The sequence below is a fragment of the Eleutherodactylus coqui genome, chromosome 2 (assembly GCF_035609145.1).
Source record: "Eleutherodactylus coqui strain aEleCoq1 chromosome 2, aEleCoq1.hap1, whole genome shotgun sequence".
NCBI lineage: Eukaryota > Metazoa > Chordata > Amphibia > Anura > Eleutherodactylidae > Eleutherodactylus > Eleutherodactylus coqui.
Genome location: NC_089838.1, coordinates 224,471,028 through 224,543,116, shown reverse-complemented (window position 1 = coordinate 224,543,116; position 72,089 = coordinate 224,471,028). Strand labels below are relative to the sequence as shown.

The 72,089-nt window shown below is 45.2% G+C and overlaps 1 protein-coding gene across 1 annotated transcript; it reads left to right on the top strand.

Moving 5' to 3' along the window:
- Positions 1–13,947: 13,947 nt before the first annotated feature.
- AQP9 (aquaporin 9) lies at positions 13,948–59,134 on the top strand. The gene is made up of 7 exons (XM_066592539.1): positions 13,948–14,190; positions 35,506–35,632; positions 40,876–41,013; positions 51,768–51,886; positions 52,782–52,999; positions 54,598–58,288; positions 58,650–59,134. The coding sequence occupies exons 1-6, from the start codon at positions 14,005–14,007 to the stop codon at positions 54,770–54,772; spliced, it is 963 nt and encodes a 320-aa protein (XP_066448636.1). The 5' UTR covers positions 13,948–14,004; the 3' UTR covers positions 54,773–58,288; positions 58,650–59,134.
- The last annotated feature ends 12,955 nt before the right edge of the window (positions 59,135–72,089 follow it).

Sequence of the window (72,089 nt, the reverse complement as noted above, 5' to 3'; positions counted from 1 at the left end):
GTTGGGGCACAGGGGGAGAGGCAGTGGTGCAAACCGGAGGCGGTGAACGGCCTTCGTCCCACCTTGTGGGGTGCTTGGCCATCATATGCCTGCGCATGCTGGTGGTGGTGGCTCCCCAGCTGATCTTGGCGCGACAAAGGTTGCACACCACTGTTCGTCGGTCGTCAGGCGTCTCTGTGAAAAACTGCCACACCGTAGAGCACCTTGACCTCTGCAGGGTGGCATGGCGCGAGGGGGCGCTTTGGGAAACAGTTGGTGGATTATTCGGTCTGGCCCTGCCTCTACCCCTGGCCACCGCACTGGCTCGGCCTGTGCCCACACCCTGACTTGGGCTTCCGCGTCCTCGCCCGCGTCCATGTCCTATAGGCCTACCCCTACCCCTCAGCATGGTGTATTACCAGTAGTGCAGAAACAGAACGCTGTAATTAAATGTGCCGCTTATTGGCCTATGGTTGGAGGCTGACTTCGCTTACGGAACGCCAGGAAATAATTTTGCGCAAGCCTGCTGTAACACTTAGCTGGCTGCGTATGAATTAGGAGGACAACTACACCCAGCACAGGCCCAGAACACTGAGGACAGTCACAGGCAGCCCAAATAGATTTTTTTCCCCAAATGTTTTTGCAAAGGCCCACTGCCTATATTCAATCAATATGTCTTCTATCCCTGCCTCACAATATATGTGTTCTGTCCCTGCCTCACCACTACTGGCCCTGCACTATGTCTAATTACTGCAGGGCGCAATGCTCTGCACGACCGATATACAAAAAAAAAAAAAAGTGCAACACTGCAAAAAGCAGCCTCCACAGTACTGCACACGGTTAGATGTGGCCCTAAGAAGGACCGTTGGGGTTCTTGAAGCCTTAAATACTCCTAACGCTCTCCCTATAGCAGCTCCGGCACCAACAGCACTTTCCCTAAACTATGTCAGAACAAATCTGTGGCGAGCCGCGGGAGGGGCCGATTTATATATTTGGGTGACACCTGATCTCGCCAGCCACTCACTGCAGGGGGGTGGTATACGGCTTGAACGTCGCAGGGGGAAGTTGTAATGCCTTCCCTGTCTTTCTATTGGCCAGAAAAGCGCGCTAACGTCTCAGAGATGAAAGTGAAAGTAACTCGAACATCGCGTGGTACTCGTCACGAGTAACGAGCATCTTGAACACGCTAATACTCGAACGAGTATCAAGCTCGGACGAGTACGTTCGCTTATCTCTATTAAATATCTATATATATAAAATTGAATGTATGCGCGTGTGTGTGTCTGTCTGTCTGTGTGCGTGTCTGTTTGTCCTTTATGCGCTACTACACCATTCATCCGATCGCCATGAAACTTTGGGAAGTTGTTGAGTACACTCCTGGGAAGATTATAGGCATAGTACATTTATGCTACGATAAATGGCGCGCGTGCGTGCGTTGTCGACAGTTACGACCCCCACACGTAGATCGTTCTATTTCCATCATTGCCACTAATTCTCTCACTTCCCGATGTTGTAGAAACATGAAATTTGGCACGAGCATTGATTATGTCAAAAATAGGAAAAGTTAAAGGGTCCCAACTCGATTATTCAATTGTAAGCGCCAAAGAATTAGCGTCTAAATTTTACGTACGGAATCTAATTTTCTCGCTTCCCAATGCCATAGAAACTTGAAATTTGGCACGAGCATTGATTATGTTATAAATAGGAAAAGCTGATGGGTCCCAACTCGATTATTCAATTCTATGCACAAAAGAATTAGCGTCCAAATTTTACGTACGGAATGTAATTTACTCACTTTCCGGTGTCATAGAAACGTGAAATTTGGCACGAGCATTGATTATGTCATAAATAGGAAAAGTTAATGGGTCCCAACTTGATTATTCAATTCTCCGCGCAAAAGAATTAGCGTCCAAATTTTACGTACGGTATGTAATTTTCTCACTTTCCGGTGTCATAGAAACGTGAAATTTGGCACGAGCATTGATTATGTCATAAATAGGAAAAGTTAATGGGTCCCAACTCGATTATTCAATTCTATGCGCACAAAAGTTAGCGTCCAAATTTTGCGTACAGAATGTAATTTTCTCACATAGAAACTTGAAATTTGGCACGGGCATTGAATATGTCATAAATAGGAAACGCTAATGGGTCCGAACTCGATTATTCAATTCTATGCGCCAAAGAATTAGCGTCCAAATTTTACGTACGGAATGTAATTTTCTCACATAGAAACTTGAAATTTGGCACGGGCATTGAATATGTCATAAATAGGAAAAGCTAATGGGTCCCAACTCGATTATTCAATTCTATGCGCAAAAGAATTAGCGTCCAAATTTTACGTACGGAATGTAATTTTCTCACTTTCCGGTGTCATAGAAACGTGAAATGTGGCACGAGCATTGATTATGTCATAAATAGGAAAAGTTAATGGGTCCCAACTCGATTATTGAATTCTATGCGCAAAAAAGTTAGCGTCCAAATTTTGCGTATGGAATGTAATTTTCTCACATAGAAACTTGAAATTTGGCACGGGCATTGAATATGTCATAAATAGGAAAAACTAATGGGTCCCAAGTCGATTATTCAATTCTAAGCGCAAAACAATTAGCGTCTAAATTTTACGTACAGTATCTAATTCTCTCACTTCCTGATATATATAAATGAATGTATGTCTGTCTGTCTGTCTGTCCTTTATGCATTACTACACCATTCATCCAATTGCCATGAGACTTTGGGAAGTTGCTGAGTACACTCCTGGGAAGATTATAGGCATAGTACAACTATCCTACGATAGGTGGCGCGCGTACGAGCATCGTCGACAGTTATGCCCCCCAGACAAAGATTGTTTGATTTCCATCTCAAGCACGAAAGCAAAAGGCATTACGAGCAACGGGATGAGTGTTCAACCACAAAATGATGCATCCACCGAACGTTTCGCAAGACAATTGCTGGATATTGAGAATGCTGAGGTAAAATGAAAGCTGTGCTGTGATTGGTTGCTATTTCTTATACTGCTGAGGTAACATGAAAGCTGTGCTGTGATTGGTGGCTACTTCTTATACTACTGAGGTTGCATGAAAGCTGTGCTGCGATTCGTTGTTATATATTATACCACTGAGGTAACATGAAAGCTGCGCTGTGATTGGTTGCTATATATAATACCGCAGAGGTAACATGAAAGCTGCGCTGTGATTGGTTGCTATTTTTTATATTGCTGAGGCAGAATAAAAGTTGCGCTGTGAGTGGTTGTTATTTCTCTTACTGCTGAGGTAACATGAAAGCTGCGCTGTGATTGGTTGTTATATTTTATACTGCTAAGGTAACATGAAAGCTGCGCTGTGATTGGTTGTTATATATTATACCACTGAGGTAACTTGAAAGCTGCGCTGTGATTGGTTGTTATCTAGATATATAAAAACGAATGAATGTATGTCTGTCTGTCTTCGCAGCAACGCGCGACGGGTAAGCTAGTGCTTGTATAAAAAAAGACAAATGTACTGTGGAGGTGATACCTCTACTGGCTAACCAGAATAATTGCATATGCAAGCTTTCAAGGCTACTAGGTCTCTTCATCAAGCTATATAACAACATATCTAAAGAAATAATACGTAAATACTAGAGATGAGCGAGCACACTCGTCCTAACTTGATGCTCGTTCGAGCATTAGGGTACTCAAGATGCTCGTTACTCGAGACGAACACCACACGGTACTCGAGTCAATTGCATTTCCTTCCCCACATGTTTAGCACCATTTTCTAGCCAACAGACATGCGGGGAAGGCATTACCACTTCCTGCTGTGACGTGCCAGCCCTATCACACCCCCCAGCAGTGAGTGGCTAGCAAGATCAAGTGAACACCGAGTACTTAAAGCGGTCCCACCCGCGGCTCGCCTCAGACACGCTGGCAGAGGTTAGGGAAAGTGCTGCTGCTGATATAGGGAAAGTGTTAGCGTAGATCCTGTCTGCAAGAACCCCAATGGTCCTTCTTAGGGCTACATCTGACCGTGTGCATTACTGTTGTGGCTGGCTGGGAGCAGTAGTGTACTTTTTTTTTTCATCTCAGGCTGTGCAGGCCATTTCATCTATAGCGTTCTCAGTCTGCAGTGTATTATACGGAGTATAGGGAAAGAGCTGCAGCTGATATAGGGAAAGTGTTAGAGTAGGATCCTGTCTTCAAAAACCCAAAGCTCCTTTGTTGGGCTACATCTGACCGTGTGCATTTTAGTTGTGGCCTGCTAGGAGTTGTAGTGCGTCTATTTTTATATTACGCATCTAGACTAGAGATGAGCGAACGTACTCGGATAGGCACTACTCGTCCGAGTAATGTGCCTTATCCGAGTACCGCTGTACTCGTGCAGAAAGATTCGGGACGCGCTGCGGAGCGGGGAGCTGCAGGGGAGAGCCGGGAGGAACGGAGGGGAGATCTTTCTCTCCTTCTCTCCCGGCCGCTCTGCCCCGCTCCCCGCTGCGACTCACCTGTCAGCAGCGGAGCGTCCCGAATCTTTCTGCACGAGTACAGCGGTACTCGGTTAAGGCACATTACTCGGACGAGTAGTGCCTATCCGAGTACGTTCGCTCATCTCTAATCTAGACCTGTTCGCAGCCTTTCAGTAATAGTTTTTTCAGGCTGCAGTGCCGTACAATCCCACTCTCACCGTGAAACTGCACTCAAATATTTCCTAGCCAGCTGCGAACAACTTCATTTATACCGTTCTGTGTCTGCAGTGAATTAGACACAGAGTGTTGGGGCACAGCCACTTCTATAGGGAAAGTTATATACACTATACAGTCCATATTCTCCATGCAAAAACCCCAAAGCTCCTTTGTTTGGCTATATCTGACAGTGTGCATTATACTTGTGGCTGGCTGGGAGTTGTAGTGCATCCATTTTTGTATTATGTATCTAGGCCTGCTCTCAGCCTTTCAGTAATAGTTTTCTCAGGAAAGTGTTGTAGTGGGATCCTGTCTTCAAAAACCCCAAAGCTACTTCGTTGGGCTACATCTGACCGTGTGTATATACTTGTGGCTGGCTGTGAGTTGTAGTGCATCCATTTTTGTATTACGCATCTAGGCCTGTTCGCAGCCTTTCAGTAATAGTTTTCTCAGGCTGCAGTGCCGTACAACCAGCTCTCACCGTGAAACTGCACTCAAATAATTCCTAGCCTACTGCGAACGACTTCATTTATAACGTTCTGTGTCTGCAGTGCATTAGACAGAGGTCTCACCGCTAAACAGTATTGTAATATTACTGGGGCCACTGCAAAGTATTTCAGCTCTGCCGCTGTGCAGAGCGTCTCACAATATGCTTTCCTTGGTGGCGTTGAGATAGCCGCAGTTACCAGCACTATCCACTGACTTTAGAGTCTTCTCCCACTCCACACAGCCTCTGTTATCTACAAGTCTCTGCGAGCAGTAAATTAACCCTAGCTATCAGCGCAAGACAGCCGGTTAATTTTTTCAAGTCACAGCATAGAGCCTCTGCTATCTACAAGTCTCTGTGTGCGGTGGATTAAGCCACAGTTGTCAGTGCTGTACAGTGGGATAATTTATTTGGGCCCTGCTCTATTCTTAATCCGCCATGATGAGGAGTAGGGGTAAGGGTTGAGGATGTGGAAGTGGACGCGGATGTCCAAGTGAGGGTGTGGGCACAGACCAAGTTCCTGGTCGTGGTGAATCACAGCTGGCTGCTGCAGGATTAGGAGAGAGGCAAGTTTCTGGGGTCCCCAGCTTCATATCCCAATTTATGGGTCCGCTAGTAGACCTTTATTACAACAGAGCAGTGTGAGCAGGTCCTGTCGTGGATGGCAGAAAATGCGTCCAGCAATGTATCGACCACCCAGTCTTCTACGCAGTCCACTACTCCCGGCCTAGGGACTGCAACTCTGAATCCTCTGGCTGCTGCTCCTCCTTCCTCCCAGCCTCCTCACTCCATGAAAATGACATATTCTGATGAGCAGGCGGACTCCCAGGAACTGTTCTCAGGTCCCTGCCATGAATGGGAAAAACTGTTTCCTCTCTCACCTGAGGAGTTTGTCGTGACCGATGCCCAACCTTGGGAAAGTTCCCGGAGTCCGGGTGATGAGGCTGGGGACTGCCGGTAACTGTCTCAAGAGCTTTCAGTGGGTGAGGATGATGATGAGACACAGTTGTCTGTCAGTGAGGTAGTAGTAAGGGCAGTAAGTCCGAGGGAGGAGCGCATAGAGGATTCGGAGGAAGAGCAGCTGGACGATGAGGTGACTGACCCCACCTGGTTTGCTAAGCCTACTGAGGACAGGGCTTGAGAGGGGGAGGCAAGTGCAGTAGCAGGACAGGTTGGAAGAGGCAGTGGAGTGGCCAGGGGTAGAGGCAGGGCCAGAGTGAAGAATCCCCCAACTGTTTCCCAAAGCACCCCCTCGCGGCAAGCCTCTGTGCAGAGGGCTAGGTGTTCAAAGGTGTGGATGTTTTTTAGTGAAAGCGTGGACGACTGACGAACAGTGGTGTGCAACCTGTGTCGCACCAAGATCAGCCGGGGAGCCACCACTACCAGCCTCACCACCACCAGCATGCGCAGGCATATGATGGCCAAGCACCTCACAAGAAGGCCATTCACCACCTCCAGGTCACACCACTGCCTCTTCCCCTGTGCCCCAACCTGCCACACAGATCCAATCCCCTCCCAGCACACAGGCACGAGCGCCTTCCAGCCTGAACCCACACCCTCACCTTCACCGTCCTCTACTCCATCCAGCAATGTCTCTCAGCACAGCATTCAGCTGTGGCTAACACAAGCATTGGAGCGAAAGCGCAATGCACGGTTTTAAACGTGCACATTGCCAAATTAATCAGCCTGGAGATGCTGTAGTACAGGCCTGTGGAAATGGAGGCTTTCAAAAACATGATGGCGGCGGTCCCACGCTACTCGGTCCCCAGTCCCCACTATTTTTGCCGTGTGCCATCCCAGCCCTACACCAGCACGTCTCCCGCAACATAAATTGTGCCCTCACCAGCGCGGTTACTGGGAAGGTCCACTTAACCACAGACACGTGGACAAGTACTGGCGGGCAGGGCCACTATATCTCCCTGACGGCACATTGGGTGAATTTGGTGGAGGCTGGGACTGAGTCAGAGCCTGGGACCGCTCACGTGCTACCGACACCCAGAATAGCGGGTCCTACCTCGGTGCTGGTATCTGTGGCGTTTTATGCCACCTCCTCCAAACCCTCCACCTCCTCCTCCTCCACCTCTACCTCTCAATTAGGAAGTGTGAGCACGTCGCCAGCAGTCGGTGTCACGCGGCGCGGCAGCGCAGCAGTGGGCAAGCGTCAGCAAGTCGTGCTGAAACTAATCAGCTTAGGTAACAAGAGGCACACGGCCCCCGAGCTGTTGCAGGGTCTGACAGAGCAGTCCAACCTCTGGCTTTCGCCGTTGAGCCTCCAACCGGGCATGGTCGAGTGTGACAACAGCCATAACCTGGTGGCAGCTCTGCAGCTTCACACACGTGATATACCTGCTGCAACATGGGCGGCGTAGTGGTAGTCAGCCTCCCCAATTCTTTACTGAGGAGTGGGCCTGGAGGGCAGATATCTGGCAGGTCCTCGGAAACTTTGAGGAGTCTACCCAGATGGTGAGCGGCGATGCTGCAATCATTAGCGTTACCATCCCGCTGCTTTGCCTGCTAGGAGTTCGCTGCAAAGCATAAAGGCTGATGCTCTGCGGTTGGAACAGGAGGGGATGACAGTATGTTGCTTGATAGCCAGACCACCCTTATGTCTATATCTCAGCATGTTTTGGAGGAGGAGGAGGAGGAGGGGGAGGAGCAGGAGGAAAAGAGAACTGGGCACACTGCAGAGGGTACCCATGCTGCTTGCCTCCCATCTGTTCAGCGTGTATGGGCTGTAGAGGAGGAGTAGGAGGAGGATGAGGAGGAGGATCCTGAAAATCATGTTCCTTGTGAGGACAGCGATGTGTTGCATGCTTGTATCCTGGCACACGTGGCTGACTTCATGTTAGGCTGCCTTTCTCGTGACCCTCGTGTTAGACGCATTCTGGCTAACACGGATTACTGAGTGTACACCCTTCTCGACCCACGGTATAAGGAGAACCTTTCCACTGTCATTCCTGAAGAGGAAAGGGGTATGAGTGTGACGCAATACCACAGGGCCCTGGTGGAAAAAGTGATGCTAAACTTCCCATCTGACAGTGCTCGAAGTTCCGAGGGCCAAGTAGCAGGGGAGGCACATAGATCAGGCAGCATGTCCAGCGCAGGCTGGGGAATACTCTCCAAGGCCTTTGCCAGCTTTAAAGGAGATGTCTCGAGGAAGCAGTGATTTTTTTTTTTTGCCCAGTCCCCCTAATTAAACATACATTACTAATTACCCCTGTAAATTACTTTTCTAGCTGGTTCGTACTTACCGCTCCAGCGTTTCAGTAACTTATAAAAGTTTCCCCAAGATGGCCGCCGGCTCTTTCCCCGTCGCTCGCTGCAGCCCGACGTGCGCGTTCCCGAGACGCTGCCAGCTGTGTCTCCATGGCAACCGGACGCCCCGCAGCCGCCGACCAGACGCCCCGCAGCCGCCGACCAGACGCCTCGCAGCCGCCGACCAGACGCCCCGCACCGCCAGGCAGCAGGTAACCGGCGCTAGCCCCCGGCTCCCCAGCGCTACGCTCCCGGCTCCCCAGCGCTAGACCCTCAGCCCAGGTGAAGGCCCCGGAGCCCAGCGCTGGGCTCCGGGGCCTTCACCTGTCAGTGAACATCACCCCCGGCCTAGCGGCAGCCCCCCCCATCGCAGCGGCAGCCCCCCCGGCCTAGCGACAGCCCCCCCATCGCAGCGGCAGCCCCCCCCGGCCTAGCGGCAGCCCCCCCCATCGCAGCGGCAGCCCCCCCCGGCCTAGCAACAGCCCCCCCATCGCAGCGGCAGCCCCCCCCCGGCCTAGCGACAGCCCCCCCATCGCAGCGACAGCCCCCCCATCGCAGCGGCAGCCCCCCCCGGCGCAGCGACAGCCCCCCCGGCCCATCACTTACCTGGACAGCTGGACGGCAGGACAGCTGGGCGGCTTCTCCGGCAGCTCTGCACCTTCCTCTAACAGAGGAAGGTACAGAATGGCCGCTCCAGCGCGCTCCCGAGCAGTGACAGCTCATCTGCGCATGCGCAGAAGAGCTGTAGCGGGGAGCACACTGAAGCAGCTCGTGCTGAATGGAGAAGACCGGACTGCGCAAGCGCGTCTAAAAAAGCAAGCTGCCGGCGAATTTAGACGGAACCATGGAGACGAGGACGCTAGCAACGGAGCAGGTAAGTGAATAACTTCTGTATGGCTCATATTTAATGCACGATGTATATTACAAAGTGCATTAATATGGCCATACGGAAGTGTATAACCCCACTTTGTTTCGCGAGACCACCCCTTTAAGGCTCCCCAGCAAGACTGTGTCACATCTCCCCAGTCAAGGCTGAGTTGGAGGGAGCACTGTAAAAAGATGGTGAGGGAGTACGTAGCCAATCGTACCCCTGCCCTCCGTGATGCCTCTGCTCCATAAAACTATTCGGTGTCAAAGCTGGACACGTAGCACGAACTTGCGCTGTACGCCCTGGAGGTGCTGGCCTGCCCTGCCACTAGCATCTTCTCAGAGAGGGTGTTTAATGCAGCTGGGGGAATCATCACGGATAAGTGTACCCACCTGTCAAAGATGAACAAAGGCTGGATTTCCCCGGACTTCTCTTCTCCACCGGCGGAGAGCAGCAGAACCTAATGATTCTTTTCGCTGCAACCGAAGAAAAAAGCATTCTCTATCACCAGAAAAAAAGGGGGAATTAGCTTTGTCAATCACTCTCGGATATTATTACTCCTCCTCCTCCTCCTACTCCTCCTCCTAAAACAGCATGTAATCATGCTGAACTGCCAATTTTTCTGTGGCCCAAAAGGCTCTGCTTACAATTTTTTTTACAATTTTTCAAAGTTTCAGAAGTATTGTATTGATACTTTAACAGTCAGAAACCAATTTTTTTCACAGGACTGCCTCCAGGCTCTGTTACAAATTAAGCAACAGCGAGCTGTATCTTTAAAATTTTTTTATGGGTTTCACCTGCCCTCGCGGTTGAGCAATTTTTCAGGGGTACACTTGTACTCTTAGTACACAAATTTTTCTGGCCCTCACCTATACTGTTATCTAACTAAGTTTTCCGGCCTTCGCCTACACTCATGGTACACCAATGTTTTAGGGGCTCGCCTATACTGTTGCTACAGAAATGTTACAGGGGTCTGCCTATACTTCTGCTACAAAAATGGTACTGGGGTCTGCCTATACCTTTGCTACAGAAATGTTACTGGGGTCCGCTTATACTTTTACTACAGAAATGTTACAGGGGTCTGCCTATACTTCTGCTACAGAAATTTTACTGGGGTCTGCCTATACGTCTGCTACAGAGAAAGGAGATGTCAGCAGCACTGTGTAAGTCCAATAAGGTTGAACAAATATCCTGCACGCCCACTAGGGTTGGGATCCAGACCAAACCATTCCAGGTATAGGTTTTGAAGAAACGATGAGGACAGCAGTTTGCGGTGCAAAGCAATGAAGATTTCTTTATTCTTCCCAAGACAAATAAACGTGACGTTTCGACTCCATGAGTCTTTGTCAAGCACAAGGTGGAGGCTGGGACCGAGCCTGACTCTGGGCCCGCTCACTTGCTTCCCACACAAAGTATTGCTGCATTGTGGAGATGTGTAGAAGTGCTGGCACCTGAGTCCCCTTTATGCCCACGTTTGCGGCTCCTGACAATTTTGTGATGGAGGTGGCACGGGATTGGTATGATCGTACGTCAATCTATCATCAATTCTCAACAGCATCGTGGGCTATCACCCACACTTTCAAAGAGGGACGCTGCCTGCCCCTGCCATCCCTCTGCAGTGTGTGCCTCCGGTTCCTCCTCATCCAGTACGCGCTTATAAATAGACATGAGGGTGGTGTGCCTATGAAGCGAGCGTGTGGCATGAGGGCAGCTGAACGCTGCGCTGGGAAACTTTTGGGTGCGCTGTGGATGCAGGATTGTGCGGGGGGGGGAAGGGGGGGGTTGGACAGCAATGCCAGAATGTAACCCAGGAGAAGAGGCAGCAGTGTCACCCGCAGGCAGTGATTTTCCTTGGTTGCAGGTAGTGTGGTGCTTAGCTAAGGTCTGCCTTGCTTACGAGGGTTTGTCCAAAGTAAAAATTGTTGGGGGGGTGACGCCAGACTCTTGCCCCCATTTTGGCTTAATAGTGGGACCTGGGAGCCTCAGATGCAGCCATGCATGTTGTCCCTGCCCTTCCCTATCCGTTTCTGTGGTGTTTCCATGACTTTCTGAGGTTGTTTAGTGTTTCACAAGTCATGACCTATGCGGAGCATCGGTCCCATACAAAAACGCTCGAGTCGCCCATTGACTTCAATGGGGTTCGTTACTCGAAACGAGCTCTCGAGCATTGCGAAAAGTTCGACTCGAGCAACGAGCACCCGAGCATTTTGGTGCTCGCTCATCTCTAGTAAATACACACTACTGCTCAAACGTTTTCGAACACCTTAATCTTTTAAGTTATTTTTGACTGTAACACAGTTCAAGTCTATCAAATAATGTGAAATGTTTCAAAGGTTTAAAAGTAAGTTAAAAACATAAAATTATGACATTTTTACCTGAAACGCAACAACAGTCTGAATTTATGATTTTAACCAAATGGCTTTTTTCATGAAACACATCAAGAACACCTGCTTTGCAGCACAGAAAGAAAATTATGGTTTCAAATAGAATGCAAAATATTCCAACAGGTGTCTCAACTTTTGTAGATTACTTTCAAACCCCCTGACTCTATATAATCAGCTGAGCTTCCCTAAACATAGAACAGCATTTTAGCATTTACCATGATGCTAGGTCATATGATGCAGACATACAATAAAACTGCTGTTCGTATGCAAGATAGAGGACACATTTGGTGACATCAACAAGGTGGTCTGGCTGCTGATTAGCTGAATGCTGACCTTTGCAGCAGGCATTATTGGAAATTTTTAATTGCTGCGCTTTTCGCCAAAAATAGGTTTGGACTAACTCGATTAGATTTTGCTAAAATCGGGATGATTTTATTGCCCAGCTGATCAAGATAAGCAACACTAAATATGACAATTTTAATAACAGGATGACTTACTTAATGTGGTGGATGTATTTTATATACTCCTTAGGACATGTGGTTATTACATTTATATCCCTAATTACTTTTAATAAGATGCTGTTTTTTCTTCCCTATGCAATCTGTTGTAATTATTGCTAAGTTTATATATCATTATGTATTTCTGTATGTTCTAAAATAACAATTGTGGTATTGGGATTTATTTTGGGATAGGTTCATGAGGTGATTTGAATATACAGCAAGGACCTTGCTCTGTCCTACAGGTCATTGGAGGAGGGATAATGCAGTGCTGGCCGCACAACACATGTGGACACTCGCGACAGCAGCCAACGGCCATGATAGAGAGTGAGCTGTGTACTCTTTACATTAACAGAAAATGGTTTGCAACTGCATCAGGGGCATTACTTGAGTTGAATAGGCCCTGGGGCAATTTTCACAGCTTGTTGCCTAGAAGCACTTGTCCCAGAGCCATTGCTGAAATAGATTTATATGTCTGCAGACCTTATAATCCTAGAAAAAATAATGTTATCTTAGAATGATGTTATATCTGATTTGAGTCATTCGCTTTTGTTCTCCATAGGGCCCAAACCACCATCAAGACTTTCAGCAATGTCTCATCTCTGTAGAATTTAGCACACAGATATCTTTGGCTTCTTGCTTTTTCAGCACATCCCAGCCTCTACCCTCATAATACCATCATAGAGCAATAATGGTCCCAATAGTGCTCCCATATCGTAATAGCACCCTTTTGTTCCAATTAAAACAAAAACAAACAACACTCAGCTGACGCCTGCGCCCATTAAGAAAATGAAGTCCTCTTCTTCTGCTTGATAGCCTGAGTTCTGACGAATGTAAGTTCCAGGAAAGGAAGTTGAAAGCTTTGTTGCAGACACTTGGGAATTCATAATTACATTTGTTAGAATGCCGGTGTTAAAAAGTTTCAAATTTCTCCGTTAGTCCCACTTATGCAAATATTTGCAGCTTTTCTGCTTTTTATGCCACTTTTGTAAAAGTGGGCAGGGCTTAGTAGGAGAAGGCAGGGTCAGCCAGAAACTAGAATTAATTATAGCGCATATCTACGGTAGGTTCAGAAAGTGGTGCACGGTTGGCCCAAGATGAACCAATTGTAATAAAAGGCTTGCACCTATTATATTTGGCACAACTTACGCTGTCATCACTTATCTAACACACTGGTTCTCTATAAGTGTGCCACTCAGTTTTCAACAGGATCGGTGTTCTCAGGATTAAAAGTAGAGCTTGCCCATGGATCCAGGTGGGCCCCCTTTAACCGGCGGATCCACTTATGATTGCTATGAACCTGCCTTTATTGTTAGTTACCTGTTTCTTTAGAGGGATTATCCAATGACTATTTGTTTTTCCCATAAACTCAGTGAATGCTTTGAAAATAATAGCTAACCCTATACTCACCTGTCTAGTTTGCCCTTTGCTTACTTATAAAAACTTTACATGAAATTGTAGGCAGCTCGGAGGATTATGAGCCCTTGGAATTCGTGTAATGACTAGCTCAATTGTAGGATTAAAAATCTCCTATATACAGAAAGGAGTATAGAGTTCTGACACAGGAAGCATCATTACAGTAATAAAAGCAAAACTATACTAATATAAAAAAGATATAATAATAACTTTATGCATGGGTTCCAATTATTACATACTATCCAAAGAGTATTATTCATATGATATATGCTATTTTACAAGTGTATATTTTTAAAAAAATGATGTGGAAAATTTTAATTATAAGCTGTGCAGTATTCTTATTTCCGTGGTTTAATCCAGCCAATAGCAGCACAGGAAACAGACTTTCCTGGCAGTATATGAATCAGGCCATTCAGTGGTGCTGATGCATGCAGCACACACATTCCCACGTGGGTTAATAGTTAAATGGGAACCCAAAATCTGCAGAAGAGGATGTCTGAAGCTGACGCCACTAAGGACAGCAGGAGGAGTAGTAAGTACAGCAGTTTGGACATGAAGGAAAAAAGAAGAAGTTGTTTAGAAAGACTTGCCCTGAGGAACAACCTGGCAAAGGAAACCCTCTCTGAATTTTTCGGCACATGTCTGATGGTAGTAAGTGTCAGCTGTTTTCCTGCTTCTTTCTGTGTAACTCTGCTGATGTGTGCATTTCTCTGAATTGAAGCCACGTTAACTACGCTTGTAATATGAAATACAACATAATCCCAGTAGTGAGACAGAACATTACAAGTTCTTTTTAATGTGCAACTGTACAACACCACTGGGCCTGCAAACTGGAACTTTTTCAGTCATCTGCTTTGTAAAATCTTTTTTGCAGTTCTACTATATTGGCATTAACAATTGTGCTGGTATTAGGCTTTCTTCTCTATGTTTTTCATACATAGTACAGTGATGATTCTACATACTGCACATAGGAATTTAGTGCATAGAAATCATCAGTGATATGTATAATTGTATGCTATCTATAATCATGTAATGTCATTTTAATTCACTTATGTACATGCCCTCGTGAATAATTAAAGATTACAATGTGTAGGTTCACCTTCAGGGAACCTAGAGTAATAGATGAGGGAATTGCATACTCAGCAATTCCTAAATATTTTTATTTTCTGAATTACTCTCATTATGGACCATAGGAACAAGCAGATAATATACTTACTAGGCTGCAGGGAATTGACTAAACCACTGCATTAGGTGTGAATAAAATGATGCTTATATGTGCAGTGGCTCCAATAATAACATTATTTTACATGACAGCTATTTAAACTTCATTTCACACCTCATCTGCTCTTTACATTTGAGGTTTCCAAAAGGAGTTATGGTGGAACCATCAGATATAAACACATAGTGAGTGAAAGAGTGAAATCTATCCACCATTGGCTGCCATTGTAAAAAAAAACAAAAAAAAAAAAAGTGTACTGCACGGCGTACCTTTTTAAATATTTTTTTGTATTCCTTTGCCTGGAATAGTGCAGACCTATGTGATATCCCATGCAGTAAAAAAATTGAGACCATGGCTGAATCGACTTTTTTTTTTTAAACTCGTTTTATTGAAAACACTGTATTTTGTACAATAACTGAATAAAGAACTTTGGTTCCATCATTAGCTCATTGCACTAATGTCGACAATGCTTTAGTACATTACATTAACACATACATTTGTTACATTTTTTATGATAATATGGTTTCTTTGTAGTGTCAGTAGAGGGTATGATTCTTTGTTGGTTTTACTAGGTGTTTCTAGGTGTAGCTGTCCTCAGTAAGTTATGGAACTGATCCTGTGTGAACACCGTACTCGTTGACCCACACCATCTTTCCCATTCTTTATTAAATTTTTCAGGGCATTTTCTGTTTTTGTATACGATTTTTTCGTATGGCAGAACGGCATGCTGAATCGACATTTTAGGAAGCCAAATTGACTTCAATAGCTAAATGTGGGTCTATGAATCCATTTATGGTATGCATCAAAACCTTCCCGACACATATGGTAAACATATACTGCAGACACAATGTCAAAGTACCCAAAGTGATTTCCTACTTTTGTAAATTCAACAAGGGTGCAGCTATACTTTATGCATGAATATAAGGTCTTAATTGACGAGAAATTACAAGAATGAAGGGTGCAATGGAGTTCTTTCATTGTTTATGCAAGCACAGCGTCTCCTATGGATACTAATACTAATACACCATTATCATTGAAGTCCTGAAAAGCCCTTGTAAATATGAAAACCACATTTATGATAAAATAAATAAAATAAATTAAGCCATATCACCCAACTCATTTGGCGTTTCCCCAGTAAACCGCTAAAGGCCCATTTAGACACAACAATTGTCGCTCAAAATTCACTCAAAGCCGTCTTTTGAGCTATAACTGTTGCGTCTAAATGCACGGACATCGTGCAGTTTTTGTGCACGAGTTGTTCATCGTTCAATTCTAGTTTTCTTGAATTGAGCGATGAACTCTTATCAGCGGTGCAGGCTGTTATCACAGTCGGTAGCGCTGATAAGATTTTTTCAGCTTGTGTCCCAATAGTAGTTCACAGCGGGACACCTGCTGCAATCGTGGAGAACAATACAGCTGTTTGCTTATGCAGAACAGCTATATTGTTCGCCGAGTGATAGTGGCAGTGTCCCACTCCACCTGCATAGCTCTTAAGTAGCTACTTAGCTACTATAGACTATGCAAAGATGATCGCTCAAAACTGTCATTCATACTATCGTTTGAGCGACTTTCGAGCGATCATCCGTCAGTGTAAATAGGGTCTAACTAATATAGTACTGATAATGGTATTTGCTTTATTTAATGGACAATCGAGCATTGATAGAGTGTTAGAGGGATGTAGCATGTTTGTTGTAGATGTATTGTGTAAGTTCTGCATTAAAAATGTAGTATAATGGATATCAATAGACTTTAGAAAACCCTATACACATGTAAGGGAACAAATAGACATGCATTTCACCTGCTCTGTCATGCACTGTAAAATCCAAGGCAAATCCATGTTTAAACTTGTGTGGTTTTATTGCATGTTTCCAACTAGTTCTGCACGGTGTAAAATCTTCTTTACATAGCTCTGTGGGCTGATGAAGTGCTATATTTTGGAATGACTAATCCTGTGGTCTTAATAATGAAGCATAGAACAGTTTAGAAAGTTCATTTTTAAGCAGTGAAGGTATAAAACAAAACTATTGAGTGTCATCTCCCCTACATATTAAAGTTGCATTAGAAGAAATCGAACTGAAAAACTATTCACTTTGACAATAGAAAAAAATCCTGTCCAGATAGACCAGCACCCAAGTGGGCTTCAGCTTAATGATTAACAAGTATGGATTTCTGTTCTGTCCTTACAGGATCATTGTTTGCTTTGACCCCCCCCCCCTGATCAATAATATTAACTTGCTAACTTGCATGCTGCACATCACTGCTGCAGACTTGTTTTTAGTCATATGAATATTCTGTTTTGCAACTTCCTTTATTTTTCTTTTTAAGCGTATTATTTTTGCCAGGTCAGCACTTCCTGCACAAAGTCACAATACAGTTCAAGGGGTGGGATGCAGCCATGTGCATGGGACACGTAGTAACACATACAGAAGTAAACATATTTTGGTGCTTGTTCTATAATAAATTCTGTGATTTCAAACATCCCAGATAAATATTATATATATATATATATATATATATATAAATAAATATATATATATATATATATATTTATATATATATATATATATAAATAAATATATATATATATATATATATATATTTATATATATATATATATATATATATATATATATATATATATATATTTAATGTATTCTGCGGTTTAGAAACTCCCAAGTGATTATATAATGCTAGCACAAAAGACAACTTGTATAAAAACAAGTTGAAGTATGCCCTGAATGCCCATCCTCATAAAGAAACTCAGACAAGTTGTGACACACAGGTTAATTTACTGTATCTATGCAGAATTTCCATTACTACTTTTTTTACTTCTCAAATGTTCGAGAAATGTAAGAAGACCAAAGTCTATCATAGGCCCTAGAACTAAACTTTTGGTACTTTTATCCTGAGCTTTATTTGCTGATCAGAAGCCACAGTTCACCCACTTTTGTAATAGAGTGCACTGAACTCTATGAGGCGTATTTGCTTAGACTGTCTCTTAATACATTTGTTGTATTCTTCAGGCAGTCCACGCTTTAAATCTGAAATCTGTGCCAGCCACAAGCTGGTGTAGATTTCAGCTATAATGTACATCAGCTTATGCTGTAAAATATAGTAAACATAATGGGTCATGAGTGGCCATGCCTCCTGATACTATGTCCCACCCTATCCTATAAAGCAAACTTTGTGGAGCCAGTATGAACATTCAAAAAGTTGCAAATTGTGACACTTTTTGAGTATGCAATTCTGGTGCCAACAGATAAAAAGTGCCCCTGTGTGTTTAATGCCAACAGGAACTCTAAGCGTAATTTTATACAGGCAGATAGTCTGCATGGTAAGAAGTTCAAAAGACAATATAGCTTGTTGATTTTGAAAATCTCATCAATGTTGCTGCTATTGTAAATGCTGCTGATTTTTCATGCAGAAATTCCACAAAGAAAATCCTCACCCAATCTGCCTCGTGTGAACATGACCTAACAGTAATTTAGGATTACCAATCCTTTTCTCTGGTCCATTTACACTGTTTGTCACTTGCTGGAGGAAAACTGAAGATACTGATTTCCAGATCTGTAATTCCCTGCAGAAATTATCCTTTTTTACTCCACTCACAGCATATGCATACTCCTAATCTGAGTCAGAATTGCCTTATTATAGGCCACTACGGCTCTTTCTCTCTCCGGGAAACATGTCTGAGGGTTTCTCTCTAGCTGTCGCTGCCTCACTCAACAGTTTACAGGCTCCAGTCAGTGTCAGCCCTCTCTTCCATAGCCCACTGTCATCCTCCTCCATCGCTGCCTAGGCCCAGACCTCTGCCGAATCTCAGAGCAGGTTTCGCTGCTCGCCATGCAATCTGTGCACACATATGAGGCACCAAACACTTACCCTTCTAAAGTCGCAACTCAAACTCCATATACAGGCATTGTGGCACGGCATATCAAACACTGCAATGTCCACCGTCAAGTGAGATGCAGGGCTCCAAGAAAATGGCCCCCTCTTGATTAACACCTCCTTCTCTTGTAAGTTGACAGTCCAGGGATTGCTGTTCCTGCTGGCATCAACAACAAGGAAATGGTGATACCAATAAAACAGCTCATTAACTCTAACCTTACATGCCAGGGGATCCCTAGACTCTGTCATCAACTTCTCAACGGTGCATTATAATACAACATAGCATTCCGACTTGGTAAGGTGAATATGGGAACCTGCATATCACCCCCTTACATTTGTGTGATATAATACTTGTTTTCCCTGTCTACATGTATTTCTCTTAATATTTTGAGGATATTCTAAAAAAAAATAATGAAATAAAATGGCCATAAATGTAAAGATTTGTCTATAACATGACAACTGTTTAGCTTCAGTTGTTGGGGTGGGGATACACATGAAGAAATATTTCCTACTATATAAATTAGTTTTCCTGTTGAAAATCTTTCGAGCCTTGGTAACTATCAAGCATTTGCACTGCCCCTTTTTTTCTGGCACAACTGCAAACTAAAATGGTATTGTTCAAGACTAATGACTGAGAAATATTTTAAACCAGTGTTTCCCAAATTCCAGTCCTCACAACCCCCTAAAAGGTCATGATTCGGGATATCCTATAGAGAGAACACCTGTGGAAAAATCTGAGGCACTGGCAATAATTCTATCACCTGTGCAATACTGTGGAAATCCAAAAAACCTGACCTGTAGGAAGGGTTGTGAGGACTGGAATTTGGGAAACAGTTTTAAACCATGAAAAATACAGTAAGTGTTCTGATCCTGAAGCAGATTGAAAGAAAGCCATGATTTCTAGTATAATAACTGCAATAATTACTATTAAACCATACCAGAATTAGTTGGTTCGTTAATATCTTATATCTATGACCTGCTTCACTAATAAAAAAACACACTACTTATATGAAGCCGCTGGAGAAAATACATTGTTTAACTGACTTAGGCCTCATGTCCACGGGCAAAATAAGATTTTAAATCCGCAGCGGATCACCCGCATGCGGATCCGCACCCCATAGGGATGCATTGACCACCCGTGGGTAGATAAATACCCGCGGATGGTCAATAAAAGTGATTTAAAAAAAAATGGAGCATGAAAAAAATCCGGACCATGCTCCATTTTCGTGCGGGTCTCCCGCAGGGACGGCTCCCGCAGGCTTCTATTGAAGCCTATGGAAGTCGCCCGGTTCCGCGGGAGACCTAAAATAAGAATAACTTACCCGCAGCGGACCGGGCAGGTCTTCTCTTCTTCCCGGCCGGATCTTCTTTCTTCGGCCCGGTGGATGTGCCCGGTGCATGCGCGCGGCACGCTGCCAGCGAGCCGGGTACATCCGCCGGCCGAAGAAAGAAGATCCGGCCGGGAAGAAGAGAAGACCTGCCCGGTCCGCTGCAGGTAAGTTTATTCTTATTTATTCTTCTTTTCAGCGCTCATGTCCGCGGGGCAGGAGGGACCCGCTACGGATTCTCCATGGAGAATCCGTAGCGGGCCTGATTTTCCCCGTGGACATGAGGCCTTAGGCTGCTTGTCCACGGGTGTAGCAATATCCTACGGCAGAGCTCCACTGCAGGAGCCGCTGCCGGGGAGCAGGAGACAGCTGACGGTTCTCTGCACTGAGCTTATCTGACAGATGGGCTCAACCTGGAGAATCGCAACAAATCACAGCATGCTGCGATTTGAATCCTGCAAGCGGAGAATCGCAATGATTCTCTGCTCGTAGACGCAGCGGCTGTGCTTTCCATAGCAGCGCTGCGGAAAACGTCAGACAGTGTGATTCGCAGGCGATTTATCGACAGCACAATCACGTCCGTGGACATGCAGCCTAAACTGTTCTGTTAACCATAATACAAAGTATATGCTGGTCTCTTTTAGGGTGAATGGTGGAACTTTTAATAGTGTTGTGTAAATGAGAGATAAAACACATCCCATTATTCTTGTAATTAAAAAATGAAATCGCAGAGGCCGTTAGTCTAATTCTAAACAATAGCCCTTCCCAGAGTAGACTAAGATATAGTAAAACTAAATTTTATTCTTCGATTTGTTAAAAAACAATATCACTGCCCCATGATAGGAGTCCCAATCTGCGCTAAGAAGTCTGACCTCATGCTCTGGCCAACCATCCAGGTCATGGGCTGACCTTAGTTTCCTTCTTTTTGTTTACATCATTTTGGGGGGTTAATCCTCTGCTGAAAACTGCTATTATGCTCTATTATTCCAGCAAGTACAGGTAGACAAATCTAAACTCTTAGCAAGCACTTCTAAGTTTTTTTCTCTGATCAAGACTATCAGTTCAGATACTAGAATTGGAGGACTTTCCAGCTTAGATACCGAATATACGCTTTTATAGCACAGATCGGGACTCCTATCATGGGGCAGTAATAAGACTAGGTAAAAGAAGATAACTATTAGCCAATACCAAACGATCTTCTGCTAATAAGGTAGTTGTGTATGATAAGATAAGTCCTCCTAGTACTAAAATGCATGCTGTCTACTAAACCTCCCTTAGCTATCATTGGATCTAGTATATCACAAATGCTATTGATATCAGGATAGCCATCAGAATCCACGACTCTTGCACAAATGTATTCTATGTCAATAAATAACTATATATGCATTTGAGGTGAGTCGTTGGTGACTAAGCTATTGAACATCTGTATTAATTTATCAATAGGCTCACCAACTTCCTGATGATGCGCGAAATTCCGAGGAAATGGGTCAAACATATTATGAACTGAGCGTATAAACTTGAAAAAATCATATAGGCGCCACACATATTTATTGAAAGTTGCTCAAACATCAGATCCTTCAAAATTTTTTGTACCTAACGCACTATTCACTGTGTGCGTCTGTGACGGTGTTCTCACATTTAGTGACCATAAAGAGACCAGCCCCCCTAGCTATTACCCAGTGACATATATTTATATACTCCGGGCTTTCCTAGGGCATGTGAGTTCTATCCTGATACATGTATGAATGTTTGTATGGCTATATATAGAGATGAGCGAGCACCAAAATGCTCGGGTGCTCGTTACTCGGGACGAACTTTTCGCGATGCTCGAGGGTTCGTTTCGAGTAACGAACCCCATTGAAGTCAATGGGCGACCCGAGCATTTTTGTATTTCGCCGATGCTCGCTAAGGTTTCCTTGTGTGAAAATCTGGGCAATTCAAGAAAGTGATGGGAACGACACAGCAACGGATAGGGCAGGCGAGGGGCTACATGTTGGGCTGCATCTCAATTTCCCAGGTCCCACTATTAAGCCACAATAGCGGCAAGAGTGGGGCCCCCCCCTCCCAAAAACTTTTACTTCTGAAAAGCCCTCATTAGCATGGCATACCTTAGCTAAGCACCACACTACCTCCAACAAAGCACAATCACTGCCTGCATGACACTCCACTGCCACTTCTCCTGGATTACATGCTGCCCAACCGCCCCCCCTCCCCCCCACAGCGCACACCAAAGTGTCCCTGCGCAGACTTCAGCTGCCCTAATGCCACACCACCCTCATGTCTATTTAGAAGTGCGTCTGCCATGAGGAGGAACCGCAGGCACACACTGCAGAGGTTGGCACGGCTAGGCAGCGACCCTCTTTAAAAGGGGCGGAGCGATAGCCCACAATGCTGTACAGAAGCAATGAGAAATAGAATCCTGTGCCACCGCCATCAGGAGCTGCACACGTGGGCATAGCAATGGGGAACCTATGTGCCACACACTATTCATTCTGTCAAGGTGTCTCTGCATGCCCCAGTCAGACCGGGCTTTTTAATTCATAGACACAGGCAGGTACAACTCCCTATTGTGAAGTCGCTGTTGACCGACAGCATGGGTGGCTCCCTGGAACCCACCGGCGATACACAAAAATATCCCATTGCATTGCCCAACACAGCTGAGGTAGTAATGTCGTGCTTAATGCAGGTGGGCTTCGGCCCACACTGCATGCCCCAGTCAGACTGGGGTTCTTTACAAGTGGAAACAGATGCATTTATAATTCCCTGTGGACCCACAGCATGGGTGGGTGCCAGGAAGCCACCGGCGGTACATAGAAATATCCCATTGCATTGCCCAACACAGCTGAGGTAGTAATGTCGTGCTTAATGCAGGTGGGCTTCGGCCCACACTGCATGCCCCAGTCAGACTGGGGTTCTTTACAAGTGGACACATGTAGGTTAAACTCCGTGTGCACCTACAGCATGGGTGGCTCCCTGGAACCCACCGGCGATACACAAAAATATCCCATTGCATTGCCCAACACAGCTGAGGTAGTAATGTCGTGCTTAATGCAGGTGGGCTTCGGCCCACACTGCATGCCCCAGTTAGACTGGGGTTCTTTACAAGTGGAAACAGATGCATTTATAATTCCCTGTGGACCCACAGCATGGGTGGGTGCCAGGAAGCCACCGGCGGTACATAGAAATATCCCATTGCATTGCCCAACACAGCTGAGGTAGTAATGTCGTGCTTAATGCAGGTGGGCTTCGGCCAACACTGCATGCCCCAGTCTGACTGGTAATATGTACCTTAACAGTAACCGCGTTGGTGGGAAATGGCCTCGCCGCCATCATGTCTTTGGGAAGCCTCTGTTTCCACACCCCAGAGACATACCATTAGCAGCGGTATAGGCAGAGCCCATAATTAGTAACATTTCAGCCGTAGCATTAGCGACAGGCCCCACTAACATATCACTAGCAGCATTATAGGGAGAGCACAGTCTTAGTTCCATTTCAGTAATACAGGCCCCAGTAACAATTCCGAAGCAGCAGTATAGGAGGAGCACAGTCTTAGTTCCATTTCAGTAATAGTAGCAGCCTACACAGGCCCCAGGAACAATTCCGAAGCAGCAGTATAGGAGGAGAGTAGTCTTAGTTCCATTTAAGTCATTGTAGCAGCCTACACAGGCCCCAGGAACAATTCCGAAGCAGCAGTTCAGTGGGAGCGCAGTCTTAGTTCCATTTCAGTGGCTGCAGTATAGCCAAGGCCCAAGTTACATTTATGTAGCTAAAGTGTAGGCCAACCCCACACACACTTCTGTACCATGAGTGCAGGCGAAGAACATACAAATTGCTATGATTACACTGTAGGTGAGGGCCCCAAAAAATTGGTGTACCAACAGTACTAATGTACCTCAGTAAAAATTGGCCATGCCCAACCAAGATGGCAGGTGAAACCCATTAATCGCTTTGGTTAATGTGGCTTAAGTGGTAACTAGGCCTGGAGGCAGCCCAGTTTAACGAAAAATTGGTTCAAGTTAAAGTTTCAACGCTTTTAAGAGCATTGAAACATATAAAAATTGTTTAGAAAAATTAGATGAGTGAGCCTTGTGGCCCTAAGAAAAATTGCCCGTTCAGCGTGATTACGTGAGGTTTCAGGAGGAGGAGCAGGAGGAGGAGGAGGAATATTAGACACAGATTGATGAAGCAGAAATGTCCCCGTTTTGGATGGTGAGAGAGAACGTAGCTTCCATCCGCGGGTGCAGCCTACGTATTGCTTACGTATCGCTGCTGTCCGCTGGTGGAGAAGAGAAGTCTGGGGAAATCCAGGCTTTGTTCATCTTGATGAGTGTTAGCCTGTCGGCACTGTCGGTTGACAGGCGGGTACGCTTATCTGTGATGATTCCCCCAGCCGCACTAAACACCCTCTCCGACAAGACGCTAGCCGCAGGACAAGCAAGCACCTCCAGGGCATACAGCGCTAGTTCAGGCCACGTGTCCAGCTTCGACACCCAGTAGTTGTAGGTGGCAGAGGCGTCACGGAGGACGGTCGTGCGATCGGCTACGTACTCCCTCACCATCCTTTTACAGTGCTCCCGCCGACTCAGCCTTGACTGGGGAGCGGTGACACAGTCTTGGTGGGGAGCCATAAAGCTGTCCAGGCCCTTAAAGACTGTTGCACTGCCTGGGCTGTACATGCTGCTCGATCTCCGCACCTCCCCTGCTACCTGGCCCTCGGAACTGCGCCTTCTGCCACTAGCGCTGTCGGATGGGAATTTTACCATCAGCTTGTCCGCCAGGGTCCTGTGGTATAGCAACACTCTCGAACCCCTTTCCTCTTCGGGAATGAGAGTGGGAAGGTTCTCCTTATAGCGTGGGTCGAGCAGTGTGTACACCCAGTAATCCGTAGTGGCCAGAATGCGTGCAACGCGAGGGTCACGAGAAAGGCATCCTAACATGAAGTCAGCCATGTGTGCCAGGGTACCTGTACGCAACACATGGCTGTCTTCACTAGGAAGATCACTTTCAGGATCCTCCTCCTCCTCCTCCTCCTCAGGCCATACACGCTGAAAGGATGACAGGCAAGCAGCAGGGGCACCGTCAGCAGTGGGCCAAGCTGTCTCTTCCCCTTCTCCTCATCCTCCTCATGCTCCTCCTCCTCCTCCTCCTGAATGCGCTGAGATATAGACAGGAGGGTGCTCTGACTATCCAGCGACATACTGTCTTCCCCCGCCTCTGTTTCCGAGCGCAAAGCATCTGCCTTTATGGTTTGCAGGGAACTTCTCAAGATGCATAGCAGAGGAGTGGTGACGCTAATGATTGCAGCATCGCCGCTCACCACCTGGGTAGACTGCTCAAAGTTTCCAAGGACCTGGCAGATGTCTGCCAACCAGGCCCACTCTTCTGAAAATAATTGAGGAGGCTGACTCCCACTGCGCCGCCCATGTTGGAGTTGGTATTCCACGATAGCTCTACGCTGCTCATAGAGCCTGGCCAACATGTGGAGCGTAGAGTTCCACCGTGTGGGCACGTCGCACTGGCAGATTAAAGCGATGTTGCAGGGTGCGCAGGGTGGCAGCGTCCGTGTGGGACTTGCGGAAATGTGCGCAGAGCCGGCGCACCTTTACGAGCAGGTCTGACAAGCGTGGGTAGCTTTTCAGAAAGCGCTGAACCACCAAATTAAAGATGTGGGCCAGGCATGGCACGTGCGTGAGGCTGCCGAGCTGCAGAGCCGCCACCAGGTTACGGCCGTTGTCACACACGACCATGCCCGGTTGGAGGCTCAGCGGCGCAAGCCAGCGGTCGGTCTGCTCTGTCAGACCCTGCAGCAGTTCGTGGGCCGTGTGCCTCCTATCTCCTAAGCTGAGTAGTTTCAGCACGGCCTGCTGACGCTTGCCCACCGCTGTGCTGCCACGCCGCGCGACACCGACTGCTGGCGACGTCCTGCTGCTGCTGACACATCTAGATTGCGAGACAGAGGTTGAGGAGGAGGAGGAGGAGGAGGGTGCTTTAGTGGAGGAAGCCGAGCTGGGGCCCGCAATTCTGGGGGTGGGTAGGACGTGAGCGGTCCCAGGCTCTGACTCAGTCCCAGCCTCCACTAAATTCACCCAATGTGCCGTCAGGGAGATGTAGTGGCCCTGCCCGCCTGTGCTTGTCCACGTGTCCGTAGTTAAGTGGACCTTGCCACTAACCGCATTGGTGAGGGCACGTACAATGTTGCGGGAGACGTGGTCGTGCAGAGCTGGGACGGCACATCGGGAAAAGTAGTGGCGACTGGGAACTGAGTAGCGCGGGGCCGCCGCCGCCATCATAGCTTTGAAAGCCTCCGTTTCCACAACCCTATACGGCAGCATCTCAAGGCTGATAAATTTGGCTATGTGGACGGTTAACGATTGAGCGTGCGGGTGCGTGGCGGCGTACTTGCGCTTGCGCTCCAACAGTTGCGCTAGCGACGGCTGGACGGTGCGCTGAACTACACTGGTGGATGGGGCCGAGGACAGCGGAGGTGAGGGTGTGGGTGCAGGCCATGAGACGGTAGTGCCTGTGTCCTGAGAGGGGGGTTGTATCTCAGTGGCAGGTTGGGGCACAGGGGGAGAGGCAGCGGTGCAAACCGGAGGCGGTGAACGGCCTTCGTCCCACCTTGTGGGGTGCTTGGCCATCATATGTCTGCGCATGCTGGTGGTGGTGAGGCTGTTGGTGGTGGCTCCCCGGCTGATCTTGGCGCGACAAAGGTTGCACACCACTGTTCGTCGGTCGTCAGGCGTCTCTGTGAAAAACTGCCAGACCTTAGAGCACCTCGGCCTCTGCAGGGTGGCATGGCGCGAGGGTGCGCTTTGGGAAACAGTTGGTGGATTATTCGGTCTGGCCCTGCCTCTACCCCTGGCCACCGCACTGCCTCTTGCAACCTGCCCTGCTGCTGCCCGTGCCTCCCCCTCTGAAGACCTGTCCTGTGTAGGCGTTGCACACCAGGTGGGGTCAGTCACCTCATCGTCCTGCTGCTCTTCCTCCGAATCCTCTGTGCGCTCCTCCCTCGGACTTACTGCCCTTACTACTACCTCACTGCAAGACAACTGTGTCTCATCGTCATCGTCCTCCTCACCCACAGAAAGTTCTTGAGACAGTTGGCGGAGGTCCCCAGCCTCATCCCCCGGACCCCGGGAACTTTCGAATGGTTGTGCATCAGTGACGATAAACTCCTCTGGTGGGAGAGGAACCACTGCTGCCCAATCTGAGCAGGGGCCCGAGAACAGTTCCTGGGAGTCTTCCCGCTCCTGAGCATGTGTCATTGTAGTGGAGTGAGGAGGCTGGGAGGAAGGAGGAGCAGCAGACAGAGGATTCGGATTTGCAGCAGTGGACGGCGCAGAACTGTGGCTGGACGATAGGTTGCTCGAAGCACTTTCTGCCATCCAGGACAGGACCTGCTCACACTGCTCATTTTCTAATAAAGGTCTCCCGCGTGGACCCATTAATTGGGCGATGAATGTGGGGACGCCAGAAACGTGCCTCTCTCCTAATCGCGCAGCAGTCGGCTGCGACACACCTGGATCAGGAGCTCGGCCTGTGCCCACACCCTCACTTGGCCCTCCGCGTCCTCGGCCGCGTCCACGTCCTCTAGGCCTACCCCTACCCCTCAGCATGCTGTATTACCAGTGATTTGATATCACAGGCAGGAAATAAATTGGCGCAAGCCTGCAGGCCAAATATAATTTTTTAACTTTTTTTAAAAAGGAAAGGCCCACTGCCTCTAGTGAATGAATAATAAGTTTAATAACTGTGTTGCGGCCCTGCAAAAGTGTCACAGAACTTTACTGTTGCAGAGTTATTAACTGTGGCAGAGCAGGTATTTCCCAGGCAGGAAAGAAATTGGCGCAAGGCTGCACTCAACCGTAGCTGGTTGCGTCTGATTTTTTTACGTTCTCCGCGCAGCACACACGTACCCAGAGCCCTGACGGCTGTCAGAGGCAGGGCAAATATACTTTTTTCCCTTTTGTTTAAAAGGAAAGGCCCACTGTGCCTATTCAATGACTAATATAACTGTGTTGCGGCCCTGCAAAAGTGTCACAGAACTTTACTGTTGCAGAGTTATTAACTGTGGCAGAGCAGGTATTTCCCAGGCAGGAAAGAAATTGGCGCAAGGCTGCACTCAACCGTAGCTGGTTGCGTCTGATTTTTTTACGTTCTCCACGCAGCACACACGTACCCAGAGCCCTTAGGACTGACAGAGGGAGGGCAAATATACTTTTTTCCCTTTTGTTTAAAAGGAAAGGCCCACTGTGCCTATTGAATGACTAATATAACTGTGTTGCGGCCCTGCAAAAGTGTCACAGAACTTTACTGTTGCAGAGTTATTAACTGTGGCAGAGCAGGTATTTCCCAGGCAGGAAAGAAATTGGCGCAAGGCTGCACTCAACCGTAGCTGGTTGCGTCTGATTTTTTTACGTTCTCCATGCAGCACACACGTACCCAGAGCCCTTAGGACTGACAGAGGCAGGGCAAATATACTTTTTTCCCTTTTGTTTAAAAGGAAAGGCCCACTGTGCCTATTGAATGACTAATATAACTGTGTTGCGGCCCTGCAAAAGTGTCACAGAACTTTACTGTTGCAGAGTTATTAACTATGGCAGAGCAGGTATTTCCCAGGCAGGAAAGAAATTGGCGCAAGGCTGCACTCAACCGTAGCTGGTTGCGTCTGATTTTTTTTTACGTTCTCCACGCAGCACACACGTACCCAGAGCCCTGACGGCTGTCAGAGGCAGGGCAAATATACTTTTTTCCCTTTTGTTTAAAAGGAAAAGCCCACTGTGCCTATTCAATGACTAATAACTGTGTTGTGGCCCTGCCTACACAATTCTGTGCCTGTAGTATCAATGCAGGGTGCAATGCTCTGCACCGCCGATTTTGAGAAAAAAAAAAAAAAGCAACACAGCTAACAGCAGCCTGCACAGTACTCCACACGGTTAAATGTGGCCCTAGAAAGGACCGTTGAGGTTCTTGAAGGCTACACTCACTCCTAACACTCTCCCTGCCTAAGCACCACTTCTGTCCCTAATGCCGGGTGCAATGCTCTGCACTGCCGATTTTGAGGAAAAAAAAAAAATTTCTCCACTGCTAACAGCAGCCTGCACACACGTAGATGTGGCCCTAAGAAGGACCGTTGGGGTTCTTGAAGCCTACACTCACTACAAACACTCTCCCTACAGCAACTCCAATAGAACAGCACTTTCCCTCAGCTAACTCACACGGCATCTGAGGCGAGCCGCGGGAGGGGCCGACTTTTATACTCGGGTGACATCTGATCGCCCCAGCCACTCACAGCAGGGGGGTGGTATAGGGCTTGAACGTCACAGGGGGAAGTTGTAATGCCTTCCCTGTCTTTCAATTGGCCAGAAAAGCGCGCTAACGTCTCAGAGATGAAACTGAAAGTAACCCGAACACCGCGTGGTGCTCGTTACGAGTAACGAGCATCCCGAACACGCTAATATTCGCCCGAGCATCAAGCTCGGACGAGTACGTTCGCTCATCTCTAGCTATATAGCGTCTGTTCCTAGTTATTTAGGTGAATTGTACCCGTTCTCCAGTCCTCATCCGCCAGTCCAGTGTGCCCTTGTGTGTGTATGTTTTTTTACAAATCGAAGAAAATTTTGTTTTACTCTCTTAGTCTACTCTATGAAGGGCTATTGTAAATTTTAAAAAGTGCAAATTGTTATATGATTTATTTACAGAAAATTGCCAAACTACCAGTTTGAAATTTGCTATTGATATGTTCAATTATGTGTTGTAGTGCTTTCATCTTTCCACTCGATTACACAATAATACAGTCTATACACACTTTAAAGTGTTCAGTGTAGGATGCAGCGATAAATCATTACAATATGTATATTTATGTTCATTGCACAAGTGATTTTAGTAATACCTGAAGGTACCTTTAAATGTGGCCATTATCATCTGAATACTGAAAAAGCTGGAAACAGCAAATTCGGGTGATAGCTGTCCCATATATAAGTGGCCACCGACATAGCACTGAGAGACAAATCCCTCAAGTGAAAACCAAGCAACTGCCAATTAACTGTGAATGGAGTCAAGAGAGCCAGAACGATCCCCAGCCCATTCCACCTCCATTCACCGAACTAATTTGGCTCTCGTGTAAAAACACAGGAGCAATGGTCGATGGGATGTCTTTTGGGCGCTTGCAAAGTGACCTTATAGTGGTTTGTTAATTATTGTTCAGTGGTCATTGACCTGAAGAAGGTGTCATGGTCTATTCTGCTGTAGGGAATCACAGTGATCAGCTGTTACCTACAGCGAAGTGGCTGCTAAGCATTAATTTCCTGCAGGGGTAATGAAGAATTGCACAGCAGAGCTCATTACCATCAATGTATGATTCACATTTGCAGCAGGTCCTTCAGAGCGACAGACAAGTAGAAGACCTCTATCTATTACATTTATATGCTTCCATAGGACATATAAAGGAGGTTGTATAAAATAGATAATTACTTTGTTATGGTACAAGATGGATACTAAAGTAGCAAATAACCATAACAGAAAAATAGCAATAGTGTTTATGACAGCTGGGTAACTGGAATTACTCTCTTCCAAGTAGTGATAATACATCTCCAGATAGCTGGGAATACTAAATCGCCTCAACGTTTTCATCCGTCTAATAGCAGATTTCACTTTACAACAGACAATCTACTTTCAGTGCTACAAACTGTCACATCATATTCATAATAGAAGCTCACCAGGAAATTTTCATTGGTGAAACCTTTATTTCCCAAATGGACATTTATCATCTAATTACAAGATAGTTGATAAATGTCTAATGGCTGTGTGCCCCACCGATGGGACCCCAAAATCACTAGAGCTGAAGTCCCAAGTCCTCCATTCTTCCTCACTGCATCCGCCATGCCTGCACTTTATTCAGCGTTGATACAGCTTATAGAAACAGCCGAGTGCTTTATTTGGCTGTCAATAGTTTTCTTTTGGAGGCAAACCCCATTAATTTGATAGGAAGATTTCACAAAGGGAAATTCCATAAAATGGTCTTATGATCAGAAAAACTTGTCAATCTTTACCATTGAATGATATGTTAATATGCGTGAAAAGTGGGCTAAGAGAAATATACATGATAAGCGGGCTGCAAGCTCTGCCGAATAAGAAGAAATTGTTCAAAGGATTCCGATTATAAAGAACAAGCTGCCCTCTTAAAAGATCGCTTTAGACAGAAAGCATACCCGGGACAGCTATTAGAATCATAGTAACATAGTTTGTAAGGCCGAATGAAGACAATGTCCATCTACTCCAGCCTGTCTATCCTCCTGTGTTGTTGATCCAGAGGAAGGCGAAAAACCCCAAGAGCAGAAGCTAATTAGCCCTTTTGGGGAAAAAATTCCTTCCCGACTCCCTAATGGCAATCAGACTGTTCCCTGGATCAACCCCTAATAGTTCCTACCTGCCTGTATACCCGGATTAACAATTAACCTAAGATTTATAACCTATAATATCCTTCCTCTCCAGATAGACAACTAGTCCCCTTTTAAACTGCTCTATGGATTTTGCCATCACTACTTCCTCAGGCAGAGAGTTCCCCAGTCTAACTGCTCTTACCGTAAAGAACCCTTTTCTATGTTGGTGATGAAACCTGCTTTCCTCTAAACGTAGTGGATGCCCTCTTGTTACTGTCGTAGTCCTGGGTATAAACAGATCCTGGGAGAGATCCTTGTATTATCCCCTCATGTATTTATACATAGTTATTTGGTCGCCCCTTAACCTTCTTTTTTCTAGAGTAAATAATCCCAATTTGGATAGCCTTTCTGGGTATTCCAGTCCCATCATTCCATGTATAAGTTTAGACGCTCTTCTTTGAACCGCCTCCAATACTTTAACATCTTTCCTGAGCACCGGTGACCAGAACTGCACACAGTATTCCATGTAAGGCCTGACAAGTGCCTTATATAGTGGGAGGATAATGTTCTCGTCCTTCGCCCCTATACCTCTTTTAATGCATTCCAAGACTTTATTTGCCTTTGCAGCAGCTGACTGGCATTGGTTACTCCAGTTAAATCTACAGTCCACTAGTACCCCCAGGTCTTTTTCCATCTCACTTTTCCCTAGCAGAACCCCATTTAGTGTATATAGGTAACATCCGTTTTTGCTGCCCATATGCATAACCTTACATTTGTCAACAGCTAGACTAAAAGCCCAAGAACAAATGTCAACTGTAAAAACTCACATTGAGATATAAAAAACTAGACACAGTGACACTAGCAATTAAGTAGAGAGAAAAAAACCTATTTGTTACAAAGTATAATACACAAGACAATAGGATTAAGGCAATCCTGGCTAAACATTGGGAAATATTGAAAAATGACCCATTCTTGACAGATCAACTCCCTGATAAACCCTAGATTGTTTATAGAAAAAAACGTTACATTGGGGAATATTTTAGCATGACTAATCCCATTCAGAGGACATATAATTGCAGGGTGAAAAACTGCAAGTATTGTGCCAACATTTGCAGTGGCAAAAAGGAAATTTCATTAAATGAGCAGAACAATGACGGAACGGACAAAAAAATGTATGTTCAATAAACTACTAACATGTGGATCCAAATACGTGATCTACCTCTTGGAGTGTCCGTGCGGACTAAGATACGTGGGACGCACCATCAACACTCTAAAGATGAGAATTAATAAGCACCATTGGAATATCCATAATGGATATTTAAAACATGGAGTATTAAAACATTTAGCCAATTATCATAATAAAGTTGCCTCTTTGCTACGGATCACTCCAATTGAACAGGTTCCTGTAGGTCAATTTAATAAATTAAAAAGAAAAGATATGCACTGGATCCACATATTAGATATGTTACAACCTAAAGGATTAAATGAAATATTGGAAAACGTTTAAAGAAATACCGTATTGTTTATTTTTCTTTATATCATGATTCTTAATAATTTTGGGGGATTCATTTATACCCATTTTTTATCTTTTAAATTATGATGAGAATTATTTCTAGGAAGGCATTTATAGAATTGTTTCTACTTATTTCTATATAACATTTCTCTTTTCCCTTTTAAATAAAACCATTATCATGGTTTTAAATTATATATATACGATGATGAATATTCCCTTATCCAAGATGGCCCCCGACTGAAGCTTATTGATCATGTGTTGAGTAGAGATGAGCGAGCATACTCGCTAAGGCAAGCTACTCGAGCGAGTAGTGCCTTATTAGAGTACCTGCCCGCTCGTTTCTAAAGATTCAGCTGCCGGCACGGGTGAGAGATGAGTTGTGGCGGTGAGCAGGGGGGAGTGGGGGGGGGAGAGGGTGAGAGAGATCTTCCCTCCGTTCCTCCCCGCTCTTCCCCGCCGCTCTCCACCCCCCGAATCTTTAGAGACGAGTGGGCAGGTACTCGAATAAGGCACTACTCGCTCAAATAGTTTGCCTTAGTGAGTATGCTCGCTCATCTCTAGTGTTGAGCCTTCAGCCTGGCTCTAAAACATGATTAGATATCTCCCTAGTGAAATACTTCTGCAATTAGGGAGCTGACACTATTGTCAAGGTAGTCAATCAGTACAGCACCAATCAAAGCCCACCCTAATATGCCGTGGTCGACGGTAAAGGAAAACCACCACACACAGGTCTGGTATGGTTCCCTGTACGGGAGTAATGGCGGTAACTTTACTGGCTTACACAGGGCTTTATACCCTCCTGCTGCATCATAAAGCATATAGCATCTCATTGGTTCAGAAGATATATAGCATAACCATATATGTTAATTATACTGTTCAGAGCAATATTGATCAAACAAGCAGCTGCATCAATCACATGTCCTTTATCCACATCAGGCACTTCTGCTTTTCTTCTCAGTCCTCTGAGCAAGATGTCGCAAGTTCCTTTCTGAGAAAACTGCCAAGCAAATCGCCATTGCACCTTAATCCTCTTTGTGGTTTCCAAGATACATTCTTTTCGCCTTGCAAAAGCCTTGGAATATCTAATATGATTTTTTAAGAATGCATATTAAGTTTTTTGTATTGGCATTGCATAGAATTTGCACTCAGGTATAAAGGTATGAAAACATATAGCAATATATACACATGCCCTCACACTATGACGCAAGACGTTTGTCCGTGTCATCCTGCAAGCGTCATTAAGAATGCAAGTGAAATGCTATGAGCGAGACACTCTCGCATCATCCAGCAAAACGTCAGTTGGAATGCAAGTGAGACGCATAACGTCTTGCGGTGTCCACCGACGCTACAGAAAGCAGTGATATCTTATTGAAGCAGTCCTCTAAAGTATATTTACTCCATCTGCCTGTGACTATCCTCTGCTAACCCGGATGTAGAGTTGGAGTTTGTCCAAACCTCTCCAGTTCAACCTATTATGTTCCTCTGTTTTATCAAGCACAAGACTTGTGTTTTTGGCACATTATGTGACTCTCTACATACTATTGAGTGATATGTTGTGAAGTAAAGTAAGTAGGTTCACCAAAGGTGATCCTAGAATAACACCCCCACCAGAATAGGGATTGATGTGAAATGAAATGCTAGTGATATACTTTATAACTATTGTATAATAATGTTTTGAGTTGAGTGTATAAACAAGTATACTGTTTATTGTTTTTTTATATATATATTTTTAACAGACTTTACATTTTTACATTACATTGTGAAAACAGTGTTGTGCTCATTCAATCCACCCTCAGTTCTCCTGTTCAGTTAATCCGCTGCTCCTCTCTGCCAGTCCCTTCAGTGACTGACCATAGCCAATTTATTTCATAACAAATACCAATGACATACAAGACGTTACCCATCCCTTCTCTATACATTTCTGGCCTAATCTCCTGATACCTCCCCAAACATAATCCCCAGCTCTCACAAGAGCCCCTTCTATGCTGTCCACTAGTCTGTGCTTTACACAACACTATCCAAGATCTCTGCTATGGTTGTCCCAAACTCTGAAACTTGTCACCACAACAGATCAAACTCTCCCCCAACTTCAAAAAACAAATCTTAAAAACCCTCCTCTTTACAACAGCCTATGATAACCCTGCTATCACCACACGTACTATCTGAGCAGCTTCTACTCTCACCTACTGTCTCTTCCCTTTCTTTCTCTGTGGATTGTAAACCAGGATGAGTTTTTTTTTTCCCCCCGTACCAAGCAACTTTCACTAATGTAGTCATATTTGTTATTGCCTTTTTTGTTATGTATTAACAAACCCTTTCCATATGTACAGCTCCCTTGAATTAATGATGTTTTAATAATAATGTGTTTTTTCCTATTGAAATAATTTTAGCATTCTACTATTCTTTCTATGGTATGTTGATTTGGAGATCATGTAGAAGGCATACTGTACTTGGCCCACAAAAGTTTAACCCTTGGTAGACGTTTTGTAGTTGTCACTGTTTGAATTCCAGCTTTATTTCTGTTGATATATATTCTGAAAATAACATGTACTATAAGAATGATTGCAAAAAACAATTAAAGATAATACGACTGTAATAATACAAAGATTCATTTTGTAATTTTTCTTTTGACTTTAGATCTTCATATGCTCTAGTGTTGCCACATCTGTTCTCAACTATGGATCATCTGCAGGAAACCTGGGTACTGCTGTTGGCTGTGCACTGGGAGTCACAATGGCAGTCTATGCAGCTGGGGGAGTGTCAGGTAATCAAATGTAATATATTGTACTGTTCCACTCCTTGTTTGCCGGCTTCTACGGAATAATGAGCAATACTAAGTCACTCCATTACGCAGTTAGCAACTGGCCCTGGGAAAGCTGAAAAGGATGGTCTTTGGGCTATTGCACTTGCCCAAAAGTTTTCCTATTCACTACTATTGAGTAGCAGAAACGTATTTAGGTGCTACTGTGCATGCTCAACAAATGCGCACTCCTTTTTTTTTTCTTTTAACTATTTCTTTATGTGCAATAATACAAAATATAAAAATAACAACTACAAAATCAGAATTTATCAGCCCCAGACCCCTCACTTCTCCTCTCTTTAGTGAAAAAAATGGTTTAGTAGTGATTGTAGTAAACACATTTTTTCTTTTGCCAAGGCACTAGGGACACTAACCAGAAATTCTATATATCTGACCATACAAACACTTTGTGTCGTCCTAAATTTACAGGCTTTAATAGATGTAAACATGTTCTTAGGTTTCTAGTATATATCTACAATGGAAATAGATGAATACAACCACAACAGGCAAGCAACCATAGATCTGACGACAAATAGCTTTTTTAACCCCTTAGTGACCAAGCTTTTTTGTTTTTTTTCTATTTTTGTTTTTTCCTTCCCCCTTTCAAAAAAAACCCCAAAACATAACTCCTTTATTTATCCATCGACGTCGCTGTATGAGTGCTTGTTTTTTGCGGGACGAGTTATATTTTTCAATGGTACTATTTAATGTACCATAGAATGTACTGAAAAACTTTTAAAGAATTCTAAGTGGAGAGAAATGGAAACAAATGACATTCTGCCATCTTTTAGTGCGTCTTGTTTCTATGGTGCACAAACTGCAACAAAAACGACAGGATAACTTTATTTTATGGGTCAGTATGATTATTATTACGATACCAAACGTATATAGTTTATTTTTTGCTATACTACTTGTTTTTTTTAAAGATATTTAATTTTTTTAAATTATTTTCTGTCTCCATCTTTTGCACACAATACCTTTTTTTTTCCGTCGACATAGTTGTGTGATGGCTCATTTTGTGTGGTACGTCAAATGGTACCATTTTTAAATACATACTACTTTTTGATCTCTTTTTATTACATTTATTCTTGGAGACAGGGTGACCAAAAAAAGCACATTTCTGGCGTTCTTTATTTTTTTTCGAACGACGTTCACTGTTTGGGGTAAATAATACATTACTTTGATAGATCAGACTTTTACGGATGGAGCTATACCAAATATTTATTTTTGCTCTATTATTTAGATTCCTTTATTGTAAATATGGCAGAAGGTTTTCTTTTTAACTTTTATTACTTTTTTTTTGTAATAATTAGTAAAACTTTATTGTTTTTAGTTTCACTTTCTTTTAGTCCTCCTAGGGGACCACAATATGCAATGTTTTGATCGCTCCCGCAGTATGATGTAATGCCATAGCATTAAGTCATACTTCAATCTGACAGGCAGTCTGTCAGGCCAACCTACGGGGATGGCTTGATAGGCATACTGCCATGACAGCTCTGGGGCCTTTCAGAAGCGGGAAGGGGCGTACGGGACCCCCAATTATCATTCAGGGGATTTAAATGCCGAATCAACAGCATCAATTAAAGGGTTAACAGCCCTGATTGGCTGCGCGGCTTGTCAGGGTTGTTGCCCGCGAGTGTCAACTGTAATAAACAGCTGACACTCAAGATGTAGGGAAGGAGGTCACAGCCCGATATCCCTCCAAACACATCCTGCAGCTGCAGGACGTAAAAACACTATAGGGCGCTGTCACTAAGGGGTTAAGATAGACTTATTTTTTACACACGTAATATGGAGAGCTGAAACCCCCTTATATTTGCATTGGGGTATTCAGACATACATTTTTCATATGCATTAAAAAAAATCATAGCATGGCTTGTTTTCTGTATTACAGACTGAGGGCTTCTTCACATGGGCATGTTTTACTCCCACTATGCAGCCGTGATAATCACAGTTGCATAATGGGACAAAACGAAACCATTGATTTCAATGATTTTGCTTTCACTAGTGTGATTCTCACCCATTAATTGTATGGGCAAGAAAAGATAGGACTGGCCCTATCTTTCCCACAGGTAGTATTAACTACTTGCCGGAAAGATAGGGCAGGAGCTATCGTCCCGCAGTTTTTTTTTTACAAACTCCTGCACTATGGCACTGAATTTGAATGGCTGTTGAGAAAAAAAACTTGGTCATCCGAATTACACTCCATATCGGTGAGCATAGTTGTGCATACAGCCGTCTGAAACCACCCTGAAATACTCAATAGCATATTTTAACTATGCGGTGAACATAAATGGTACATGCACATTCACTGCATAGTTACGCATGAAATCAATGGGGCCTTCTTGCTTTTTTTTTAATCACACATGAAAAACGTGAATATGCACACGCAATACCCTGTGAATATGCACAATGCGGTGTATTTCATAACCAAAACTACAAAAATGAGACGGGTGAACTACTAATAAGCAATGAAGTGCCCCCTAATATGTGCAACCTAGGAATATTCAGAAAGGACACCAAAATTTAGGATCTCTCTATTAACAATATGATACAAAAATGTGGCAAAATGATATAACCTATAAGTTGTTCTAAACTGCTGAACTTTATGGAAATTAGTTGCTAAAATTTTAGTAGAAGTACTATAAATATGAGATCACTTGTTTCTGGGAATTACACTTATTTCTGATGCCCATTTACACAGGGAAATAAAAAACTGATTTTTTGACCACCTTCTCACCATAAACCTTAGAAACAAGCCCCTTCTTTAGTGGGAGTACAACAGAAAAATACATCAGCTGGTCAAATTATATTTGAAGTTCGATTTTATTTTTGTGCACACTCCTGATATTCCGGCCAAACACACAGAAACTAATGCAGGCACAACTGTGTAAGAGTGGCTTTCACTGCAGGATGCGGCATTGGCTGTTATCTATAGAAACCAGGAATATGCGAGGGACTTGGGGTACAATAGAAAGGAAAAGGCCTAAACGGTGCAGGAAACAAATTCATCTTGCTGACATTTATTACAGTTCAATGTCTCATCTACCGGAATGTAAATCTTTAGGTAAAGATATTTCACGTATCATAGAGGTGACAGAATAATGCAAGTCAAGTATACACTAACCTTAGCAGCTGGTGTTCAATAATAAAGATCAGAGATCAATGGTGGTCAAAAATCTAATTGTATTTGTGAATGGAGATTGTCTTATTTTAAGGCCCCTGTCTCACTTAGATGCATATAAATTGGATTTGCAATAATGTGAAAGCACTTGGTTATACAACAGGCAGTTAAGCAGTAGTAATTCACACAATGAAAGACAATCTTCCCATAAATCTATGGCCATAAAATGGAAAATACTACACTAAAGGCCGGTGGCTCCAATTATGCTGAATACTGCCTAATATTGTTAATGTGTGGATACAAACATTGGCATGTTGTAAAGACTGTGCATTAGACAATGACTTATTTTGGACTCAGATACAGCTGACATGAAAAAATGACTTTTATATATGAGTTATGTCTATGCATACTATACTTGTGACATGACTCCCATTATAAAGAAGTAATGATGCTCAGCTGAATCTGTTATATAATACAATCCAAACCATTACCGACAGACCCCATTGGCTTATAATACAGTTGCCAGATTCTGGTGAGGTTTCTGTCATTTTGACAGCAAGAATAGCATTATAGTTCCCAAAAACTCAGCTTAAAAAGCGATTTATTAGAATATATGCATTTTTAGTTTTCAGCAAGTTTACTGGTGATTGAGCAGTGGTTGGCAAAAGTTTAAAGGCGCTATCTAGGACATTTCCAAATTTAGCAGGGGATAGCATAAAATAACCATATAAGCAATACTCACCTGGAAAATCCCCTCCATTTTCATAGAGATGAGTGAGCATGCTCGGATAAGGCAGTTACTCCAGCGAGCATCGCTCTTCTCGAGTAACTGCATTCTCGTCCGAGCAGGCTCGGGGAGGGGGGGGGGGGGCGGCGGGTGGTTAGCGGTGGGAGAGAGACAGACCCTAAAAGAGTATTCCACTCCTAACTGTTTTCATACAGGAAGCAGACGGCTCCATACATTGTGCAGTGGTCTGAGTTGGTGCTGCAGGCTGAGTGCTATTGAAGTAAATGGGACTCAGCGGTCAGTACCAACCCGGGCCAATGCGCAATATATGGAGCCATCTGCTTCCTGCAGCAAAACAGCTAGAAGTGGGATATTTAGGGCATCAAGGCTATCATTAGCATCGTAAAGTTTAGAGATATCTATAGTTGGAATATAGTGTTTTGCTACAGTAGAATAATCTGTGCAGTCAAGATGGCTCTTTATCCATTTATTCTCCATTCACAGCACAATAAATTAAGCTGGGAATTATAGTCTGAATCAGCAGGGATCAGTAGAAAAGTGCAACTGCAGCATACTTTTTTACAGACAGATCATACAGCTGAAGTAGCCGTATTAGATTGATATGATTTTAGCCCAATGCTGGCTGTCAATACTTGTCAAGAAATATAACTGGAATGCATGAGCAGCTATCCTACATTCTGAAGCTAATCCTGTAGTGAATAAACAATGTATACATTCCATACGACTATAATACAAGTCCTAGACTGAGTATACAGGTTACAATGTATTTGACCTGTATATCGAGCATAGGGTATACTACATAATCAACATCTATATGCACAAATGTTCTGGAAATATTATAATATTGTGCTGTTTCGTAATATTAATGATGACAGGTTATACTTGCAGTTAGGATTGATCATGCTATAATTACAATGTTAGCAGCCAAATCTCTAATGCCAAGTCTTTTCTAGCCCCACAATTGCATAGTGCAGGCATATTAGTAATTACTGTGTGTTTCTAGAAGGATATATCCAGTCTTTTGATATTCATGATTTAGTTCAATGTCATTTTAGTATATAAATGGAGCACTAACGTTAATATCTCTCTTCTAATGGAAACTTGTAAGGCAAAATCCATTTATAACCAAGGTTACTGAGGCGAATAAAATGCAGTACTTACAGTATATTATATAATATTAGGTATTGCTGTGTTTTTATTTCCCTGCTGTTGTTCCATTTCTCAATTTTTCAATGGAGATTTTATATGCATAAGTAAAATATCCATCAACAGAATAGGAGACATTAGCTCAATGATTCTATAATGTACAATATGCATTTTGTCTTGTTGTTTCAGGTGGCCATGTCAATCCAGCCGTTTCTTTTGCCATGTGTATGGCTGGAAAAATGCCATGGGTCAAACTTCCTTTCTATATGAGTGGACAATTTCTGGGAGCTATCACTGGATCTGCAGCTGTTTTTGGTGTCTATTATGGTAAGTTCGGCATATTACAGTAAAGTGAAGCTATGTTAAAGGTGATCCATCACATAGCAATAGGCAGAACGAATCCGGCAAATTGACCATGGTTATATAAAATCCAATTCTTTATTGAGAGTCCCAAAACATTTTTAAAAATAGTTTTGGGGCTTGCTCACGATAAGACCAATGTGTTTCCGATAGAGAACCCATCCTTACTCATGGCCATGTCAGCTGTCAAAGACTTTCAAGTAGCTCCATAAAAATAAGATCCAACGTGCGCCATACATGTCTGTGCATGTTAGGAAGGGGTTGAGTAAACATCACAAAACAGTAAATAATAGACATTTTTAGTATCCCCCATAACGGTTACAACTCATACCATTGAACACATTATTTATGGTGGTCAGTGACGAGCATAGAAAAACCTCACAATGGACACCTTTTTAGAGGATAAAACTTAAAATTGAATCATACACTTAAAAACCACTAAATAGGGACGCTATCAAATATCTATCTGCCACCATGGTAGGGAGTGGACAGAAACTATGGGTCCCAGCTTCTGTTGTCCTTAAAGAGGTTATCTGAGTTCTAGCTTATCAGTAGAGATAAGCGAGAATGCTTGTCCGAGCTTGATGCTGGATCGAGCATTAGCATACTTGAAAGTACTCGTTACTCGAGCGAGCACCACGAGGTGAGAGAGAGAGAGAGAGAATCACGCACCCTCGAGTCTCCTATTGACCTCAATGGGGTTCGTTACTCGAACCGAGCTCTTGAGCATTACAAAAAGCTCAGCTCGAGTAACTAGCACCCGAGCATTCTGGTGCTCGTTTATCTCTACTTATCAGTAAACCCCTTCTGCATGCTTTAACATAGCAGAGATGTGTATATACAATATTAGACAAATACTCACCTCTCCCCACGAGGTAATTACTCGATACTCTGCGCCTGTGTTTGTTTACTAGCTGCAGTACTGCCCAGTTTATGTGACATCACAGGCACTGCAGCGAATGACAGCTGAGCGATTAAGCACTGAGATTGGCTGCAGCGCCTGTGATGTCCCGTAAACAGGCTGGGGCAGCCAGTAAAAGTGACATCAGTGGGGACAGATCTGAGGGACATAATAGAAGCGGGGAGAGTGAGTATATGTCTATTTTTTTATGCTACTACATGCAGAAGCGGTTTTACCAATAACCTACAACTCCCACAACCCCTTTAAGAGTATCACATATGATAGGAAGACCACTGTATACAGCAATATCTATGACATCTCTGAGGTAAATACTCTGCTAGTTTGTATTTCTTGTTTTAGAGGAGTTATTTAGAGATGAGCGAACGTACTCGTCCGAGCTTGATACTCGTTCGAGTATTAGCGTGTTCGAGATGCTCGTTACTCGTAACGAGTACCATGCGATGTTCGGGTTACTTTCACTTTCCTCTCTGAGAAATAAGCGCGCTTTTCTGGCCAATTGAAAGACAGGGAAGGCATTACAACTTCCCCCTGCAACGTTCAAGCCCTATACCACCCCCCTGCAGTGAGTGGCTGGGGAGATCAGGTGTCACCCGAGTATAAAAATCGGCCCCTCCCGCGGCTCGCCTCAGATGCGTTGTGAGATAGCTGAGGGACAGTGGTATCGTGTTGGAGCTGCTGTAGGGAGAGTGTTAGGAGTTAGTGTAGGCTTCAAGAACCCCAACGGTCCTTCTTAGGGCCACATCTAACCGTATGCAGTAGTGTGGAGGCTGCTTTTAGCAGTGTTGCACTTTTTTTTTTTTTTGGTATATCGGCCGTGCAGAGCATTGTGCCTTGCAGTAATAGTCCAGGGACAGAAGTGTGGAGGCAGGAAGAGCGTTAGGAGTTATTATAGGCTTCAAGAACCCCAACGGTCCTTCTTAGGGCCACATCTAACAGTGTGCAGTAGTGTGGAGGCTGCTTTTAGCAGTGTTGCACTTTTTTTTTTTTTTGGTATATCGGCCGTGCAGAGCATTGCGCCCTGCAGTAATACTCCAGGGATAGAATTGTGTAGGCAGGGCCAGAAGACATATATTATAGATTGAATATACGCAGTGGTCCTTTAGAAAAAAATATTTGAAAAAAATCTATTTGGCCTGCCTGTCACTCTGCTCAGTGTTCTGGGTCTGTGTCTGCTGGGGGTAGTAGTTCTCCAAATAAATACGCAGCCAGCTAAGTGTTACAGCAGGCTTGCGCCAAATTATTTCCTGGCTCTGAAATCACCGGTCTGTTGCAGTTAATAACAGTGCAACACTGCAGTTCCGTGACACACACTTCAGGGACAGAATTGTGTAGGCAGGGCCAGAAGACATATTATAGATTGAATATACGCAGTGGTCCTTTAGAAAAAAATATTTGGAAAAAATCTATTTGGCCTGCCTGTCACTCTGCTCAGTGTTCTGGGTCCGTGTCTGCTGGGGGTAGTATTTCTCCAAATAAATACGCAGCCAGCTAAGTGTTACAGCAGGCTTGCGCCAAATTATTTCCTGGGGTTCCGTAAACGAAGTCAGCCTCCAACCACAGGCCAATAAGGGCCCATTTAATTACAGCGTTCTGTTTCTGCACTACTGCTAATACACCATGCTGAGGGGTAGGGGTAGGCCTATAGGACGTGGACGCGGGCGAGGACGCGGAGGCCCAAGTCAGGGTGTGGGCACAGGCCGAGCCAGTGCGGTGGCCAGGGGTAGAGGCAGGGCCAGACCGAATAATCCACCAACTGGTTCCCAAAGCGCCCCCTCGCGCCATGCCACCCTGCAGAGGTCAAGGTGCTCTACGGTGTGGCAGTTTTTCACAGAGATGCCTGACGACCGACGAACAGTGGTGTGCAACCTTTGTCGCGCCAAGATCAGCTGGGGAGGCACCACCAACAGCATGCGCAGGCATATGATGGCCAAGCACCCCACAAGGTGGGACAATGTCCGTTCACCGCCTCCGGTTTGCACCGCTGCCTCTCCCCCTGTGCCCCAACCTGCCACTGAGATCCAACCCCCCTCTCAGGACACAGGCAGTACCGTCTCCTGGCCTGCACCCACACCCTCACCTCCGCTGTCCTCGGCCCCATCCAGCAATGTCTCTCAGCGTAGCGTCCAGACGTCGCCAGCGCCACAGTTTGAGCGCAAGCGCAAGTACGACGCCACGCACCCGCACGCTCAAGCGTTAAACGTGCACATTGCAAAATTGATCAGCCTTGAGATGCTGCCGTATAGGCTTGTGGAAACGGAGGCTTTCAAAAGCATGATGGCGGCGGCGGCCCCGCGCTACTCGGTTCCCAGTCGCCACTACTTTTCCCGATGTGCCGTCCCAGGCCTGCACGACCACGTCTCCCGCAACATTGTACGCGCCCTCACCAACACGGTTACTGCCAAGGTCCACTTAACAACAGACACGTGGACAAGCACAGGCGGGCAGGGCCACTATATCTCCCTGACGGCACATTGGGTGAATTTAGTGGAGGCTGGGACAGAGTCAGAGCCTGGGACCGCTCACGTCCTACCCACCCCCCGAATTGCGTGCCCCAGCTCGGTGTCACGCGGCGTGGCAGCACAGCGGTGGGCAAGCGTCAGCAGGCCGTGCTGAAACTACTCAGCTTAGGAGAGAAGAGCCACACGGCCCACGAACTGCTGCAGGGTCTGACAGAGCAGACCGACCGCTGGCTTGCGCCGCTGAGCCTCCAACCGGGCATGGTCGTGTGTGACAACGGCCGTAACCTGGTGGCGGCTCTGCAGCTCGGCAGCCTCACGCACGTGCCATGCCTGGCCCATGTCTTTAATTTGGTGGTTCAGCGCTTTCTGAAAAGCTACCCCCACTTGTCATACCTGCTCGGAAAGGTGCGCCAGCTCTGCGCACATTTCCGTAAATCCCACACGCACGCTGCCACCCTGCGGACCCTGCAACATCAGTTTAATCTGCCAGTGCACCGACTGCTGTGCGACGTGCCCACACAGTGGAACTTTACGCTCCACATGTTGGCCAGACTCTATGAGCAGCGTAGAGCTATAGTGGAATACCAACTCCAACTTGCGCGGCGCAGTGGGAGTCAGCCTCCTCAATTATTTACAGAAGAGTGGGCCTGGTTGGCAGCCATCTGCCAGGTCCTTGGAAAATTTGAGGAGTCTACCCAGATGGTGAGCGGGGATGCTGCAATCATTAGCGTCACCATTCCTCTGCTATGCCTCTTGAGAAGTTCCCTGCAAAGCATAAAGGCAGACGCTTTGGAATCAGAAACGGAGGCGGGGGAAGACAGTATGTCGCTGGATAGTCAGAGCAACCTCATGTCTATATCTCAGCGCGTTGAGGAGGAGGGGGAAGAGACAGCTTGGCCCACTGCTGAGGGGACAGATGCTGCTTGCCTGTCATCCTTTCAGCGTGTATGGCCAGAGGAGGAGGAGGAGGAGGAGGGGGAGGAGCATGAGGAGGAGGGGGAAGAGACAGCTTGGCCCACTGCTGAGGGTACAGATGCAGCTTGCCTGTCATCCTTTCAGCGTGTATGGCCAGAGGAGGAGGAGGAGGAGGAGGAGGAGGATCCTGAAAGTGATCTTCCGAGTGAGGACAGCCATGTGTTGCGTACAGGTACCCTGGCACACTTGGCTGACTTCATGTTAGGATGCCTTTCTCGTGACCCTCGCGTTACACGCATTCTGGCCACTACGGATTACTGGGTGTACACACTGCTCGATCCACGGTATAAGGAGAACCTTTGCACTCTCATTCCCGAAGAGGAAAGGGGTTCGAGAATGATGCTATACCACAGGGCGCTGGTGGACAAACTGATGGTAAACTTCCCATCCGACAGCGCTAGTGGCCGAAGGCGCATTTCCGCGGCCCAGGTAGCAGGGGAGGCGCAGAGATCAGGCAGCATGTACAGCGCAGGCAGGGGAACACTCTCTAAGGCCTTTGACAGCTTTATGGCTCCCCAGCAAGACTGTGTCACCGGTCCCCAGTCAAGGCTGAGTTGGCGGGAGCACTGTAAAAGGATAGTGATGGAGTACGTAGCCGATTGCAGCACCGTCCTCGGTGACGCCTCTGCCCCCTACAACTACTGGGTGTTGAAGCTGGACACGTGGCCTGAACTCGCGCTGTATGCCCTGGAGGTGCTTGCTTGTCCTGCGGCTAGCGTCTTGTCAGAGAGTGTGTTTAGTGTGGCTGGGGGAATCATCACGGATAAGCGTACCCACCTGTCAACCGACAGTGCCGACAGGCTTACACTCATAAAGATGAACAAAGCCTGGATTTCCCCAGACTTCTCTTCTCCACCAGCGGACAGCAGCGATACCTAAGCAATACGTAGGCTGCACCCGCGGATGGAAGCATCGTTCTCTATCACCATCCAAAACGGGGACCTTTTTGCTTCATCAATCTGTGTATAATATTCATCCTCCTCCTCCTGCTCCTCCTCCTGAAACCTCACGTAATCACGCCGAACGTGCAATTTTTCTTAGGCCCACAAGGCTCAGTCATATAATTTTTCTAAACAATTTTTATACATTTCAATGCTCATTAAAGCGTTGAAACTTTCACCTCAACCAATTTTTATTTTAACTGGGCTGCCTCCAGGCCTAGTTACAAATTAAGCCACATTAACCAAAGCCATTAATGGGTTTCACCTGCCCTCTCGGTTGGGCATGGGCAATTTTTCTCAGGTACATTAGTACTGTTGGTACACCAATTTTTGTGGGCCCTCGCCTACAGTGTAATCCAATAAAGTTTTGGCCCACCTGCATTACAGCTGACATAACATCAGCTGTGATGGGCAATGCAATGGGATATATTTATGTACCGCCGGTGGGTTCCAGGGAGCCACCCATGCTGTGGGTCCACAGGGAGTTGTAACTACATGTGTCCCCTTCTAAAGAACCCCAGTCTGACTGGGGCATGCAGTGTGGGCCGAAACCCACCTGCATTAAACATGACATTACTACCTCAGCTGTGATGGGCAATGCAATGGGATATATTTATGTACCGCCGGTGGCTTCCTGGCACCCACCCATGCTGTAGGTCCACAGGGAGTTGTAAATGCATCTGTTTCCACTTCTAAAGAACCCCAGTCTGACTGGGGCATGCAGTGTGGGCCGAAGCCCACCTGCATTAAACATGACATTACTACCTCAGCTGTGATGGGCAATGCAATGGGATATATTTATGTACCGCCGGTGGGTTCCAGGGAGCCACCCATGCTGTGGGTCCACAGGGAGTTGTAAATGCATCTGTTTCCACTTCTAAAGAACCCCAGTCTGACTGGGGCATGCAGTGTGGGCCGAAGCCCACCTGCATTAAACATGACATTACTACCTCAGCTGTGTTGGGCAATGCAATGGGATATATTTATGTACCGCCGGTGGCTTCCTGGCACCCACCCATGCTGTGGGTCCACAGGGAGTTGTAAATGCATCTGTTTCCACTTCTAAAGAACCCCAGTCTGACTGGGGCATGCAGTGTGGGCCGAAGCCCACCTGCATTAAACATGACATTACTACCTCAGCTGTGATGGGCACTGCAATGGGATATTTTTATGTATCGCCGGTGGGTTCCAGGGAGCCACCCATGCTGTGGGTGCACACGGAATTCCCATTGCGGAGTTGTACCTGCCTGTGACTATTTATAAAAAAACGCGGTCTGACTGGGGCGTGCAGACACCTTGACAGAATGAATAGTGTGTGGCACATAGGTTCCCCATTGCTATGCCCACGTGTGCAGCTCCAGATGGAGGTTGCACAGGATTGGATTTCTCATTGCTTCTGTACAGCATTGTGGGCTATCGCCCCGCCCCTTTTAAAGAGGGTCGCTGCCTAGCCGTGCCAACCCTCTGCAGTGTGTGCCTGCTTTTCCTGTGGCAGACGCACTTATAAATAGACATGAGGGTGGCGTGACATGAGGGCAGCTGAAGGCTGGGCAGGGAGAGTTTGGTGTGCGCTGTGGACACTGGGTCGTGGGGGCGGGGGCGAATTGGCAGCATGTAACCCAGGAGAAGTGGCAGCGGAGTGTCATGCAGGCAGTGATTGTGCTTTGTTGGAGGTAGTGTGGTGCTTAGCTAAGGTATGCCATGCTAATGAGGGCTTTTCAGAAGTAAAAATTGTTGGGAGGGGGGGGGGCCCACTCTTGCCGCTATTGTGGCTTAATAGTGGGACCTGGGAACTTGAGATGCAGCCCAACATGTAGCCCCTCGCCTGCCCTATCCGTTTCTGTGTCGTTCCCATCACTTTCTTGAATTGTCCCGATTTTCACAAATGAAAACCTTAGCGAGCATCGGCGATATACAAAAATGCTCGAGTCGCCCATTGACTTCAATGGGGTTCGTTACTCGAAACGAACCCTCGAGCATCGCGAAAAATTCGTATCGAGTAATGAGCACCCGTGCATTTTGGTGCTCGCTCATCTCTAGAGTTATTGTATTGATGATACAAGTGGTGTTCACCATGTTGTATTGCTATGACATCTTGATACGGCCCTATTTTCACATTGTTTTGTGCACGGGTATTTGATGGTATTAATTGATCCTCGATCATCATCTTGTTTGTATTAGCTGTATATTATGTGCATTAGTTATATGGTGTCCACCATTTCTATGGTTAAGACATTCTGATATAGCTCTATCAAGCATCATTTTTTAATGCTGGCGCTTTGGAACAGAATAGTACGTTTAGCCAGGATTTGTTATAATGCTGTGCTATGACAGATGATTGATTTGGATCTAGATTCTCTTCTTCTTTTGCCCTTTTCCTATATATCTTGGTGGTCTGATACTAATGAGGTCAAAGTTCCCTGATGAACCCATGACGAATGGGAGAAACACGTTGGAACATTGGGGTTGACCAGAAGTGCAGATTATTGAAAGGCTTAGTTATCAGTTATTTACTAAACTAGATTGCACTTGACAGTCCTTTTTCTTTTCCAATAGACCTACAGTATATGATCTCTGCTACTGCTGATAGCTTACATGCATATGTATTACACTGGCAGACCTACTTACCATCTTGAAATCTTTGACTCAGAACTTTTACTCTGTTGATGACAACTTATTTTGAGTATGTTGAATAGATTTTTATCAACATCTCTCTGGGTTCTAATACATGTGATGTATTTAATGGTCTACGTTGGATTCAATGCAGTTTTTGCTCAGAGCTGGCTGTTGCTATATCTTTTAATGGACCAGACTATCTGATTCAGAGTTTTTTTGTTCTGTTGATAACAACTTGTTATGAGTAGCTTGGTCAGATTTCTATTTCCATCTATCTGGGATCTATAGATGTGACGGATTTGATGTAAAATTTGCTCAGAGCCGGTTTTAGTTATATCTTTTTTTTCTTTCTCCAATCAATAATCATCTCACCCATCCTTTTCCACCATCAGCATAGGGTTTTTTAGGGAGAGGTTCTGGAATGGGATCGCCTTTCTCAGGTCGGTTACCCCATGGAGGCAAGAAATTAATAGATATTTGATAATTATCCTATTTAGTGGTTTTTAAGTATATGATTAAAACTTAAATTTTAGCTTCTAAAAGAGTGTACGTTTGGAGGCTTTTCTTTGTCAATTTTGGGTGGACCCTTGTTTTGACAGGTCACAAATTCCAATATTTAGTTTGTGTTCTTGTCAGTGAGTGACATAAATGAAAATGGTGCAATTACTTTCTGTAGCATCCAAATTATAATAAATTAAAATGAAACACTTATGTGTGTGGGAAAATAACGGCTAAAAAAACTACAGCTTGTCTCACAAAAAAGGAAGACTTCATACAGCAACGATGACATAAACATAAAAAGTTAAGGGTGTTACAGCTATGAATGTGGAAAGGCAAGAATGAAAACAATTCTGAACAATTTGACACTTAGGGGTTGAATCTGACCAAGGGATCGCTATCTTCTGGGTAAGATGATTGGCTTACAAAGGAATTCACTTCCACAAAGAAGATTCTTTTTTGAAACCTTGCTTCAGCCTGCTTTATTCAGGAAAAACTTCACAGCAATATAATTAATTTACCAAAACAAATCCAAGGCTTGACTGTTCACTAAGGGTGGTTTTAAATGGGAGAACTATCCCTCCTGTACTTTCACACATGAGCAATAATCATTCACTGAATAGTGGCAGAGCGTGCCGGAGATCTCTTCTGGCCATCCGCCTGCCTCCATTCATAAGATGAACGACTGCCTGATTACACTGAGCGATAAGTCGCTCACTAGTAGCTTTGTTTCAGTAAGCTGAAACATAGCGACTAGCAACTACCGAGTGACTTTCTCACTCAGAACCTTTTTGAGTACCGTGTTTATATGGGACAACTATCACTAAAAATCGCTCATTTGAGAGATTTTTTGGCTGATAGTTGACTCCTGTAAAACCACCCTAACTAATGCAGTGCAGTCTATCAGTCTTAGGGCGCCCACCCACTGGCGATTTTTTTCCCTGCGAAATTCGCAGCATTTTTTTCTCTGCAGGGGTCTATGGGACTTGTAATGTTAAAATCGCGATCGCGCAAAATCGCGATTTCGCGGTAAATTGCGATTTTGCGCGATCGCGATTTTAACATTACAAGTCCCATAGACCCCTGCAGAGAAAAAAATGCTGCGAATTTCACAGGGAAAAAAATCGCCAGTGGGTGGGCGCCCTTAGGCTGCCTTCACACTGCTGCATTCTCTCGCAAGAATTTGAGTATGTGTTGTAAGACGCACGAATCTCGCACAAATAAGAACCCCATTCTTTTGGATGTGGTCATGCACATGAGCGTTTTTTTTCCTGCATTGCACCGCGATGTGATGCTTTACGGGAAACACATCGCAGCATGTTCTATCTTTCTGCATGCTCTTGCATCACAGCACCCATTATTTGCAATAGGGCTGGCGGCAGCATCATGAGATCATGGCAGAGGATTGCTTCTTTCCCCAAGTGATGTGAAATATACGAGCGTATATTGGCCAGCATTTTCACGGCCGGACGATATACGCTACCATCTGAGCTGTCTTCCCCTTTCCATCCCTCTCGCCGGCTTTCTGCCTCTCTTCTCCCCTCCGGCTGCTTGCAATGGGAGGAGGCAGAGTGGGGACGGGACTAAGCTCCCTCCCCTCTCCTTGTCTGCAGCCAGAAATGGGAGTGGCGAGTGGAGCTTAGCTCAGGCCCGCCCCCTCTCATTGCAAACAGCCAAAAGGGAAGAGAGAGGCAGAGAGCCAGCGAGGGGGAGGAAAAGGGGAAGACAGCTCAGATTGTAGCATATATCGGCTGGCTGTGAAAACTGCGGCCTGTATACACTCGTATAATAAAGCCCTATGGGTGCATTCATATGTTGTGATTTTGCTTGGCAAATTCTGCACCGGAAATCCAAAGCAATTTGTAGGACAGTGTATATGGATTTTAAAAACCCTACACATGTATAATGAAAACATCTATGCAGAAGAGTAAGCATGCTACGGATTTCCAAAATCACAGCATGCTCATTATGTTGCGCAAATACTGCAAATTTTCACTGTCAATGTAAATTACAACAATAGATTTTGCTCATTTAATGTATACAGCAAAATTTGCAGTGAATCTATTGCACAATCTGCGCAAAATTCATATATAACATAGACATATTTATCTGCAGATTTTCAGTAAGAGGCGAGGCACAATTTTTATGTTGCGTGAGGACTCAGCCAAAGTGGATTCACATAAACCTGGAGCTGGACCTGACTTTATTGCAGACTTAACACATTATCATTTATACAAATATTTAATTGATTGAGTAAGCTTTAATACTTTATATTGTACACTAATGGCAAAGCTTTGATGTGTTTTACAGATGCGCTAATGAAATATTCCGGAGGGGTACTTACAGTAACGGGCCCAAACGCTACAGCTCAAATTTTTGCAACATATCCATCTCCATATCTTTCAACACTGAATGGACTTGTGGATCAAGTAAGCTCAAATGCAGTTCCCTCTCTTGTGTAGTTACATAAGTGGGCAATGTTAGGCCACCTTCTCACATTCAGGATCCACTGTGGACTTTCTGCTAGGGAAATTGTAGCAGAAATTTCGCAGTGCTTACCTTACAGGATATAAGGAGGGGATTTAAAAAATCCCCTTCACATGGTGCAGATATTTTCTGTGACGAATCCGCAGCGAATCTACTTATGCTGCAGAATCGCGCTGTGGAATTCAACCCTTGCGATACAAGCTGTTCCACAATTGAAAACATAGCCAAACCTGTACCATTTAGGTGCGGATTTGGTCACCATCGAATTCTTGCGGAATCGCTGCGGGTATTCTTTTGCGGAATGCCAGCAGTGATTCCGCCATGTGAGAAGGCGGTCTTAGGGCTTTTTTTACACAGACTTATTTGCGCATGTTTTTGCATGCAGAAAATATTTGCAAAACACAGAGAATAGAACCTATTGATTACCATGTGTCCATTTTAATTAACGTGTTTTGGGGGTGCATTTTGTGTGCACAGTAAAATCTAGGATCTGCTTTATCTTCCTGCCTTTTGCACAGCAAAATTCCCATTGAAGTCTACGGAAGTTGCACAAATTCACAAGAGAAAGGGTTTAACACAACACAAAATGCAGGGGAAAGAACACATCTAGACTTCATTGGGCTTAAATAGCCAATAAATCCATGGTGAACTGGCCATTAAGACGCTACATAATAATAATATTGCAAACCTGATTTTTATTGTGACGTTGAGTAAAATGTACTTATGTTAGTGGAATGTTGATTTTTTTTGTGAATCTGATTAATTTGATATAAAAAAGAGAAAAGAAAAAAAAACCTCTTATTAAATGTTTAATACTCTGTCTCTTCTGCTGCACAGATCATGTCTACTGCTCTGCTGCTCATTATGATTTTTGCCATATTTGACAAGAAGAACATGCCAGCTCCCAGTGGACTAGAGCCAGTAGCTATTGGACTTCTCATTCTAACCCTAGTGCTAGCACTAGGATCTAACTGTGGAGGTGCTATGAACCCAGCCAGAGATTTAGGTCCAAGAATCTTTACAGCTCTGGCCGGCTGGGGCTTTGAAGTTTTCACGTAAGTCAGCATCAAGATAAGAATACAGTTTATGCTTCCTGTATATTATGTACAGATGTAGCAGACATTAAGTTGACATTTAGCACATTTTGATCATTTAACTACGATGTGCTACATACATGTAAATCAAGTTATTTTGATTTGTGTTAATGATTAATACTTCTATAGGTGGACTGTGATAAGTATATCATTGGCCATATATAATCAGACCCCATAAGAGCACACAAAATAGAGATGGAAGATAAAGTCCAAGATTTCCAGCAACTGCGGAAACGCTACAGAATTTATGCTTGTGGAAGCGCTGCGGAAATTCTGCAGTGTTTATAGTACAAGATATGTGAAGTGAATTTAATAAATTCCATTCACATGGTGCAGATATTTTCTGTGAAAGATCCGTAGCATTTTTGTTAACTGCTGCAGAATATGCAGCATGGATTCAACCCAAAAAGCTTCAATAGAAAAGGGTTATGGGACACATAATTTAAAGGTATTCTTCCATCTTCCTTATTTGAATATATTTCCCAGGGGAGCATGGATGGCCTTACAAGTCTCCTCACACACCCTCTTCGTGCTCTCCCTAAGGAGAGAGAGCTTACCCCTCCCGACCCACGTCACAGGCCTCTCACTAGCCAAGCCAGGATCCTACTGCACACTGAGGGGCAAAAACCTCAAAACAGCTGTCTGTGTATGGATTCTGGCTTGGTTTTCAGTTCCCAATCATTGTTCTGAAGACTTGTATAAAGGGTCGGACATTGAGTTGAAGGAATGCTGCCATCCAATAGGTGGCGCTGCAGAGGTATTGTTCCATCTTCCTTCTTTGCATACGTCATTTTTTCAATAATTGCAACCATTTTTAAGTTATGAATGATGTCATGTCACATGTCTTCTCTGGTACCAGAAGATAGCATTAGCAATCTAGGACAGAATTTAGATAAGCCTGATAGCTGGTAACAGAAGTCTATGTGAGACCTTCCATCAAGAACAACCAGAAAGACAGCCAGTGAGTACCTGAACTGTCAAGTAGCTAATTAAGAAATACAGGGAAACTGGTAGCGTCTGGTACAAACTGAGAACTGGTGTAAGTCAACCAATTATCCTAAGACTCCTTCATATTGTCATTTTCACACAACCTCTGCAGCAGCTACAGATTGTATGGGTGCCACTTGCTGCGGCAAGTCCGCCTGCAGCCGCTTATCCCGGGATTAGCCAGCCATGTGGACGAGATTTGTCAAAAATCTCATCCACACGGGATTGCCAATCTGTCGTGGCAAAGCCAGCGTTAGCCGGCGCTGCAGTGCGGATTCCCTGGCCACAGCATGTCTATTTTTCTCTTTTTCCGTTTCGGCCGTGCTCCTCTCTATGGGAGTGCTGGCTGCAATGGAAAAGCATGCTGCCAAGCCGCTCTAAAACCCGCAGCTAAGTGCCGCAGGTTTTGAAACTGCGCTTTCCCAGGGGAAATCTTGCGGATTTTCGCTGCAACAAAATCGCCAGATTTCCGGCCGAATTCCGACCCGTGTGAACCTAACCTTAGTCATGTTATGTGCTGCTATCCATGCTATTTCTTGGCAGTAACAATGCCCACTTTTTCTTATTTACAGTGCTGGCAATAGCTTTTGGTGGATCCCAGTTATTGGACCAATGTTTGGAGCTGCAATTGGGGCCTACATATACATTCTATGCATTGAAGCTCATCACAAAAAAGAACCAGATGCCTTGAGTCAATGCCTTGATATTGATCACTACGAAAAACATGAACTTGCCAACATGGCTTGAAAGACTACAAATCTTTCTTGAACAATACTGCAGCATCCATAGGCTACGTGCTCTTCTCTGCTTAAGCCAACTTGACTTTCTCACTTGAACATGGACATTTTGTGATTGGTTTATGGTGATGTAACTGCGAGCCATGACTTAACTAATTACCTGCAAAATTGTAAGTTAAAATTAAAGCTAAATGTGAGATTTTTTTTCTTAAGTTCTCATTAGTATTTTATTTCTGGCCTTCAATCTCCAACATAAAAATATCAGGGGATAATCATAATGCCTCTTAATTGCTCAGCTATAAATCATCCTTCTTAATGAAGCACTAATGGACCATAGACTGGGTCACAAAGGTATATGCAGGTAATTGGTCTTGTCATGCATTAATGTGTAATAAACTGTGATCAATCATCAATACCATTAAAATTTGCTGTGTGTTAAAATGATTTTACTGTCAGAGGCCAAGAACTTCACTTCAGTAAGATGCTGTTTCCCATCTAGAAGAAAATGTATGATGCGCTGCTATCAATTATGCTGCTAGTGAGGTCAATTTGTAAAGCCATAAACATTCAATGTCTCACAGCCACTCAAACCTACTAGGGTGGAAAACTACATTCTAGAAAGATGGAAGATTTTTGGTACCAACTCTGTTTATTATTAACTTTTCAAAGTTTTGACCCCCCAAAATGCTCAGTAACTCCCCCCCCACCCCTCAGTCAAAAAATGAGCAGATAAATAGGAAAGATTAATCACCCGTTTTTCTCAATTCACCCTAGATATTTTGTACCACAATTTGGTATCGATAATGCAGTGTGAATGCTTCCTGCGGTTAACTTTTTTGAAACTATAGCAATATAGTTGATTTAGAGATTACAACTGTCATTAGACAATTACTGTATGTACTAAGATGATATAAGGCCCATTTGCATGTAACGATTGTCGCTCAAAATTCGTTCAAACGCATGAAAGTATGCGATAATCATTATTTGTAAACGCGTGCACTTTTCGATTGACTTTCGTTTGTTGCTCAGTTTCAGCTTGCATAAAAATCATCGATACCTCGCTCGCTTCTCGTTACGTATAAATACTCCCCGCTCAGTGTTTCACATAGAATGTGAAGCACTGAGCAAGAAGTGAGAGATTCTCAACGATGATCTGCCTGAGTAAACATTCTGCATGAGGGCGAACAACTGCGAACATATTGGCAGATAGATCACTCACTTGTGCGCTCGTTCAAATGAAATTCGGCTCGTGTAAAAGGGGAGTAGTCACACTAGTTTAAGACACCACTAATCACTAGACAGATATATAAAACATGAAAGCCGGCCTGATCTGGAAAAAGATTCTATGGACAGATGAGCGAAAGTAACAGAAGTACCGGATAGAGCACTTCAATGAATAGCCCCCGACGGACTGCAATGACTATATAAGGGTCCCAGTATTTTCCTGGAATGCAGTCTCTGACGCAGATGTGAATACAGCCTTAGCATGCTTTCCATTTACTGAGGGCGGACAAACCTATAAACAAGTAGTAACAGAAGCTGAAGGCTTCTGTAAAGATCAGGTGAAACATCTCAAGGAAGAAAGCTCAGAATTTTATGATGTCCAGGTGCTCCAGGCTTGAGACGGTCTTCGACTGTTTGCATCAATAGTAGTTTGTCCAATTGCTTTTGGGCCTGTGAAGATGCAGGGAATAATAAAAAGGCTGTAGTTCCTAAATGGTTAATATGTTTTTGTTAACACCCTTGAATTAGAGCTGAAAGTCTACACTTCAATCATATATCGATGCCTTTATTTCAAACCCTTTATTGTGATGTATATCAGCAAAATTATAAAAATTCTGTCCCTGTCCAAGTACTTCTGGAGGACAGAACTAACTTTTACACAATACAAAGCAATTGGCATGACATGAAGCCTCAAGCTTTGCCTCTGATTGCTTATAAGAGGGTGACTTAAACAAATTTTAGCATAAATAAGGGCCCTTTGCATGGGCTGATGATCAAGAATCACTTAATCATTGCCCCATGTGAAGGTGTTAGCGATTAGTGAAATAATCAGTTCATCGTGAATCAGGATCGCTGATTCCAACTGCCATTAAAGTCAATGGGACTAAAAATCAGGTTCACTAATTTGCCCTCTAGAAGGTCCCCAATGCAGTTAAAGCTCTGCAAATTGAATGGGAATACAGCCACACATCTGAGGAACACTACACTCTTTTTTACTAATTTTGGGGAATAGCACAGAGTGGTGTGGGGGTCACCAAAAACAAAAGAAGACCCACATAGAGTCTCCTAGATTAAAAATTGCACAAAGTAAGACAGCATGTGTTGTGCTTGTTTTAAAAGCAATGTCATACGTTTTGCAAAGGGCAAATTCTACCAGGTGAACAGAACACTCAAGCCCAGGACTTCTCCAAGAAACAGCTGTAGAGACACAAAAATTATACTACGCAAGACAGTAGGTGTGCTGCTTGCTAGCATGTGTGGTCAGGTGCACCCTGCCACTGACAGCGTTCTCACTCACATGGCGGTGCAGGGTATCTTCCTTTTCGAAGGAAAAAACATGGTTGTTAATCAGTGCATTCAATGCTTTGGTCTTCTTCCTATGGTTAATTTAACTACCCAGTGTCACGTTCATCCTGGACTGCCAACACGAACAGGGTATGGGGGGCAGCCAAGATGGACATGGGCACAGGTGGATAGATGCAGAACGGACAGGGAGCACCTCTGCAGGAAGGTGAAGGTCTGGATATCTCGACCGTGCAACAAAAATGCAAAATAAACTAAGGGAAAACCTTTCCCTGCAAACTTCTACTCCGGGAGGGAGCCCTGCCTAATCGACGGGCCGATCGCTTCTGACAGGTCCGGACTTACACTCGTACCTAGGCCACTACCAATCCATACCAGGGAGCCCTGAACACATGGGGTACAGTGCACAGAAATAAACAGAACAAGAAGAGACAAACAATAGACACAAACAGGGGACAAACCAAAACACCAGAGCCAGAGACATAGCAGCTCTAAGCAGGCTGACTGCTCAGCGATCACTGGAAATTAATTGGCAACTGCCAATCAGCAAGAGCTGGATCTTATAGGGAGGAGGGAGAAGTCGATTGGCTGACAGAAATGTCCATCGCCAAATACACCTCTCAGACACTAGCAGGACTAATTAACCTAGACAAGAAAGCCCAGGAGCTGTTAACCCTGGCTAGTCTGGAAAGAACCTACAGAAACTAGGTGTGCTGGCAAATAATTAACTATGTGCTGACAGAGAAGTGACACCCGATTTACATCCATGACACTGAATGATGAAACAGCTGTGAGCCATGTGGATTGTTTCGAAGTGTGAGAAGGATTTGGCACAGGATGAAGAGGGAAGATGCTCGTAGCCGACTGGTGCAGACTGACTTCTCTGTGCCTGTGATTGGGAGGAAGAGAATGTGGTGCTAGTTGAGGCATGTTGTGTCATCCACTCTATAATCTGTTCTGCATGTTGTGAATGTAAGCCAAGGGCAGAACCGCTTCTAAGGCCGCCTGCACACGGACGGAAATCCCGCGGCGGTATTTCCCGCGGGATTTCCGCCACTGAAAGTTTGCATAGGAGTGTATTACAATACGCACTCCTATGCAGACGGCCGCGGTTTGGCCGCGCGAAAATCTCGCGCGGCAAACAAACCGCGGCATGTCCTATTTTTGTGCGGGGCTCGCACTCACCCGGCCGCCGGCTCCGGTCTGCGCATGCGCCGGCTACGCGGCAGCCGGCACATCAAAGAGCCGGGGGCCGCCAGGCGCGGGTGAGTACGCGCTCGTCCCTGCAGGCTCTCGGGTCGGGTCCCGCGGCGAGAATTCTCGCTGCCGGATCCGACCCGCTCATCTGCAGGCGGCCTAAGGAATGACAGTGGGTTTGCTTCACCTCCTGCAGAACATGGAGCTGTTGCTTCAGTGGGAACCACTTGAAGTGCCAACTCGACCATACCCAGCTTTCTTTGAATTCACTTTTTATTTGTTTACTTTTTAGTGTAGTTTTATGATACTTTTCAGCTAATATACGCTCTGCAAAAATACTGTCCCAATATATAGATCATGTTTTATATGGGAATATAAATGCAATGCAGATTATTTCTCTGGTCTCCTATACAACCTTGTTTGAGTTCACTGATGGTATGTAAGCTTTCAGACCAGCAGCAATAAATTCTCTGCAAAATTTCTCTCCCTAAAAACAGACAATGGTTTATGTAGACATACTAACGTGATGCAGCTTCTCTGTCCTGGGTGCATTTGCAAAATTGCCACTGGTTACACTGTACCTATGTTATATATGGCTTCAGCATTTGATATAGATGTCCAATAAACTGCTTTCTATTTGCAAGATGAAGGAGACTTTTGGTGATATCATTTAGGCGCTTTGGATGCTGATTGGCTGTGCTCTGATCTCTGTAGCAGGCTTTTTGGGCAATTTTATTTACTTACAATTTTCACCAAAAATAGGGTCAGACTTACCTGATCTGAATTGGTGAAAATCAAAGCAATTTTTTTATCCAGATGATCAAGATAAACAACACTACCAGCAAACCTTGCCCATTTGGCAGATGATTGTTAGCCGGGTGATTGCATCTTCTATGTGTGACCAAAAATCATTGTTCCCAGCAGCTCATCTTCCTATGGAAACAGAAGATGGGATAATAACAATGAAGAAAAGCTATAAGGACAAGAGTGTGTGTAACATAGAGGTGATTGCTATGGGGTCCAATGACATGAGAGGCCCTGTTATGCTTGGTAACACCCCCTTTTCAACTAGGCCCTGGAACCAGTGTAGGGCCCCTCTTCAGAGGAATTGGATTGCCTGAAAACAATGGGGTTTGGAAATGTCTTAATAGTCATGGAAACGTAATTAAGGAGAAAGCAAACACTTTTTAATAAGGGGCCCATTATTGTCTTTGTAATTAGGCTTCCTCTCTTCTACAGGGTATACCTCTCACTGGAGGTCCAGAAAAGTTGGCTATAACTCCAAGACTAATGTACACATTTTAATGAAATTTAGTCAAAACATAACTGACTCAATAGGAATCAGGAATATGTTAGTCAAGCACTCCTTAAAGGGATTTTGCAGGACTATACTATCCTCAGGATAGATCATCAATAGTTGATTGGCGGGGTCCACCGTCCTGGATCCACGCTGATCAGCTGATTGAAGAGGCCACAGACCTCAGGCCTGTGACATCATGTATATTGGTCACATTGCCTGAAAGCAGCTTAGTCCCATTTAAATGAATGGGATGGATCTGTAACACCAAGCACAACCACTTTACAATGTACGATGCTGTGTCTGGTATGGACTGAAATGATAGCAGTGCTCACTCAGGCACTGCTGTCATTTTAATCAGCTGATCAGCGGAGAGCCCGAGTGGCCGATCTCCACCAATCAACTATTGATGACTTATCCTAAGGATCATCAATAGTGTTGTGCTGGAAAACGTCACTTATGCCAACTGCTGCCTTCCTTATGGCAGCATTCACTGGCAAGGAAGATGTAATGTCTAAACTGTACAGCGAACCTGTGCTGCCCATGCCTTACTATGTTGTTCATTGTGCACACCTATTGGAGAACAGGATCCATTAAAGGTGTATTCCCATCTCTGGAAACCTATTTCAATGTGTTCAAAATCGCAAAACAATGCACTCAAGCATAAGATGTTTATTTCTAGAATGTTCCCCTCTCCAGATATTGATTATTGTTCATTGCCAGGGAATCCAACCATTGCTTCTTGGAAATAAATGAAAAAATGGTAGAGAAGGCAGGGGCTTACACAATTCTTACTCGGTTCTCCCCTCTAATTCTTGTAGCCTGAATCTCAGGAGTGCATGTGCACCAGATACAGTATTTTTCCACAGAAGAGGTGGTCAGTTTTCCCTTGTATCAAGCTGTAAACAATCAGGGGACAGACGAATCAATATTTGGAGAGCAGGACATCTTATGGGTGATGCTTTGCAATTTTGGACACAAAATTCAGAAAACCACCAGCAAAGTCGTTTATTCAGAAATTGGTATGGAAACTGGAAGCAACAGGAGAACTGTTGGACATGCATGATCAAGACATGCCAAAAATGCAGCAGAACGTTACAGACACATCGTTGGGATCTCCAAGAAAGTCTTTATGAAAATTAGTTCAGCAGAGGGGAATATTGAAGAGCATGCCAAACAGTTGTAAAGACAGCTTGCCTTCATGCATGCCAAGTGACTGGGGTGAATGAATTGAAATGTTCTGATAAAAACAAACACCTTGTGTACTGTAATTGGTTTGATGCATTTGTAGGCAGCCGAAAATCTTCATGAAATCCATGAAACACCACCCCATCCTGAAAAAAGCTGGTGTCTGGTGCGCGATATCTTGGCAACGCATAACGGACCCCATCTTTTTTGACAGTGTTGTGACCAATGTAGTCAGTATATGTCGAGAGATTTCATGTGTTCATAATTGCATGATGAGATAATTAACACCAGCTGCTTACAACATGATGGAGTGAGATGCCACACCTCCAATGCAACTATGCGTGAGATCCGAGCATTTTTTGAATACAGATTAATTTCTTTGGACACTGTGGTAACCTGATTTGACCCCATCTAAATTTTTACTGTGAGGCCATCTGAAGTGGAAGGTTTTCTGGAATAAGTCACAAACTATCCAGCAACTGAAAAGGAACATTGTGCAAGAAATTGGGCATAGCAGGTCGTCAAAACTGGGCAGAAAAGAATGTACACTGATGACCGTAATGGGGTGTGCTTGGTTTCCATTTGGCAATCTGGTATTTCACAAGGCAAAAGAACAAAGCATGCTACACTTTAAAGTCCTGTCTTTTAGCAGAAGTCAGTGACAAAGGTGTGTATAACCATTACACATATACACTTACCTGTCTTGCAGGTACAGTACTTGATCATACAGTCGGTCATGGAGGTTTCAGGGTTTATTTTTCCCTGTGGAAGGGATTATATCCTAATGGGGCAGCTGGAGGGAAGGGGAGCACAGGAAGAACCTGCCAGGTTCTCCTGTCCTTTGTTTGCAGACTCCCTCACCCTCCTTTTAACGGTAGCCTTGAAAATGTAGATGCAGGGTCTATGTTACCTTCAAAGAGGGGGACAGCTGGGCTTGGAAAGAAGAGAGGAATGACAAGCAGTGGCTGTGAAGTACTAGGACAAAGAAGCACATAGCCAGGGGAAGCAAGCTGACTCCATGATTGGGCCTAGGCTGGTTTTCTGAGTCCAGAGAATCAAGTTCTCTGCAGAATCCTCTATTTGTCAGCAGTCAAGGATCTTAGGCTTCCTCAGGTCTGGAGTCCAAAGAGGGTTGCAGTGAAGCAGAAGTTCAGCATTGAGCAGTAAAACCTTTCTTGAGCATTTCAATTCGTCATCACCACATCCTCAGGCACAGAATTCCATAGTCTCACTCCTACAGTATAGAACCCCCTTCTATGTTGGTGCAGAAACCTTCTTTGCTCTAGATGTAGAGGATTCCCCCTTGTTAGCATCACAGTCCTGGGTGCAAATAAATGATGATACATAGTTATTAGGTCGCCTCTCAGCTGTCTTTTTTCTAAACTAAATAACCGCAATTTTGATAACCTCTCCAGGTATTGCAGTCCGCCCATTCCATTTATTACTTTAGTTACCTACCTTGCTCTGATATGTCCTTCTTGAGTACCACTGCCCAAAACTGTAGACTACATTCCATGTGTGGTCTGACCAGGGACTTGTAAGAGGAATCTATGATTTTAACAATGTTCTCATCATGTGCCTCTATACCTCTTTTGATGCACCTCATGATCTTATTTGCCTTGACAGCAGCTGCCTGACACTGATTGCTCTAGTTTAGCCTACAGTTAACTAAAACTTCCAAGTCCTTTTCCATGTTAGTGTTTCCCAGTGGCTTCCCATTTAATCTGTAATGGGGACATGTAGTACCTCTGCACATGTGCATAACCTTATATTTCACAGAATCATAGTATCGTAGAGTTGGAAGGGACCTCCAGAGTCATCTGGTCCAACCCCCTGCTATTTGTTGAGAGTGGGGGTAATATTGTATGCGGGTTGGTGGGGTTTGTATGCCAGAGCTGCTTTTTAGTCCCAGTCTGGCCCTAATTTAGCAGCAATCATCATCTGGCTCAAATTAAGCCAAGTTAAAATGATCCCTAAAGTTGGTTTTGAAATAAAAAAAAAATAGATAATCTGAAAATTTATAGATATGTTAACATTAGAGATGAGCGAGCACCAAAATGCTCGGGTGCTCGTTACTCGAGATGAACTTTTCGCGATGCTCGAGGGTTCGTTTCGAGTAACGAACCCCATTGAAGTCAATGGGCGACCCGAGCATTTTTGTATATCGCCGATGCTCGCTAAGGTTTTCATTTGTGAAAATCTGGGAAATTCAAGAAAGTGATGGGAACGACACAGAAACGGATAGGGCAGGCGAGGGGCTACATGTAGGGCTGCATCTCAAGTTCCCAGGTCCCACTATTAAGCCACAATAGCGGCAAGAGTAGGCCCCCCCCCCCAACAATTTTTACTTCTGAAAAACCCTCATTAGCAAGGCATACCATCGCAAAGCACCACACTACCTCCAACAAAGCACAATCACTGCCTGCATGACACTCCGCTGCCACTTCTCCTGGGTTACATGCTGCCCCCCCGCCCCCGCACGACCCAGTGTCCACAGCGCACACCAAAGTGTCCCTGCGCAGCCTACAGCTGCCCTCATGCCACACCACCCTCTTGTCTATTTATAAGTGCGTCTGCCATGAGGAGGAACCGCAGGCACACACTGCAGAGGGTTGGCACGGCCAGGCAGCGACCCTCTTTAAATGGGGCGATAGCCCATAATGCTGTACAGAAGCAACGAGAAATCCAATCCTGTGCCACCTCCATCAGGAGCTGCACACGTGGGCATAGCAATGGGGAACCCATGTTCCACACACTATTCATTCTGTCAAGGTGTCTGCATGCCCCAGTCAGACCGGGGTTTTTTATAAATAGTCACAGGCAGGTACAACTCCGCAATGGGAATTCCGTGTGCACCCACAGCATGGGTGGCTCCCTGGAACCCACCGGCGGTACATAAATAAATCCCATTGCAGTGCCCAGCACAGCTGAGGTAACGTCAGGTTTAATGCAGGTGGGCTTCGGCCCACACTGCATGCCCCAGTCAGACTGGGGTTCTTTATAAGTGGACACATGCAGTTACAACTCCGTGTGGACCGACAGCATGGGTGGGTCCCAGGAAGCCACCGGCGGTACATATATATATCCCATTGCAGTGCCCTGGACAGCAAAGCTAACGTCAGATTACATGCAGGTGGGCTCGGCCCACACTGCATGCCCCAGTCAGACTCGGGTTCTTTAGAAGTGGACACATGCAGTTACAACTCCGTGTGGACCCACAGCATGGGTGGCTCCCTGGAACCCACCGGCAGTACATAAATAAATCCCATTGCAGTGCCCAGCACAGCTGAGGTAACGTCAGGTTTAATGCAGGTGGGCTTCGGCCCACACTGCATGCCCCAGTCAGACTGGGGTTCTTTATAAGTGGACACATGCAGTTACAACTCCGTGTGGACCGACAGCATGGGTGGGTCCCAGGAAGCCACCGGCGGTACATAAATATATCCCATTGCAGTGCCCTGGACAGCAAAGCTAACGTCAGATTACATGCAGGTGGGCTCGGCCCACACTGCATGCCCCAGTCAGACTCGGGTTCTTTAGAAGTGGACACATGCAGTTACAACTCCGTGTGGACCCACAGCATGGGTGGCTCCCTGGAACCCACCGGCAGTACATAAATAAATCCCATTGCAGTGCCCAGCACAGCTGAGGTAACGTCAGGTTTAATGCAGGTGGGCTTCGGCCCACACTGCATGCCCCAGTCAGACTGGGGTTCTTTAGAAGTGGACACATGCAGTTACAACTCCGTGTGGACCGACAGCATGGGTGGCTCCCTGGAACCCACCGGCGGTACATAAATAAATCCCATTGCAGTGCCCAGCACAGCTGAGGTAACGTCAGGTTTAATGCAGGTGGGCTTCGGCCCACATTGCATGCCCCAGTCAGACTGGGGTTCTTTAGAAGTAGACACATGCAGTTACAACTCCGTTTGAACCAACAGCATGGGTGGATCCCAGGAAGCCACCGGCAGTACATAAATATATCCCATTGCAGTGCCCCGGACAGCAAAGCTAACGTCAGATTAAATGCAGGTGGGCTTCGGCCCACACTGCATGCCCCAGTAAGACTGGGGTTTTTTAGAAGTGGACACATGCAGTTACAACTCTGTGTGGACCGACAGCATGGGTGGCTCCCTGGAACCCACCGGCGGTACATATATAAATCCCATTGCAGTGCCCAGCACAGCTGAGGAAACGTCAGGTTTAATGCAGGTGGGCTTCGGCCCACACTGCATGCCCCAGTCAGACTGGGGTTCTTTAGTAGTGGACACATGCAGTTACAACTCCCTGTGGACCCACAGCATGGGTGGGTCCCAGGAAGCCACCGGCGGTACATAAATATATCCCATTGCAGTGCCCAGCACAGCTGAGGTAATGTCAGGTTTAATGCAGGTGGGCTAAAAATTACTAGGATTACACTGTAGGCGAGGGCCCAAAAAAATTGGTGTGCCAACAGTACTAATGTACCTCAGAAAAATTGCCCATGCCCAACCAAGAGGGCAGGTGAAACCCATTAATCGCTTTGGTTAATGTGGCTTAATTTGTAACTAGGCCTGTAGGCAGCCCAGTTAAAATAAAAATTGATTCAGGTGCAAGTTTCAACGCTTTATTGAATTGAGAATTGAAACGTATAAACATTGTTTACAAAAGTTATATGACTGAGCCTTGTGGGCCTAAGAAAAATTGCCCGTTCGGCGTGATTACGTGAGGTTTCAGGAGGAGGAGCAGGAGGAGGAGGATGAATATAATACACAGATTGATGAAGCTAAAAGGTCCCTGTTTTTTATGGTGATAGAGAACGATGCTTCCATCTGTGGGTGCAGCCTACGTATTGTTTAGGTATCGCTGCTGTCTGCTGGTGGAGAAGAGAAGTCTGGGGATATCCAGGCTTTGTTCATCTTTATGATTGTAAGCCTGTCGGCACTGTCGGTTGACAGGCGGGTACGCTTATCCGTGATGATTCCCCCAGCCGCACTAAACACCCTCTCTGACAAGACGCTAGCCGCAGGACAAGCAAGTACCTCCAGGGCATACAGCGCGAGTTCAGGCCACATGTCCAGCTTCGACACCCAGTGGTTGTAGGGGGCAGAGGCGTCACGGAGGACGGTCGTGCGATCGGCTACGTACTCCCTCACCATCCTTTTATAGTGCTCCCGCCGACTCAGCCTTGACTGGGGAGCGGTGACACAGTCTTGCTGGGGAGCCATAAAGCTGTCAAAGGCCTTGGATAGTGTTCCCCTGCCTGTGCTGTACATGCTGCCTGATCTCCGCGCCTCCCCTGCTACCTGGCACTCGGAACTGCGCCTTCTGCCACTAGCGCTGTCGGATGGGAATTTTACCAGCAGTTTGTCCGCCAGGGTCCTGTGGTATAGCATCACTCTCGAACCCCTTTCCTCTTCGGGTATGAGAGTGGAAAGGTTCTCCTTATACCGTGGGTCGAGCAGTGTGTACACCCAGTAATCCGTAGTGGCCAGAATGCGTGTAACGCGAGGGTCACGAGAAAGGCATCCTAACATGAAGTCAGCCATGTGTGCCAGGGTACCTGTACGCAACACATGGCTGTCCTCACTAGGAAGATCACTTTCAGGATCCTCCTCAGGCCATACACGCTGAAAGGATGACAGGCAAGCAGCATGGGTACCCCCTGCTGCTGACACATCTTGATTGCGAGACAGAGTTTGCGTAGGAGGAGGAGTAGGAGGAGGAGGAGTGTGGTTTAGTGGAGGATGCATACACCGCCTCAGATACCAGCACCGAGCTGTGGCCTGCAATTCTGGGGGTGGGTAGGACGTGAGCGGTCCCAGGCTCTGACTTGGTCCCAGCCTCCACTAAATTCACCCAATGTGCCGTCAGGGAGATATAGTGGCCCTGCCTGCCTGTGCTTGTCCACGTGTCCGTTGTTAAGTGGACCTTGGCAGTAACCGCGTTGGTGAGGGCGCGTACAATGTTGCGGGAGACGTGGTCGTGCAGGGCTGGGACGGCACATCGGGAAAAGTAGTGGCGACTGGGAACCGAGTAGCGCGGGGCCGCCGCCGCCATCATGTTTTTGAAAGCCTCCGTTTCCACAAGCCTATACGGCAGCATCTCCAGGCTGATCAATTTGGCTATGTGCACGTTTAACGCTTGAGCATGCGGGTGCGTGGCGGCGTACTTGCGCTTGCGCTCAAACAGTTGCGCTAGCGACGGCTGGATGGTGCGCTGAGAGACATTGCTGGATGGGGCCGAGGACAGCGGAGGTGAGGGTGTGGCTGCAGGCCGGGAGACGGTAGTGCCTGTGTCCTGAGAGGGGGGTTGGATCTCAGTGGCAGGTTGGAGCACAGGGGGAGAGGCAGTGGTGCAAACCGGAGGCGCTGAACGGCCTTCGTCCCACCTTGTGGGGTGCTTGGCCATCATATGTCTGCGCATGCTGGTGGTGGTGAGGCTGGTGGTGGTGGCTCCACGGCTGATCTTGGCGTGACAAACCTTGCACACCACAGTTCGTCGGTCGTCTGCACTCTCAGTGAAAAACTGCCACACCTTTGAGCATCTCGGCCTCTGCAGGGTGGCATGGCGCGAGGGGGCGCTTTGGGAAACAGTTGGTGGATTATTCGGTCTGGCCCTGCCTCTACCCCTGGCCACCGCACTGCCTCTTCCAACCTGCCCTGCTGCTGCACTTGCCTCCCCCTCTGAAGACCTGTCCTCAGTAGGCTTAGCAAACCAGGTGGGGTCAGTCACCTCATCGTCCAGCTGCTCTTCCTCCGAATCCTCTGTGCGCTCTTCCCTCGGACTTACTGCAATTACTACTACCTGAGTGATAGACAACTGTGTCTCATTGTCATCGTCCTCCTCACCCACTGAAAGCTCTTGAGACAGTTACTGGAAGTCCCCAGCCTCATCCCCCGGACCCCGGGAACTTTCCAAAGGTTGGGCATCGGTCACGACAAACTCCTCCGGTGGGAGAGGAACCATTGCTGCCCATTCTGGGCAGGGGCCCGAGAACAGTTCCTGGGAGTCTGCCTGCTCCTCAGAATGTTTCATTGTAATGGAGTGAGGAGGCTGGGAGGAAGGAGGAGCAGCAGCCAGAGGATTCAGAGTTGTAGCAGTGGACGGCGTAGAACTGTGGCTGGTCGATATATTGCTGGATGCACTTTCTGCCATCCACAACAGGACCTGCTCACACTGCTCATTTTCTAATAAAGGTCTACCGCGTGGACCCATTAATTGTGAGATTAATCTGGGGACACCAGAAACGTGCCCCTCTCCTAATCCCGCAGCAGTCGGCTGCGATACACCTGGATCAGGAGCTCGGCCTGTGCCCACACCCTGACTTGGGCCTCCGGGTCCTCACCCGCGTCCACATCCTCTAGGCCTACCCCTACTCCTCAGCATGGTGTATTACGAGTAGAGCAGAAACAGAATGCTGTAATTAAATGTGCCGCTTATTGGCCTGTTGTTGGAGGCTGACTTCCCTTACAGAACGCACAGCAGAGCCAGGAAACAATTTTGCGCACGCCTGTAGTGAGGCGTAGGTGCGTATCACTGAGCTAGTGGAATTCACAGCGCAGAAGCAGTCAAGTGGCCAAAGGCCAGTAGTAGGCCTTAAGTATTTTGCTTCTATTTTTTTAAATGCTGAGCTGATACAACAGACAGATACTGTAGGCAGCGTATATTATGTATACTGTTTCCCTCTGGACGGGATGACGGCGGTGATCTAACGGAGACAGCAGAGCCAGGAAGCAATTTTGCGCAAGCCTGCTGTAACACTTAGCTGTGTATTAATTAGGACTACTACCCCCAGCAGACACGCAGTACACTGAAGACGGTCACAGGAAGCCCAAATATAGTATTTTTCCCCAATTTGTTTGAAAAAGCCCACTGCCTATATAGCCTCTATATCTTTCACCTTTCCCACTGTCCCTGCCTCACTAGTACTGGCCCTATACTATGTAAAATTACTGCAGACTGCGGACGCAATGCTCTGCACGCCCGATATACAAAAAAAAAAAAAATGTGCAACACTGCTAAAAGTAGCCTCAACAGTACTGCACACAGTCAGATGTGGCCCTAAGAAGGACCATTGGGGTTCTTGAAGCCTAATATAACACCTAACACTCTCCCTATAGCAGCAGCAGCATCAGCAGCACTTTCCCTGAACTATGTCAGAATGCATCTGTGGCGAGCCGCGGGAGGGGACGATTTTTATACTCGGGTGACACCTGATCTCCCCAGCCACTCACTGCAGGGGGTGGTATAGGGCTGGAACATCACAGGAGGAAGTTGTAATGCCTTCCATGTCTTTCTATTGGCCAGAAAAGCGCGCAAATGTCTCAGAGATGAAAGTGAAAGTAACTCGAACATCGCGTGGTGTTCGTCCCGAGTAACGAGCATCTCGAACACCCTACTACTCGAACGAGTATCAAGCTCGGACGAGTATGCTCGCTCATCTCTAGTTAACATATTACATAGGTATTTCCCCTAGCAGCATAGCTTCTAGTTGAAAATATCTCTGATCACACTTGAAGCTACATATGGCAGTGCCCATGGCTCAGTAATGATGCAAAGCTGCTGGGACTCTGCACAAGTGTACAGGCTTCATGAACACAAAGCCTTAAATTAATTTTTTTAAAAATTGGATTTAATGGCAGAACTACCAGGATAAATCTATTACAGACACTTTAGTATTTGTCATTTTAGATACATGACTGCTGCGTAGAGATATACACTGATTACTTCAATCTGCGTGTGCAATGTATTCAACTTTTCTGTTCCAATCTAATAAACCTACAGTTTAAGGTAGTCTTTAACTGCCTCCCATGATGCCCTAGCAAGCTGCCCCCTTTGTCTAAGCTTCAGCCTGGTTTCATTGTGTTTCGCAATGTGTTACTCTTTTGGCACTTTTCCATTTTGATAACTACAATTTTACTTTCAATAACTGTGATACTAAATATAAATGCACTAATAAAATAACATTTCACAGCAGTAAATACAAACTATTGCATATAGCTAAATTCTTGTTATCTCCTGATTATTTCTGACAGTCTGTATAAAAGGATCACTAAATTAATCCTATTACAGCAGCACCACCCAGTGGAATAGAAGGGTGTAACAACCGTTATCTACAGTAATACTATGTAGTTTGGAGCAAAACTCTTCTCCAGAAGAAGAAAACTGTCCTTCTAGTACCAGCTATAGGTAGCTACCCAGTCAGTCCATATCTGGTCCGTAAAAGAGCATATTTTAATTACAGACCAGGAATGATTCAAATATACAGGAGTATTAAGTGAATATAGAGCACAACACACCAAATAAAAATCTATGGTAATGCAGTACGTATTTATTTATCTATAGGCACTTTTGGAAGAGCTGAGTTTCCCTTTGTCATTCTGTCATGTCAACTTCTTTTAGTTTTCCAAATGACTGCAGATAAGATACACTATTAAATCACAAATGTAGCTCTGCTAGACTGTATTTATATATACCGATGTGTCCTCCCTTAACTTATCTCTTTCCCAATATATTGTGAGATTTATGGCGCGAGAGGCTAAACACAAAACAAAACATATTTCTCCAAGAGATGCTTCCATTGGCAAACTATCACTCATAGACTCCCAGGTTAAAAAAAGTAATGTATACATATTTTTACTGAATGGCTGTGAAAGATGCCAGTGACGGATGCATCCATCAATCCATCTGTCACCCATAGACTCCCATGTTTAAAAAAGGATAAATTTAACTTTTTTTCATTGTGCATTACATTGCAACAGCTCTTTATACTTTGCAGTCCAGAATGCAATTGCGTCAAATAGTACCTGTATTCTGCTGATGAAGTCATGACTACAGGGCTGTAACAATTGACTGCCACCCAGCGATTCGACTCTTGTTTTTAGCTGCGTCAGTAAACTATGCTTTTCTATACAGTGAAAAAAGTATACTCTTTTGGCATACACTTGATGGGAACATATATCTTTGACAAGGAGCATTGCTAGGACCTTAAAAGATAAGGAACACAATCCCCAGGACATATGCCCCTGCCCCACATTGAATTATATACATATATAACTATCATATAACATTGCTGCTACTATAGTAGGACCAAATCTTACCACCATATTGTAATTTAATATAACCTCCTCCATACTGTTACTGAACAAAACACATATGAAGATATAATAAATATAATAATACCTACACAATTACCACTAAATAGTAACTGAATTATATTACCACTGAATAAAAAACACTATACAAAGACATACCAGTCTCTGCAGACCATATAAGTGATTCCAGTTCCGTACCATCTAGTGACTCACAGGTGATATCTCCTCTGATTGGAGTCATTCACTATTCCTGTCTTTTAAATCTATCCCAGACCACCATGGCAACTTCCTCTCCAGCCATGATTTGTGTCTGCAGAGTTTGCAACACCAACATATTTGGCTACCTACTTTTCCAGCATCTCCCTAGCCTTTTTTTAACCTTCATAAACACGCCATCCTGCTGATATTTCTAAATCTGTGCCTTTTACTACAGTAATAGTGCTCTCTTAGTACCACACAAACTAATAGTACCCACTTTTTGCTCTCACGCAGTAATAATGCCCACTACTGTGTTCCTTACAAAATAACAACAGTGCCCCTTTTGTCTCACAAAGAAAGTCATTATGTCCTCTGTATGCTGCCTAGAAAGTAATAATTCTTCTGTGTGTGCCTAAGAAAGCAATAGTGTCCTCTTCTCCTTTGCCCCCTGGACCATGGTATTTCAACAAGCACAGCAGCTGAATATACTTCTGGCCTGCACAGTTAGCAGCCTGGCCAGACAGTACAATGCAGTGAAGTCTTTGCTCCAAGTGCACTGGGACGCTGGCAGTGTATGTGGTCCCGACTACCTGTAGTCCTACAGCCTATAAGACAGAGGATGGTAACTTAGGTTTCTGTTCAAATGTGTGTGTCCTATGAATGGTTAACAGCTTTCTTCCTATGTTATATATGGGAAGAAAACTGCATTCAGCTGCAAGGAGAGGTGGTAGCTGTGGCTCATAGACGTCATGGACTACACAGCTCAAGCACAGCATATAACAGACTACATACTGTGCTCATACTGCACCACAATAAGTTACTATTATGAAAAATATGGCTGCTACC

Bases quoted from the DNA above. Each gene is read 5' to 3' on its own strand.
- AQP9 (XM_066592539.1), top strand. From the start codon at position 14,005: ATGGGAACCCAAAATCTGCAGAAGAGGATGTCTGAAGCTGACGCCACT. The intron at 14,191-35,505 runs GTAAGTGTCAGC...TTTTGACTTTAG, and splicing joins TCGGCACATGTCTGATGGTA to ATCTTCATATGCTCTAGTGT. The intron at 41,014-51,767 runs GTAAGTTCGGCA...TGTGTTTTACAG, and splicing joins TGTTTTTGGTGTCTATTATG to ATGCGCTAATGAAATATTCC.